Here is a 72,089-nt window from a genome sequence, read left to right on the forward strand (position 1 = left end):
GATACTTTCTGATCACCAGATAATAATAATAATAATAATAATAATAATAATAATAATAATAATGGTACAAGTAGCTACAACAGTTGGTTCAATCTACATCGCCTTATCATTGATAATGAAGTTTGAGATGAGAGGACCATATAATAATTACCAGTAGTATGTGAATAATAGAGTTGAAAAAAGGTAAAATTTGATGAGATATGCACAGCATATATACTGTTGGTCTTACGGATATTGATATTGATAGCACGAGTGTAACGTCTCCTATAAAACAATTCACTTGATAATGCCATGTACGACTACATCTTTGCTTAGTTGTTGCCAGAAATATCTTCCTCAACTCAAATATCACCTAAATTAAGCGCCTGTTTTAATTGATTGAATTGAATTGAACTGAATTGAACTAAGATGAATTGAACTGAACTGAATATTTTATAAGAGAAGGAAATTAATAACTGAACTAAATTAAAGCTGAACTGAAAATAAGCTGAAGAGAACATGCCCAAAGCTAGAGCCATCTACATTATTTTTAAGGAGATGTTAGGACTCTAGAGTTTAGGACACTACTTTTTGTGCATGCAAGTTTTTAACATTTTCCTAAAAAATACCACTCTTCCCTCTAGAGAGATTTTGTATTATGCTACTGATTTCATTTGCGTTTTTAATTTAGTTTTGATTTTAGAAAAGTCACTTTAATATATTCGAATATTTTTGGCCAACTGTAGCAAATTATATTGATATTTTTTTTCCTTCAAAAAATCAATATTTTTTGCTACAGTTGGCCAAAAATATTCAAAGCTTCTTCAAAAGAGGAGTTGAATAAAACTTGAATTGTAGATCGATTTTCTTATTAATGCTTCAAGTTTATTAAATTTTTTTGCCATATTCATCCCTTAATATGTTTTTAGAATTGTTTTCATTTTATAATTTAAACAGATAAATACGGAGTAAATATTTTTTAAAAAGGTGTTAGTTTGTGAAAATCAATTTTGTTAAACCAAATAGACGCAATTCTTCACTTTTACCGAAGCCTTTCTTGCATGGTGCAACTTTTCTGCTATGCAAACTTTGGTGCAATCCGATCACATACAAACATTGACACTATGCATATTCTCACCACACAACACAGTAGATAAGCATTGCATAATACAAGTAAAGACAAATCAAATTATAATATTCTTCACAATTCATATCATCTGATCGATCTTAATTTATTTAAACCTAATGATGCATTTAATGTTAATTTATACTAGTAATAATAAATAACGTGCACAATAAAATTAATACAAATATGAAGTACTCGTAGGATGTGATAAGAGGTAAAGGACAAAAGAGTTTGTACAAAATAGAAATAAAATGAATAACAAAGCCCAAAACAGATTATATAATCAGAAGAAAACAACAAATAAAGGTAAGATGAAGCAGAAATAGAATTAGCAGAGTTAAAAGGGGGAGAGAGATATTATTATTAGCAGAATAGCAGCAGGCAGCAGCTGAGAGGTTTAGCAGTGTTTACAGGTAACTTTTATGAAAATAACAGCATATTGTATTAGATTTACCTTAGCTTCCTACTCTAGCTAAAAGCTGTATGTGTATAGATACTAATTAATCACTTTATCATCATCATTTACTTCATGCATGCAACAAATCAATACTCCAGAGTTTAAACTATAGTTTATTGTTAGTTCATTATGAATCTGGACCCGGATTCAGTTTGGCCTAACTAGTCGGATCAATTTTGGGTTGGATCCACCAAAAAATGAGAAAATTAAATACTACGCATTTCACATAGTTGGTGAATTGAATTACATGTTAGATATGAATTAAATTTTTAAAAGTGAACACACGGAATAAAATTTTATTGGAGTATTAAATTTTATAGCATAATTAAAATTATATTGTTCTTGATAAAAGCTACGGAGTACTTTGTATAGTAAATTAACGTTTAATTTTTGTAGAAAAATGATAAACATAGCCCTTAGGGTTATGTATAAGAAACTCAAAAAGGAAAAATTGAGGAAAAATTAACATTAATTACACCGATTTACGCGTAATTTTTTTATAAATTCCCAACTTAATTCCATTTTGAAAAGTATATATTTTGCTTATACATAGCGCCCTAAGGGCTACATATATCATTATCCATTTTTTATAGCAAATTAACGTTTAATTTTTTTATTTTATTTTTATACGACTTAAATTGTACAAAAATCCGAATTGTTGAAACCAAGAGTAAATTTAATTCTAAGATCGATGGATGATGGATGTGAGTGAAAGAAACTTGATTTGCTATCAACGAGATGACATTGAGGCTAACCATCAATAGGAAGATCAACCGACACGGTTGACTAATCTAAATTTCATAAATTTAACCTATTTATCAAATTTTATAAACCGTTGACTTGTACATATCAAACAAATTGGTTTAGCCGTTTAGCTGGATTTTATACTTCATCTCCCTTAAGAATATTTTGAACTTCGAGCATTATTAGAGCCAAAGGGCCTATACACGAAAGCCTTTTTCACATGACATATATATGGCAAATATGCTCACCTGTTTAAAGGTCTATTTTTCTAAATAATTACTCAGTTCATCTCAATATACATATACTACTACGGAGTATAATTTTTTTTTTTTTTTAAGAAAATTGAACATAATATGGAGTTGAAATATACTAAGCTTCAACAAACACAAAGAATAATTAAAAATGAATTAAATACCACTTTTTATATGTAACAAGTATTGTAACATATAAAGTATTTTATTTTATTTTATTTTTTAATGTTCGATGGATTATGGAAAATTAAACTTCTCATTTAAAAAGTTCGACTTAATCACGGTGATTTAAACAATTTCATAAACTTTTAAGAATTGCTATATGTATAAAATTCTACGATTTTTTTTTTCAAACAAATAACTTCATATATTTGCACAATGTAATGTAGCAAGGGAATATTAGGTAGATCTATATCTATATGTATGAAATATTAAATTGTTGGTCGATAGAGATGAAAATAAATAAAATAGATATCAAACTATGTACGTGATTATACTTAGTAGTTAACATGAATGGTGGAGACTTCAGAGTTGAGAGTGTTACATACTTATATGCACGTGAAGTCGTGAACAATTGGAGTTTTATTTCAATTCAAGTAATAGTAAAATAAATTAATTTAAAACAAATAAAAGTAAATATTTTCTTTTTGTTCCATCAATTTTCATTTATAGAGCAAGATTATTCTCACATATTAAGCCACGAATAGTATGGTTCATAGTTCAAACATGAACTGCAAACTACGAGCATGTTCACATTTATTAAACTGAATTGAACTGAATTGAGCTAAGCTGAATATTTTATGAGAGAAGAAAATTAGAAGCTGAATTGAACTAAACTGATTGGAGCTAAACTGAACTGAACTGAAATTAAGCTGAAGTGAACAAGCCCTACGTAAGATATTTAAGATGTGAATACAGTTTGATTTAAGTTTAATACTTCCTCCATTCTTTTATTATTGCACCATAAGGGCTTGACACAAAATTTTTGGAAGTGGAAAAAAAGATGAGATAAAAAGGTAGAAATACAAAGTTGCCCATGTGAGATGTGATTGTATACACAAAATAAAAAATAAGGGTTGAAAAGTAAGAGTATATTAGGTATTTATAGTATGAACACAAATATTTTTTTTTCTTAAAATGGATATAGTGCAATAGTTGTGAAACTTCCTTAAAATACAAGTGGTGCAATACCGAGTATTAAAAAAGCGGAGAAAGTAAGACTCATTTTTCATTTCGGACCGGCTTTTAAATAACTCTAGGCATAAATACACAATATAAGGGGCAAAAATAAATTTCCAAAAGTTCCAATGCAAATGCAAACTACTGATAAAATATTGGAGTAGTAAAAAAAAAATCAATTGAAAATCCCAAGCTCATCAAATTTACACACTCAAAAGACAAATATTTTACCTTAAGTTTACCTCACCCATCTAATAATTTAACGTTACGTTACATTACCTCAGACTACCCCTTACCCCCCTTACACACTAGCCCTGCCTTCCTCTGCTCCCATCTAAAAGATTTCACTTCTTACCAAATTTTTATTTTCTTTATTTTTTAAATATATATTTTCAAATTTTATAATTAATAAAAATTAAAAAAATCCTAGTGTACTATGCTGACATTTTTGAGATATTGTTTCAGCTTTATCGATTTTTGCTAAAATCTCCTCCCTTTCTTTATCTCATTTTCCCCTCATCCCCAAAACTTAAAAAATTAAGAAATTAAATAAATAAATTCAAGAAAATAAAATAAATTTAACAAAAATACAAAAAAAATAAAATAAAAAAAAGCTCATATTTTCCTTCACTGACAGATAGGAATACCCTCTGCAAATTTCCTAACACACGCACGCATACCCCCTTTCTCTCTCTTCATGTCATACATCATTACCTAAAGCCAACGGAAATCATAAATGTGCACACATAAATTTTAAATAAATAAAAATTCACAATAATAACAAAATAAATAAATACTCTCAAATAAATATATTAGAGAAATAAAAAAAAAAAAAAAAAAAAGAAAAAAACAGGACAGGACAGAACAGAAAAAACCACAGTATATTGGGTTTCGGGCCCCTACCATACCACAACTCTTTCTTTTTAACACCCCTTCAAATTCTCACAATTCTTACTTGAAAAATTTCTCATAAAAACTTTGGGTTATTTTTATTTTAGGTTTGTGTGTTGTTTGAAGATGGACCAACCTTTTTTTCTTCATTTTGATAACAGTGAGTCGAATTTACCACCTGGGTTTAGGTTTCATCCTACTGATGAAGAACTTATTTCTTATTATCTGCTTAAGAAAGTCCTTGATGGTAATTTTAGTGGTAGAGCTATTGCTGAAGTTGATCTTAACAAGTGTGAGCCTTGGGAACTTCCTGGTAATTCTCTTTCTTTTCTTATCTTTCTAATTGTTCGCGATTGTTGTCGCGTTGATAGTGTAATTTAAACTTGTAACTCGTAATGGTTAAGTCCGGGTAATTTCTTTTATTATAGTATTACTAAGTACTAACAACTTTTCTACCTTGCTTAGCTTTATCATAGTTAATGTATGTTTTGACTAAATATTTTTTTTGTAGTTTTAATACAATTTCATGCTCATTCATTCAATAAAATTATAGTTATGAGCTCATGATCATATATAATGTCCAAGTTTCTCACCTAGTGTTACATAAAACTTTACGAAAATATTTACTATTGTACTATTTTTCCAAACATTATGTTAACATGAATTTTAATATTCCCAAGAATTATACAAGTAAATGTCAAACTTAAACTTTATATTATGTGATGAGTGCAGAGAAGGCGAAGATGGGGGAGAAGGAGTGGTACTTCTTCAGCTTAAGAGACAGGAAATATCCAACGGGGTTACGGACTAACCGGGCAACCGAAGCTGGTTACTGGAAGGCAACCGGGAAAGACCGGGAAATTTACAGTTCCAAAACAAGTGCATTGGTTGGAATGAAGAAGACTTTGGTGTTTTACCGGGGAAGAGCTCCTAAGGGTGAGAAAAGTAACTGGGTTATGCATGAGTACCGCCTCGAAGGCAAATTTTCTTACCACTACCTCTCCCGCACCTCTAAGGTATTGGATTTAGTTGTCACGTTACTAGTTTAAAATTTAATTACTCCCTCTTTGTGTAAATGTTACAAGTTAATTTGGTTGCATAAAAAATTATGAAGGGTATGTTAAAATTGTGATGTGTTGTTTTGCATGCGTTTAGCAAGTACTACTATGATTGTATTGTATGAATAAATTGATGAGAAAAATGAGAGAAGTTGAAAGGATTTTTCATGGTACAATCATTTTTAGTGAAATAAGCAAAACACTACTTGAGTATTCTCATCAGGTAGTAATTATTGACATTTGATATGATATCTTTATTTCAGGAACATCATGAAATGACTTGTGAAAATATATTCGTATTTTGTAGCTTGTAGTTTTCACAAAGTTATGATGAGTTTGAGACTACATTTTGTATGTTGCTAAATTTAAGGAGTGAAATCAAGTAAAAAAATGTAAATAGTTTGTGCCTTTTTTTTTTTTTTTTTTGAGTTAATTCACGAGATAAACTTAACAACCTAATTTTTGTCTTTAGATCATACTTGTATATATGTCACTAATTTTGTACTAGGGCACATTTGTTAACACTTAGATTGTGTGAAATTTTGTTAATAGGATGAGTGGGTAATCTCAAGGGTGTTTCAAAAGATCGGTAATGGAATCGGAACAACAAACACCGGCACCACCAACACCGGAGGCGGAAAGAAAACTCGAGGCAGCGGAATCATGAGCAGCCTCTACAACTACAATAGTAGTAACAATGATGTATGCAGCTCACCTTCCTCAGCTTCAATCTCTATCTCTCAGCAGCTTCCACCACTCCTAGACTCCTCCCCTTACGGCGGAACCATGAATGAGGCTTGCTCCTACGACGATGGGAGCGAATCCAACAACACCAACAACAATCCAATCAAGAAAGAGCACGTGTCCTGTTTCTCCAACAACACCAACAACAACAACATAAATATAAACAACACCAGTAGTACCAATAATATTAGCAACTTTAACCCTTTTGAGCCCACATTTGCACCCCCACCACCAATGATGAGCACTCCACCTCCTAGGAGTTGTACTAGTAGTAGTAGTAACCCATTCACCTTATCCGGCGTAGGGTTACCGGTTTTCCCTAGCCTGAGGTCCCTCCAGGACAACCTCCACCTCCCTTGGGTCGGTGGGGGAACACCGGTCCAAGGCGGATGTGAATTAGATGTGATGATGGGAGGTACTAATGCAACATGGGGTGGCACCAATGGCGGTAGCGGGGTCGGGCTTGATCATTACATTGGTGGTGGAAGGGTGGGAATAGGTGGTGGTGGGAGTGAGCTAGACTGCATGTGGAGTTACTGATAATGACAAGGCTTGCTAATCAGTCTGCATGGTGTTCTTGCATTGCTTGTCTGAGTGGGTTTGACTTTTGGGGGCCTTTAGCTTTAGCTAGCTATTCTATGTATGTGTTAATCAGAGTTTGATGTGAGTAGGGTTATGGTATGGTATGGTATGTTATCTAGGTTGTTTGGTACTATGAGTTAGTTTCTATTTCTACTACTTGTTTTTATTTTTATTTATTCTTGTTGTAAGTTTATGTGTGTATTTCTTTTTATTAGGGTTAAAAAAAACTTTGTCTCTAGCTAGTGTGGCTATTGTTGTTGTATGTGTGTTATGTACTTTGTGGAATCTTTGTTTTGTACTATATTATTAAATTGATGTGGTGTTATTGTGGTATTAATTGAGTAGTTGTGCATTGTGTTGATAGATTATTATTGTTTTCTTAAGTCTACATTATATGGGTTAATTGTGTGGTGTTGAAATTTTATTTTAGTACTTCAATTTCTTTAATTGATTGATATTGTTTTAACTAGTGTTTGACTCGGGCGATGTCCCGGGTTGCTAGTTTGTACTTGTTTAATTTGCTAATCAAATTCGATTGTTTAGATAGTAAGACTTGTTGGTTTTGACTTTAAGTTTTGCTAAAAACATTTTTTAGTTGTCGAACTCAATCATTACATGATGGAAACAAATAGTATAATAAGACACAAATTAAATTATCTAATTAACTATAATTTTGTTGGATAAAAAAATATAATTAATAAATGACTAAGATGGTAAGACTCTTAACTTAAGACTTGTTGGTCTTGAGTTCAAGTCTTGTTATAAGCATTTCTTAGATGTAGACCTAATACATGTGAAAGTGACATGTCATGTTTACAATCACATGTGGCGCATATTGCTGACATGTCAAACTTGAAAAGGGTGACACGTGGAACATATTCTATTTTAGAAACGCTTTTTAATATATAAGTATAGATATAGATTAGATGAACTAGATTAAAGGGTAATTTCGGGGTACAATATAATCAATACAAAAGTAATTGACGAATAATAAATTTATGTACAACATGAATTAAGAGTTGAATTAATACATTCAAAACTAGGTGTATTATCAGTGTATGCAATCTTAACAAGGGCTATAAATAATGATAAATTAGATACTTCACGAGGCTTTCATGCGGGTAAGATTTGAATGAGAATAGGATTTCTATTGTATTATTATCAATTGGAAGATTTAATTGAGATTGAAATCAAAGTGAGTAGGGTACTTTAGAAAAAAGTGACTAAAAGTACCAATTGCCAAGTAGATGTTTTAGCAATAAAAAAAACTAATCCATTGTTAGATTTTGTTAAAGTAATATTGCTTTGGCTTCATAAAGTGTAATAACTTCAAAATGATTGATAAATTTATACATGAAAAATTATTCTCTAAAAAATGACCGTTTAACGTTACATCACATGACATGGTAGAAAGAATTATGTTCAAAAGCCTAAACAAAAGAAAAGTGAAGTAATTAATACAATATATAATACAAATTAATTATATTTTGGATCGGAGGGAGTAAAATTTCACTTAGAACCTCGACAGCTACAATGGTGCAGTAAGCGAAATGGTTGCACAAGAGGTATCTTAAAGGTGTTGAAAGGACTATTGAACTGGAAGACAGACAAAGGTCGGTCTGTCTGTCTCCATTCTCTCTGTAAGATGTAAGTTGAGGGAGGTGAAAGCATGTATAATAAATGCAACATGTAATTTATCTCTCTTTTACAAATGCAATTGGTGGCCCTTAGTTTGTATAATTTCTTAAAATGTCAGCATAATTTTGGGGATGGATAAAGGCCAGGGTTCACCTATCACACTATTATTATTTATCCAACCTTTTCTCTATCTCTCCCTTTTTGCCTTTCACTTGTGTGCTGCTGTGCAACCTTCATTTACCTCTACCAAATTCCTCCTTGGTGTACTACTAGAGTTTAGAGCATATGAATGTTAGTTTGAGATGTGAGTAATAAATGCTCTTCTTTTATGTCTTATTAAGTGTGTAGTGAGTGATTCTAGCCTAGTGGCTAGTGGTGGTGGTAGACGTTTTCACCTTTTATTCAATCTTTCCGTGTAGTATTTAGACTTGAGATCAAATCTTTGTTAAGGAGGAGTGAGAGAATCGTGTGTGATGTTGGGCACTTGGACCTTTAAGTCTGGAGATCCCAAAATGTCTTCAAGCAAACAGAGTTGAACTATGTATTAAGTTAGTTTAATGACAATTAGAATGTATATATATTGTTTGAGTTAGGATTGTTATCGTAACACACCGAGCTAAGCTAAGCCAGACTCATACTCGTATTAGGTGTAACTCGATCTTTATCACCCCTAAGCCCTAACTATCGTATTACCACACTTATACGTGATCAAATTATCTTAACTAGAGCCTCCAAACATTCCAACCCCCACATACCAAAACAGCAATTCCATACAATGATGAAAATATTAACCCAATGATTACTTAACCATCAAAAATATGTGGTTTTCAACAAACATCACAACTATTATTTCATCCACTGTTATAAAAGCTGGTCCCCTTTAATATATATTAAAAAAAAAAAAGTAAATAAATTGAAAGAAACCTAAAATTCTCATTATAAGTTAATTTCTAAAATTGTCTCAAATAATCCATTCGTATCAGAAAATTTAAATAGGGACAAAAAGCTAGTGGTTTGAAGTTTATAATGATTAAGTATGACGATAGCTTAATAGTACATGAAATAAAGGGTGGTCCAAATGTAAAATAAAAAAATAAATAAAACTTAGCTAAAATTAGGTTACAATATAAGCCGCGTGCTCTGAGAAATTCAGCATTGCAATCTCAGTTTTAACGATACTAGCTACGTCTCTCTGCATCTATTTATTTTGGGAAATTTCCATCCAATTATATGTACTATATATTATTTGTAAGGTTAATTTTTTGAATTCTTTGTTGTATCTTTATGTCATTTTAATCTACCTAAAATTAGATATTGATTTATGTTTTTCATCTAGAATTTATAGTCTTGTTATAGATCTTGACTCTTCGATCAATTATATTTATGGATTATATTTGTCATAAAGTCATGAAAATATGTTTACAATAGATTTTTTCATTTTGCTCTCCATCTTTGGTACGGAATACTCCTAATATCATGTGATAATGGATCAAAAAGAGAAAGTCGCATCGTGAATGTATTTCGTGAGAAGGGTCTAAACTCCTAGTATTCTCTCTTTTTCTTGCTTAAAAAGTTATAATGGAAGTGATTTAGAAGATCATAAATTAGAAGATCATAAAATTAGCCTTATTACTTGAGCACGAAATTCATAACATAAACATTCTCGAGTGATGAATAAAATAATGTATAGTAACACCATATAATACATACACAATTAGACATAACTTTAAAGCTATTTAATTTTAGATAAAGTGAACATATATATGAGTACCATAATTAATTAATTTAGTTTTACTTATGATTATAAAGTACTCCGTCTATGGTTTATATGAAGGAAAAATTATTAGTATTGTAGCAGATTTCAATTAGTGAATTAGTAATGTAGTACCATTTATAATAATAGTGCAATTCAACTAAGTTTCAAAAATAATTTGTTTTTAGTTTGTGTAGCATTGTATCATTTAGGTGAATTACTTACATACGGATTAATAAATTAAATGTAGCAATTTCCTTGCAAGAACTCCATTTTTGGATTTTCTTTTTGTTTTGCGCAGAAACTTTTTTGTGTTTTGTGTATTAATATGAAATGTACAAAATAATTATGCAAGAAAGTAGACAGCAAATGAACCATAATACTAAAAGCTAGGTTTGAGGGTTTTGGTTGTACTATGTTTGAGGTGCAAAGTGCAATAATGATCCAAGACTTTTGGGCCAATGGCTGTTATTTGTCTCTATCGTAAGTTAATCAGGTTGCATCTTTCATGAGCTAGTGATATTATCATTGTTTTGTGTTGGACGACTTGGACCACCCTAAAGTCATTCCATCATGCATCAACCAGACAAGAAAATGTCATATAAAACCCCATCCAATCGATAATGTTCTGATGTATGGATTTGTATTTAGAGGTCTCAAAAACTAATCTGACTCTAAATCAATCCAAAAAAAATTAAATTCAAATTTGAATTAACACCTCTACTTAGATTGTATGTTATATCTAATCTAATAGGCCAAGTCCGCTCCACTAAAATTTTTCATTGAACAAAATAAATACCATCTTATATGTCAGTTCAGAAAATATGGCATTTAAGTTGGGAGTGGCGAAGCCAAAAATAATACTACCTCCGATTTTTATTATTTACAACTTTGAAATATTTTATATCTCATAAATAATACCCCAAAATTGCAAATAATAAAAATTGGATGTAGTATTTAGTCATTTAGCAGGTCCAAAATATGCATTAATTTTTATTTGGGTCAAGTCATCATAAATTTAAGATTTTTTTTTAGAAATACTCGAAACTTTACTATATGCTCCCTCCATCAGTCCGTCCCTAATATTTTGTCCCATTTGACTTATCGCGGTCTCCAAACTCATCTCAAAATGGTTTTATTTCTATTTTCATACATGTAAAAATTATTATAACTAAATATTAATAAAATATACTACCTCCGTTTTTTTTTTAGTTGACAAGTTTTGATTTTAGCACTATTCATACACTCTTTGACCGTATTTTTTGTGTTTTTTACGTGATGAAAAATGTAATTACGTGTAATCTTGTTAGATTCGTCACGATATATATTTTCAAAATATCAACTTTTCATAATTTTTACTTATCGGTAATTAAAGATATAAATGATTAGTTGTGCATTGACAAACGTGACTAAAGAAACGTGTCAATTAAAAGGAAATGGAGGAAGAATACAATAAGATGAATCCAACAAAGTCTCACATGACTACATTATCACTATAGATTAGGAGTATTTTATGGTCAAAATTTTAAAATTTGACTCATATTTAAACAATGGGGTAAAAAAATAGGAATAGAGGGAGTATTACCCTAATTGTTGGATCTGAAGTGAGTTTTATTAACCCCACAATTTCCAATGTGGCTTTTCCATTGTTCGAGTATTGACTCACAAATTCTTAGCTACATACTAGTGCAGCTAAACTAGCTGCATCAACCATATGTATGAATATGCAGTGCTTCAAAATGAACATGTGTTTTTTTTCCCTTTCTTTATATATTAACTTTCTCTTCTTTTTTCTTACATATATGTTAATTTTCTCTCTCCTTTGTTATAATCTCATCTCAAAATTTTCTCTCTCCTCTTTTTTGTTTTTACTTTTCTTAAAATTTAATTAAATTTCTTTCTTACCTCACTTTCCTTCAATCATTAAACTTCTTTGTTCTTCTACTTTGAGCAATTTCCAATTTTGTCACCATTGTAGCAATTTCTATCGTCATCATCATCGTCGCGGTCTCAATCAGTAGATAATTTTGAGGTTTTTTTTTTAATTTTTTTTTAATATATATATGCAAACACACATGTGAATGTCATAAAATTAATAAAATCTATCAATTTTGCACTTGTAATTTCTAATTTATCATGTTATAGACCGATAATTATTGTTATTATGATGAATTAAGATTAAATTTAAGGTGGATATTCAAATTTTAAGAGTTAAAATAATTACAACGAACTTGTGTTTAATTTCTGTAAAAAACAATGAACACGTAGTACTTTAAAATTGAACATTTAGTACAAAATGAACATTTAGTAAATAAAAATGAACTTATTTTAACAATTTATTTTATATATCTTTATTTTTCATTAATCATTGTATACAATAAAATTGAACCTATGTATATGAAAATCATGTTCATTTTTAATATACTAAATGTTCATAATTTCTTTTGACGTGTTCATAATTTTATGTGTTCATTTTTATATTTTATGTTCAATTTATTTAATGTGTTCATATATTTTTATGAAACGTTAATTTTATTAGGTATGGTAAGCTATTCTATGATTATATGATAAATGTTCATTTTTAACATGCTAAATGTTCATTTTTTTTATGTGTTCACTATTTTTTATTTTAATGTAATGTCCATATTTATATCACATGTTCATTTTTTTTATTACGAAATATTCATTTTTTTATGTGTCTATAATTTTTTTCAACTAAATGTTCATTTTTAAGGTCGTGGTTCAACGTACAATTATTTGATTATAGGATAATGTTATTCATTTTTAATATACTAAGTGATCATTTTTTTATAAAAATTTTCACTTTTTAGTACTAATGATTCATTTATGTACGTGTTTATTTTTTATTATTGAATGTTCATTTTATTTATGTGTTCATATTTTTTTACTAAATATTCAGATTATAGGATGTGTTGCAGCTAAGACCTATTGGTATTGGCTTAGGTAGGTCTCCTCTAATGATATGGTTAAAAAAAAAGGTCTTGAATGTGTGTTTAAGCTTAAAAGCCAAAGGAGGCCCAATTATTACGTATGGCCCAATGCCCTATACGTAAAGTATTTGAATAGCTGCTCAAATTAAAGGAGGTTTAAAGGTATACAAATTTTTACCTACATCCAAGACTATGTATTTCTCCCTACTCCCCCTCTTATACTACGTCATTTTTAGACTATGTATCTCTCCCTACACCCTAGGTATCCTCTATTACACTAGCCCCTTAATCTGTGCAAGGGAACCATGTGTAGATTGGATCGTAAATAGTCAAAGCGCTGACTAGACAAGTTTAGTAGCATACTTAAACAGAAAATAATCAACTTCTATTTGTGATTTTTCATGATAAGATTCAAAAGATGACCCCTAACGAACTTGTTATTACGATCATATTTCTTAATTTCATATTCATTGACAATTATAATAGTTATATTCTGGGTAGTATCAGATTCCTACCCCCACCAACAAGAGTACTAGGAACTTCTATTTGTTCAAAAGCAATCAACATTCTTTGTGACCATCTCTTATAATTTGTACCATCAAGAAACTCAACTTTAGACAAATCTAAGGGCATGTTATCTTCAGCTTAATTTCAGTTCAGCTTCAATCAGTTCAGTTCGGTTCCTAATTTCCTTCTCTCTTAAAATATTCATTTCACTTCAGTTCAGTTAAGCTCCAATCAGTTCAGTAAATCAGAACATACCCTAAGTAGATCTAATAATAAATATTTCGTTTCTAAATTGTTGGAAAAAAAACCTGTTGAAATCAAAGACAATAAGAGTTACCGTAGCAAATTAATCAAGATTCATCCTCTTTCAGTTTGTGCCGTGATTTGGGACCCACTTCTTAGAAGCAATATATGCCACTACCAGTACATATATCCTAGTGACACACCCCCAAGTTTTTTGACACAACAACCTATGTAATTTGTATATCCGAACTTGGGGTAGGAATTGCTCAAGAATTGTTTAGATCTCAAAAGATAGCTATAGCTAGGTTTGTGTTTGTGTGTTTGGATTTCATATGAATGAACAATTCAGAAGAAGAAGGTGACCCTCGTATTTACATGTGCTCCAAAAATAGGAAGCAAATCATAAAAAAGAAGATGCATTTAGTTAGTATGAGTAGTATATTAAATTCCTTTAAGCAATCATGAGGGGTATTACACCCATCCCCGCCTCACCACCCATAACGGGTACAATATCCACATCTATATCCGCTCCGCCGGGTACAAGATATGATCCATCCCCGTCCCATACCCACCCCATATTTGCTCCAAAACCATCACAAACTCACTGCCATGATGTTGTATTGTATCACATTAATGACAATTATATCAAATTAGGATTAAAAAATTGAAACTCTTATTGTTTGGGTGGATTGAGCCTTAAGGGGTATCAAGTTTCATAAATTCTAAGTTATTCTAAAGGAAATATGGCCAGGTATAGGGCGGGGCGGGTCTACTCTAACATCCATACTCGCCCCGTTCACCCATGGTAGGTACACATTTTATACCAATTCCGCCCATCATCCGCTAAACCATTGCAATCCCTAATGCTAAGTGTTGATGTCTCATGATCTGACTACGAGATTCAGCTCTATTCAATTCAGTTCAACTCCAATCAATTCAGTTCAGCTCAGCTCAGTTTAGTAACTCTCAAAACAATACAAAGAAGGCCAAATGCATTTCCCTATAGCACGTGTCAAGTCACTCCCAAGTGTCACCCCAACCTTAACGTTTTCTTCCACCGCAATCCAACGTTTTTCTTCTAACACTTTCTTTCGAACCCCAGTTTTTGCTCTCCTCTAGCTTGTGCAACAATGAAGGAACTTTCAGCAGCAGAAACAAACCAACTTCTTGAAGCAGCTACTGATTTCGCCTTTTATCCTGGTAATTTCTGCTTTCTATAATTTTGCTCCAAAATTATTTTGTTTATTTTTTGCGTCTAATTACAAATTTCGAAATTTGAATGCAGGTATACTCAATGAAGCTTCAGTGAAGGAATTTCTTGATCGTTTTCCTCTTCCATTCATCATTAAGTAAGAATTAATAACTAAATTCCTTGTTCCTTTTCTTAATTTATCGATTTTTGGGTGAAATTTCTTATTTTAATTCTTAATTTTTTGGTTATATACATTTGTTTGGTTTATAATTTATAAGTAGTGATATGAAAATTTGCTTATTTACTTATTTAAGATAAATTTAATGAAAATTCTTGGTAATCAAGCAATTATGCCTTAAAAATTAAAAATCAGAAGAGGGTATATTATGTATTGGCTCTTTGGATTTTTTTAGTTTAAGTTATATAGCCATTACAGCTTATACTTTGGAATGATAAATTTGTTTATGAATATTATTATGTTTTACAATGTAATGAATTATACCATTGTTAGAATGTTAGGTTTGTTTTGAAAAAGTACTTTACTTTTTTTATGTAAGTTGTCATTTTTTTGGTTTTGCTAAATGCTAATAATTTAAGAGAATGATGGTGTAAATATTGATGCTCGTATCAAAAGATCATTTAAGCTTAACTTTGGATGAAGTTATGGAGGGATAACTCTTATTTGATGTTGGCCCGGTAACAGCTTGAATTTCGTTGTGTCGGATTTTTGAAGTTCCCCCCCCCCCCCCCCCCCCCCTTTTTTTTTTTTTTTTTCTTTTGGATTTGTGAGAAGAATAGCGTGTTAAGCTGATTGTTGAAAGTTTCTTTGACGAATTTTATTCACAAATCACTACAATATTTTGTCTGATTTTGGAGCTTAAGTCAGGGACTGAGGGAGTATAGGAAAATAAAATCGAATTAGTTATATATAAATTCTTACAGCCATCGATAGGATGTAGGTGATTTGGAATAAAGGGTGAAACTTGTGATTAAGATTAGGATATGCTGTAGGGTGATGAGTGTGTATGTATGTGTGTGTTTCTGTATAGGTTGAATATTGTGGGGACTTTCCCTGTATAAGTAGTTTTAGCAAATCTGACCTAAGGTGTCCAAATTGAATTGTTCATAACCGTACATCTTTTACTTGTCAAAATGGTGGTGATGAAAGACACTTGATCCGTTAGATGAACCGGAGTCTATTTTATGTTTCTATATAATGATCTTATTGATCTATTCTTCTGATAGGGGCAATAGCTTTTCCATTTAGGCTCATTAATATTATTTCCGTCTCAATGCAGTGCCTTGCAGACTAAAGCGGAGGTGCCTGGATTGGAAAATGCCTTGGTTAATTGTCTAGAAAGAATATTTAGAACAAAATATGGTTCTTCTCTCATCCCGCAATATATGGTATGTGTGCATTAAAAATCATCTTGTGCATGCAACAGGACTTCCCAACTTTGTAGGGAATTTTTTACAATTACATGTTAAATATAGAAATTTAGATTTGATTCTTGTTGCCAGCCCTTGAGAGGATCAGCTAGGGCTTCAGGCCTCGCTAGCAGGAATAGCCACACTCCTTGTATAAAACAAAAATGGACAAACAAGATATTTTGGTAATGCAGAGAAAGATGCAACAAGAAATTGGGTACTTGGCACTTCAAAAAATAAATTGAAGCCTTGGAAAAGTGGCATTGTGCATCTTCTTCCATTTTTCAGACTTTGGTTTCATTTTAACTGTTTTAAATTCACTTGGATATTCCTCCTAGGGAGAGATTAAGTTCTTTTAACTAAGCATAGGCTTGAGTAATTCAAGTTTATCTATTGTGGCAGCTGGCAAGTATTAGTGCATTTTTTTTGGAATTTGTTTTTTTCAGGGAGCTTTCTTCTTACCAAACCTTGGTGGGACCAGCCCACTTTTTTTTTTAAAACTCAGGCATGTTAACATCACTAGGACTATACAATTGGGATGAAGGCTTAAAGGGGGGAGGGGGGCTCCCTACCCGTCTTTACAAAAGTCCGCTTATTTCGCTGAAGAAATTATGGTAAATTGAGGTGATACCGGTATAGATACAAATCCCCCTTGGAAAATTACTATGTGAACTAGGCATTCAAAGAAAAACTCGTGGCTTTTCTAGAAACAAAGTTCTCCCTTAATTTTGTTACCTGTTACTTGTTTGGAACTACAAAATTAGTGTTAATTATCCATGAGTCTGTTCTTCATCATTGATCTTAGAACTTGATCATGTGATAAGCTCAAGCTGTTTTTGTTATCCTTGATTCATTGCTTGGTAAATTTTGTACTTAATATCTCTTTAGGCATCCTTATTTACACTTAATATGACTCCTTTTACTGCAGTCTTTCTTGCAAGTCGGTCTACAAGCAGATTCTGAAGCAGTTAGATGTTTGACTTGCAAAATAGTATGTAAACCTCAACTTCCCCTCCCCCCTCCCTTCTTCAATTCTAAAGCAGACTTTTTTTTTTTTTCCTGTTTGGCTGCTGTCTGTTAGTATATGTGGAAAACAAAAATTTGGAACTAGCTTGTGTTTTCTGTGTTTGCAGGATGAAATTTTGAAAAAATTGGAATAACTTAGGCACTAATATATAATCTTTTATTTATAATCTTTATCTCTCTGGAGGTGTCTAAATTTTCTTAGGATTGTTTTTATTTCAAGTATACTTTTTCTATCAATGAATGTCGCTCCTCGATTTTGATGCAGGTCTCTTTTCTTTTTGAGGATTTAAATGACAAATCTGTCCACCCATCTCAGTTGATAATTACATACAATATATATCCCCTGCTACTTCTTTGCCTTGTTAATGGGTAAGCTATCTATATATGGTTATAGCAATTGTTATTGCCACCTGTATTTCTATGTTGGAAATTTACTCATTTATGCTGAGATGCGTGGAAAATATACTTATAGATTAGATGAGATGTAGCCAAAATGATATGGATGATAGCTCTAGCTATATGTGCAAAGTTAGCATGCACAGAAAAGGCTTGGTTATTTCCAAAGTTAGAAATCCATAGACTTGTGTGGTGTGACTGAGTAATTCTAACTCGTTTAATTTGAAAGAAAACAGTTTAATCCTGGAGTTAAAAGGGGCAACCTAGAAACCTATGCTCACTGGGAAAGTGTAATTTTCTGAATTGCTAGTCCACTTGGCATAGTTGTTCCCATCTTATCTTATCGTGTTTTGTCATAGAGATTAGTGTTTCTTTAATGTTATTATGGTCCCTTCTTCATTTACGCTGAGCTTAGTAGTAGTTTGATTAAACTGGAGATTGCTAATCCTTGTTTTGAAAATATTTTGTGCATCTTCATATAGTTGACAGTGGGTAACCAAGTAGCTATTTTTCTGATATGACTCTCTCATGCCTATGAATCGGAAATCATCTCCAGCTTTAAGCAGGGAATTTAAGGACATTAAGGGAATTACTTGGTATTATTTGTTGTCACTTAACTTTTGTTGAGCTATGTGGCTATGCCTTTTTTTGGTTACCTTGGTATCATTGCACTAGTGGCTATAACTTAAATCCCTAGACATGGAAGACTCTAGCTTCGCGTTATTGTTTACAATAATACGGTTATATATTCTCCTAAAATAATATCAAGTATTATTAAGGGTGCATTTTCCTTACCTTAAAAAAAAGTTTCGGGTCGTTTTATAGGTTTTGAGAAGTTCTTATCAAGTCATCTAAATTCCATTTAGTTTAATTCAGTCCAGTAAGTTTTAATCAGGTCTTACAACTTTTAATCAAGTTCCTATATATTAATATGGAATATTATTATATTAATACTACCATTGTTTTTTTTTTTTTTAGTTGACACATTCTGTTTACGGAAGGTTTTTTTTTTTTTTTATATTTTTTTTTTTTTTTATATTTTTAGGCATATTTTCTATTGTGAATGGTCAATTGTACCCTTATTCTTAGTCTCTCTCCTCCCTCATATTAGACTAATCTCTCTCCTCTCTCACACCTGACCCATAAACAGACCACCCACATCGCACCTCATTCCTCACCACCACCACCACTACTCTATCACCTTTTTCTCTCACCTCCCTCCACCACATCATACCATGACCATCACCGCTGGATATAACCTCCTCTTTTGCCTCAACGCTATAGAACTCTTGTCATCACCACCATCACCACTAGTCGGTACTCGGTAGGACTAGTAATTTCATCCCCGCATGACAAAGTTTAGATATAGGTTTTTTTTTTTTTTTAAAAAAAAAAAAAAAAATTTAATTACTGAAACATTGATTGCAGCATCAATTTTTTCATCCTTTGTCGTAGTCTACTTTTTCGATTTGAGATCTTAAGGTAGTAGCAGTGACGAATTGATGGTTGGGACTTGGGGTTGTAAATGTTTTTGGATCTTATGTGATTTTGTGGGCTTTAAGTGATGAAGATGGTGACCAATGTGAGGGTGGTGCCGAAAAAGTACATCAAGGTGGTGGTGGAGGAGTAGAATTCATTGATATAGGTGGGACAGGCTGATGGTGACTCACAAGGCTGGTCAATAGATGGAGGAAGGAAAGGGGAGGTTAAGTAGGGGTATTATTGTCTTTCACATGTTTATCTCACTTCTCTAAAAATGTGTGTCTAAATTAAATGTGTCATCTAATTAGAAATGGAGCAAGTATAAGACATTTTATTAAGCTCCAATCAATTCTAATACTATTTTTTTTTTTTTTTAAATTTTTTTTTATCTCTAATAGTTATGTCTCCCAAGTACCATATGATATTTGTAGCTACTGGTACCACTAGTGCATACTCTTTTTTAATTTTCAGTACTCTTTAATTATTCAAGTAACATAAGAAAATCCTTTTTGTTTGACCTTTTTTTTTTTAGTGTACACATTTGACCGTCAGTATATTCCAATTCTGTATTTTAAAAATTATAAACAGTTTCTATTTTGAAACTACACAGTGAGACAAACTAAACAAGATCGCACATCAATATGTTTTTGCTTATATTCATTAATTACAAAAATTTCAAGATTAAGTTTATTCTCTCTTTGAGTTGAAATTTCAATATGAAACAAACTGACAGTTTTTTTTTTTCTTTTTTCTTTGACCACTTACTGTGGATGTGTTGTTTCAGAAAGCTTTGAAAAAGATGGGTGGGTGTAAGAAAAAGTAAGAGAGGGTATGTAGAAATGTGTGTGGGTTTAAGATAAAGTGAAGTAGAGAAGAATTCAAAAAGATAGGTGAGCATAAGATAAAGTAAGAGATATAGTGTGGAAATGTGTAAATATTGTGGAAGAGTGGTATATTGGTAAAATAATGTGCCAAAAATGGAATAAAGTAAAGAAAGTAGAATAAAAATAAAAACAACATACAACTTATAAACAAAGGGTGAGTGGAACAAAAAAAGAATAAAAACCATAAATGGAGGTTTTGACAATTCCACTTTGGGTGCACGAGGATTACAAAATTGTTCCATTTTGGGTGTCTTAAGGTTTACAAGGTTGTTTCATATATCTCACCCTAATATTATTGTCAATATTTTTGTCACACAATGATGTAGCACACACAAATTTTCTGTTTGATAAATCTCTTTTAATTAACACTTGAATCAGGGTTTTAGAGCCCTTTCCTCTCCCTCTTTTTTCTTTTTAGGGTTTACAAAAATAGGTTCTATTGGCTGGAAATATTCAAATTTCTTCGAAGTTTTTTTGCTATTTATGACCATTTTCCTTCAATTTATTACTCCCTCCGTTTCACTCTGTTACTTCCTTTTGGAATCAATCACTTAAAATAAGAAAAGAAGGAATCCCACTAATTTGGAATATGATTGCAACTTTGTAATTAATATTTTGTCTTTTCTTGTTCTATTTGTTTTATTTATGGGAATTGGCTATAATTAAATCACCTATAATAAATTTTGATTGGAAGATTTGCCATGTCGGCAATCCACTAGCACATATATTAACCAATCAGAATTATTTGACTCTTTAAACACCCAATTAGATTAATTATTAACGGATCATGAAAATTATTCACCCTATAATAATGTTTGGAAATATTCTATATGGGTATATCATTTTGAAATACTCAAAATAGTATACGGGACTAACAAAGTGAAACGGAGGGAGTAATTTTTTTGTTATTTTAGTTTTGTATAAAGCAAATTGTTTCTTTGGTAAAGATTTATGTGAGATCGAAAAAGAAGTTAATCCTTAGAATACAATAATATGAAACCACTGCTATAACAAATTGATATACCGAAGAAGTCCGTAAAACTAAGTGATATGAAATAGGGGATGGAGAATGCTCTATTTGCATTGATAGTAGCTTTGCTAATCAGAAGTTCTATTTGATTCAATTTATTTTATTTAATTCAATTGTTATGTTTTTGTTAAATTTGAATCTCGCCGTATAGTTTTTATAAAAACAAATAAATAAAATTAATAAAACATAGTGTCCGTAAATTAAAATTGTTAACTTAATGATCTGGTGAGAAGCATGATTGTGTCGAGATTGTTCTTTCTGTTGTTTGCTTGAATGATATGCTTGGTGTAGCTAACCTGTCATTTCGAGGCCTATGCTTCATAATATAGTTGTTGTTAATGGATGCTGCTAAGCCTACTATAATGCTGTAGTAGAGGCTCTTCATTACAGCTTGCTAATTTTTTTTTTGTTCTTTATTCAAAACTATCTCCCATAATGATGGGCAATTTAGGAGGAGTACTTTTGCTTTTCATTTGTTTTTAGATGGCCTCATATTCTGTATTCTATTCACCTTTTCACTTCTCCTTCTACTCATTCTTTGATGGGAAGCATCAATGAATTTTTATTCCTAACTCGTACTTCCTCTGTTTCAGAATAGTTTCATCATTTCCCTAAAACAAAACTATTATAATAGATGCATCATTTCACTGAAACAAGACTATTTTAATAGTTGAACCCTATCCTTAAAACATATACAAGTACATATCATAGTAATTGCACCATCTCTTTATTTGGTTGACATGTCTAAATTACCTTATTTATTCCGCCCCAAAACATTAAAGTATCCTATCACCCATATGCTTACTAAAATTATAATAGTTGCACCATTTTACATGCTTTTTAATTTCCCTCTCGTGCCAAAAGTAGGAATGACAACGGGTCGTTGGATTCGGATCGGATTATGCAAAATCTGACTAAAAATCCCACTATCCGACTCCGACTTTCAATTTTATTTTGACCCAATTCAATAGTATCCAAATGTATAATCAATCAATGTCAAAGATGTATAAATCCATAAGATGAATAATAAAAAAATATATAAGTACATTAAAAGTCGGAATCGGATCAGATAAGTTGGATCATTATTTCTCGGATTCGGCTCGGTTTTTTTTTTCTTCAATTGGACTAGGGTCGGACCCGAACTTAATTTCCATCCCTAGCTAAAAGGAAATAGTGTTACTATTCCAAAACAGAGGTAATATTTTATAAGAAAAATTAAGGATTAGTCCTTTGTAAGACCTCTATGTTATTATAATCTGAAGTGAGAAAGCTCTCTCAAACCCTACCTTTTTTTAGAAACTAAACTCTTACAGATATAAAGACATTGCACTGTTTCATTCAACATACTTTCTCTTTTGCGATCTTCAGTGATGAACGTGTGGCAGCTGCTTCGATGGATGCTATTAAGAGTATTGCTTCTTCTTCAGAAGGAATTGTAAGAAATTGACTATAAGTTCATGTTAGCTTATTAAATCTATAATGTATGGTTATTGTACTGTGTTTTATCATTTATCATATGATCTATTGTATTAACCAAGAAGTACCATATAGGCCACTATATTTCCAGCTGAGAGCAGTGAAGCTACAGACCTTAAGCATCTGGCTGCCAAATGTTCTTCACTGGTAATAAAGCTATTATTTTACTTTTTTGCTCTTTGATCATTCGACAGAGTGTATATTATAATGTTTTCCTTTTGTAAAACCAAATGCTTTCCACCTTATGCGGAAAAATGTTCGATGGAGTGTATTTTTCTTCTCCTTTCGTTCCCCATAAGTAAATTCATATCCTTTTATCTTGTACTCTTTGTTTATTGTTAGTATATATATATTTTTATATATATATATAATGTATCGCATAAATTACTTATCCAGCAAGAGACTTTCGATTCTCTTTGGCACATAGTTTTAGGGGAGTGTTTGTGGTGGGGTTTTGTTAAATATAAGTGAACCAAAAAAAAAAGTGGGAATTTTCTATTTAATTCAGTTGTGGTGAGAGAAAGAAAGGGGGGGGGGGGGGGGCTGTAATGCTTTACAGAAGTAGAGAGGAAATGAATGTAAAGAAATAGAGGAAAAGTAACATATCATTATATTATGTACACCCAAGTCAAGAGAAATGGGAAGTATTTTGTGGGAAAATTATTTAAAGAGAAATGATAAGTTTTGTTGTGGGGTGAACGGAGTTTTATCAGAAGGCAACTTTGAGGGTGAGTACCTCAGTATGTCTTACATCATGCTAAAATAATTTCACTTCAGTAAAATTCAGTAATTTTAAAGAAGAAATATAACTAAAAATCAGTAAAAATATTTCAGTTCAACAAAAATAATTCCAGTTGAGTAAAATTAATTTCAGTTCAGTAAAAATAATTTAAGTTCAGCAAAAATAATTTCAGGTCTGTAAAAATAATTTCAATTCAGCAAAAATAAGGTGAAGTGAATGGGGCCTCAATGTAATTTGCAACTCATAAACATTTCCCTGCATAAGATTTGGAATTTCTAAAATAAAAGGTTATCATTCTGTCTCTTTAAGTTCATCTTCTCTTCCGTTTCAAAAAAAAAAAAAGTAAAAAGTTCATCTTCTATTCAGCCTCCATGGAAGACAACCACAAACACCAATTTCAACTAACAAAATAAAGTAACCCATAAACCCCTTTAATATTTGAAGATTAAAACACATATGTGACAAGAATCAATATATTGTCGAGGAAAAATTAGAAAATATCACCACAAAATTCTCAAAAATTGGATTATAACACCACATATTTTCAAATTTTTATTATAACACTACAAAAAAAACCAAAAAAATTGGATTTCATCACCAACTAACGAATTTTTGGATTAAATCCGTTAATGGGACCCATGATGGACACGTTTCAATAGGTAACAGGTTAAAAAAAAAAAGAAAACCCCCTAAACCCAACCCAGCCACCGGCGGCCGTGATTCCAACGCCGTAGACCCTCACTGCCGCCGAAATCCAACCCCAGCCTCCAAAACCCTCTCCTCTGACATCGAAATCACCGGCCATCACCCCTATCCACCACAGCACCCCCGCAAATCCCACCTATCGGTAGAAACCCCGACCACGAACCCTACATTGGCGACAGCGAAAACCATTCATGCCCTTTGCCTCACCGCAAAATTGAACTTTCTGGGAGCTTCGAAGGTCGATTTCAGCCATTTTGAGGGTGAAGGGTAAGGCCAGGGTGTTTTCGGAGAAGGGGATAAGGTTTTCGGGGAGGAGGATAAGCGCATAGGTGGTTTTTGCGGTGGTTTGAAGGGGTAGGCTTGGTTTTCGGGGAGTGAAAACTGGGAAGGGTGGAGTCGCTGTTGGAAAGGGTGGTGGTTGGGCTGGTTTCGACGGCGGCAGGGGTATTTGGCGGCTGTGGTTGGTTTCCCTGCGGTGGGGTTAGGGCTAGGGTTAGGGTTTAGGGTTTTTTCTTTTTTTTTTTTTAAATTTTTCTTTTTATTTATTTATTTTTTAACAAATTGCTTATTGTCACGTGTCTAGAGTAAGCCCCACTAACGGATTCCATCCAAGAATTCGTTTAGTGGTGGTGAAATCTAAATTTTGGGGTTTTAAGTGATGTTACTCCCTTTGTTTCAATATGATAGTCTCATATTGAATCAATCACATAAAATAAGAAAAGGAGAATATTTGGAATCTAGCATTAAAGTAAAAAAACAATTCATAAATAGTTGTGTCTTATTTAATTTTTTTGATTTTTTTTAGGAAAGCATTAGCCATAATTGCATAAATAAAGGGAGTAATTTCTTTACTTAGAGTCATGTCATTAATTCACAATCAATTAATTTAACCAATCAAAATTTAATATGTATAAAATAGGAAATAAGAACTAAGTCAAAAGTGGAATACATTCAATATGGGTAGATCTTTTTGAAACACCCAAAATAGTATAGGGGACTAACAAATTGAAACGGAGGGAGTATAATAAAAGTTTGAGATTTTGTGGTGTTATAATCTAATTTTTGAGAAATTTGTGGTGTTATTTTCTAATTTTTCCTATTATCTATCTGTTCTCAAAGAATTTTGAGAGGTATGACAAAAAGTCAATGACCCAACCAAATCTTTACCATTAACGAACTCAGTCAAGTAAACATTTTGCACATGAAAAGATCAATATTTCCTTCAAAATGTTATAGTTATCAACTCATTCACTTAATCTATTCTCCATTTTAAACGATTTTTACCAATTTTTTTAGTTACAATTTCAATAAAAGTTTCTGTAATGTTCTTAATCAATACTCCCTCCGTTTTTTTTTTATTTGCATCACTTTCCTTTTTGGGGTGTTTTTTTTATAAATGCATCACTTTTATATTTGGTAACTTTATACTATATTTTATCATTTCTCTCTCTTACTTTAAACCTCACTCAACTTATTTTATCATTTCTATCTCTTCTATGGTCCCCACTAAAATAATTAAAATATATATTTTCTCTCACATACTTTCTCTTTCATGGTCCTATCTTACTTTTACTATAATAATTTATTCAACCACTCACAATATTATATTACTCTCCTAAAACTTTATACCATCCAAAGTGATGCAAATAAAAAAAACGGAGGGAGCAGGTTTTAATTTATTAGCTAATGGTGTAAATTTAAGTTCAATTCAACCTTAAAATCGTTAATGGTGGGATTTGGAAGGCATCTAGTATTAAATACTCCCGTACTCTGGTGGAATCTTGATTCTCCAGTCTCATTTATGTAGATTGTGCTGTTGGGTGCATCCTTATTAGGTTGTGCTACTGGTGGCACCTTGGCTATATTTGGTGTTTTTGCGGCCAATTTTGCCTTTTATTTTTGGAAAATTTTTTCCCAAAATGAATTGTTTTTTCATATCTATTGTTGCACCATGAGTCTGTTATACTACATAATCATGTATCCATCCTTGGGGACTTGTTTACGAGTGAGTATGTTAACATCCACGATCATGCCAACTTGTCAAATTAAGCTAATGGCCTAATGCTAATATGATATATAAGCTTACAAAAAATAACTGAAACTATATTATGACATAAGCTAATGCTCTTGTGTCAGTTTTCATTGAAATATCTCACTGAAATGAACTTGGATATGTGTATTGAAGTGGAGAATGAACTCTGGAAATTTTGCGTTGTTTAAGTGAAGGACAGGTTTAAAGAACCCTTAAATTGAATAACATCAGAAGCAGTGACTGAAAGTAGTAGCTGTGTTTTAAATTTTTGGAGTGTATAGAAGGAGTTTAGTAAAGAGTCAATATTATGAAAAAAGCAAGCTGGATCCCAGCAAGTAAGCTGTTCTATCGACTAGTTCGTGGTGTTCAGTAATTATTAGATTTTAAAAATACATTAGGTTCAAGCAACTTTTTCTTAATGTGCTAATGAAGAGTAAATTTGCTTGAAGTTAATTACAGACTTATTCCAGATATCACTAGTATAAACTTTATGCCTACATTTGAAACGAACCTTTATATGTTGGTATCATATGCCAACATAATCTTTCAGCTTTGCAGAATTTGCACTCATTTGCAAATTTATTCCTTCCTTTTCCTGATTTAGTCCAAAACTAAGACATTAGCCTAGGATAAATCTCAAATTGTATTTATTTATTTGTTGATAAATTTTATCTGTAAATTCTCTAAGGGAAAATGTATATAAATTTTAATCGATGTATCCATGCATCCTAATATTTGAGAATTGACACATCTGTTCCCATTTCCATGTCCATTTTATTATTTATTTTTTACGCTACTTAATCAGAGAGCTGTAATATTTTGAATTGTTTCAGTCAAGTTATACCTATTCATGTGACAGGGGCGTGTACGAATTCTTTCTTTAATAGTGAAGCTGTTCTCAGTCTCTCGTGCTGTCGCAGAAGTAATTGCTAGCTTGAATTTACTTGGTTTAATAGAGGCGGAAGTGAGGAAAACTGATGACACACTTGCAATACTAAATGCTCTGGAGCTCTTATTTGAGGTGCTTATATGATCTGATTTTACCCCACTCTTTTATATTTATATGTTATGCATGATATGCTTGATTTACAGAATGCATGTCACATATGTGCTTATGCAGCCACAACAACTGGTTGAGAAAATTTCAAACTTATATGTAGTAACTTCTGCTTACACTTGACACCTAAAAGGGTTATGAACCTTTTTTTTTTTTTCTCTACATTGCCAACAGGATCAGGATTTTTTGCATAGAAAAGTTTTATCTTAATTTTTGATTGTAGCCAATTGATACAGGATTCGTATTTTAAGCACATGCTGCCCTAGAACATGGCATTGTTTTTCTAACGTAGCGACATAACTTATTGATTTCTTAGATTTAACTCTGACATTTAATTGTGTTTGTCTTTAAACCATCCCTTATCAGAGATTCATAGGTTGTTTCTGCTGTTATTATTAGATATAATTAAGTAGAAACCTTAAGTGGGAAGTGCAGCTTTGATTTGGTACTGAATAGAGGCATTTGTTTTACATATTGTATTTATACTTGGGAAGGGGCTATGCGATTGACTTAAATATAAAAACTGTTTATCCTTTCAGATTCTCATATTGCAATTGTGCTTGGCTTGTTTCTGTCCCTAATATGTGAAATACATCATAGAAAGCATCAATCCTTTGCATTTAAGATGGTTCAACTGTTCAAGTCCGCTTATCTACCCATGAATTTTTCCAATACAATGCTATTTGAGAGTATCCTTTTCTATTAAAAGGTTCTGTAGCTTCCTTGAAAGAAATCTGTCCATGGTCTTTACTCTTCGCTTCCATGGAAGGCAATAACTCCGCATTATTTTTCAATGGATGGCAGTCAAAGAGAAGATCCCAGCTAAATCTGTTCTTTAAGATGGAAGTTTTTACATTGCAAACCATTGGGTCCTTTCTCTTTGGTCCTTGTGTCCTTTCTCTTTGTCTCTCATCTATAACCTTATTTTGGTGAGTTGGGTTCAGTCTTGTACTGTCAAAGATGTTCTAGTAGCTTGGGAAAAAGAATGAAGAAAGATTTATCTTGTTGAGGTGTGGAAGATGTGCTTCCCTTGATTTTGAGAATTTTGTGTAGCTTGAGAATTTCAAGTCACTGAGAAACACTCGGCGTTCCTTGATTTTGTAGATAAATTGCTTCATGGTAGCTTGAGGTCCTTCCCTCATTATGTATATGTGTGACGGTATTGTGGCATCTTAAAGATGTAAAAGCACTCCCTTTATCATATTATTGTATCATTTGTCATATAGTGCTGTAATTAACTTGCTGCTGGTAGTTAAGGTCAAGTAATGATTTTTATATCTTCACTTGAAGCTTCAGCTTTTCTTCCCTGTAAATTGCTGCTTGGAGCTTCTAATTTTCCTCTCATTTGTTACTAATTTTAAGTTCTTAGCAAAAGCTTCCCTCTTTTATTGATTTGTTCTTTTTGAATTTGACGTTTGAAGATGGCAGAAAGTGAACATGCATCAGAATTCTTGCCCAAAACCAGTCTTCTTCAACTTCTTGGCAGTATTATAAGGTAATCAGCGAGAGAGCTTTTTCTTTTTTTAAATAATTATTTTTAAAGTTGTATTAATTTTATTTTATATTACGTATATATTTTTTTGATTTTGTAACTTTACAGAAATGCTTCTTTGGAGTCGATGTTAAGATCAAGAGCAATGGTGATCAGTGGAAGAATGCTTTCCAGAGAAAACATATTTACGTTCATTGATGAAACCAGTGAGGCTTCTTCCTGTTCCTTCATGTGTTTTTATTCAGTTGTGAATTGTGATGCTTATTTAAATGGTGACTACTTTCTATGCATGTGGAGAAGTGCAACATGTTGTATTGTTGTGTACATGTCTAGAAATCTTTCAGGCATATGTTGGTAGGACATAACCCATGTGATTCAAATTCCAGCATCGTGATTCATAACTACCAGAAGTAAAAGAGGATGGGAGAGAGATGCAGGCTGGTTTTCTTCAAGCATCTTCTTCTTACTGATTTTGTTTTTGTTTGTTCAGGTGCTCTTGCAATTTTGTCAGATATTATCGGGAGGCTCACTTCACCTGAAACCATAGATGACAATGAATGTGAATCAGCGATTGAAACAGTTGGTCTAATTGGCTCATGTAAGTAGCTTGTCAATTTATGTGGCTCGCGTTCTTGGCAATTCAGCAGTTATTTGGAATTAACTGTGCTTTGGTTTCGAAAGAACGATAAGACATTCAGATAAATATTTTTGCTGCTCGTGATTGACTTGTAGGCTATATGAAACAGACTAATCAATTAATCATTGCCTGGCCTATTTAGATTTTCCTTTCCATGCTGACTTGTAATTTGTATTTGATGAACAGCTCTGAAAATTGTTAATCAAAATAAATAAGATTGTTGAGCTGAGCTTGGGTTTATGTACGTATTGAGATTAGGCCATTGTAGAGCGTATCAGTGACAAACCAACTGGTATAAATAGCCACATCCATTATGTGGAATTGCGGGATCTGTGTTGAACCTAATAGTCTCTGCTATCAATATTAATCTCTGAAATTATCGCATTGAAATATATTATCTGAATTAGCAAACTGTGAAAAAAATGTTATGATTGATTATTGTTCTTTCTGTGGTGACCATCCGAGCTTGAAGGATCCCCATTACTAAACCCTTCACACACACACACATACACACACATATTCTGTTCATATGACACAACTGGAAGGTTTGATATGGCCCCTACACCAAATTAAGATATTAACTTTATCTTATGGCTTATGTTTTCAGCTAAATCAGGAGCGGAGGTTTTACTCTTAAGATCTCTTGAAGCTGCAAGATTTCTTGGTGAAGCTGCTTTTGACAGGCATAAAGGTGGTAAGCAGCTGGTGAGCACTTCCAAACTTCAAAAGTTTTGTGTTGTTACTAGAAGTTTTTTTTTTCTTCATTATGGATAGTTCATCAGAGATTAAATTGAAGTGGAATCTGTTTCCCTTGTTTTATGCTTAAATCTACATTTGTGCGGCAAGTAAAATTTTGTTAGAGAGATTTAGGAAAATGGAAAAGCATAAGAGATGTTCATTTTTTGGTCAATGAGTTCCAGTAAAAAAGTGTAAACTTTATATACTTACTGTAGTTTCATGACTCTTGTCATTAATATGGGGGGTGCTTGCTTGACTTGTCAAAGTATCACTCCTCAGCATACGTCAAAAGATATAAACTAAAAATATTCCACTACTTGCTTAATGGCTGGACCATTGTTCATCATTGAATTAATTTCTTCTTGGATGCTCTCAGCTTTGAGACTCTTATTGTTGAGTGATCTGTCAGTTCTTTTTGTAAGAGTTATTGGTTATAGTTTTAAATTGTCCAACACAGGCTGCACTTCATGCTTTTGGAGACATTGTTGGTGCTAGCAGATCTGAAGACAGAATATTGCTAAAAGGGGAAGCTGAAGAGATCCTTCGTCGCTTGATTTATGAAATCGCGTCCAAGACTTCAAAATTGACACCATCAGTAAGTTATCTCTTGAGCTTTTCTATATAAAAGAATATTCTGCTAGGTGCTTCCATGCTGGTAATGAAACAAAGTTGTATGGGAAAAATTTTCGATTCTGCACTAAATATTCTTTGCTCATATTCAAAATTGAAGGGTTTTTTTTTTCCTTGCTCCTTGCAGGGGCTGTTCTTGTCAGTTCTCCAGCAAGATTCAGAAATGCGTTTGGCAGTAAGTGGAAAATCTTCTTTTAGGTTCTTTACAATTATATTCCTTCTGAACCTACACATGCAATACCTCAGCTACACTTATATTTTAGTTAACATTAAATTCTAATTTACTATATTTATCCTGTTTTGTTTAGTCATTGAAGATGGTTTAACGTTTGCATTTTAGAATTAAAGCTGGAACTGAATCCACTTGTTGAGAACCAGGAAAAAAAATTGTGAATAACCAGGCCTGTTAAAGGGGATTCATTTGCAATTTAACTCGTAGAAAATATGTACTATTTGATCTGATGAATGAATGGCTTTTAAATTTGAAGCGACACCAAAAGGCCACACCTTCCTGATGTACAATAGTTGAAGTTGCTTTTTTTCTTACTTAGTTACAACAGGAAATAAATAATATACTATTTTATTGGAAATCAGTTCGTTCATTCTCTTTTTCTTAGCACCCTTTTATTTAAAAAGACAAAGACCTTATAACTAGTGCTGAAGGAAGGCTGGATATTAAAATGGGAAAGGGGGAATTCAAGTTTACAAGGGAATCACTTTGGTTGGAGACCATTCTGATTGCTATAATTACTTTCATTTCATGGTTTATCTGCTCAACTTCTGCATATCAAGGTAATATGCTCCTATTTTGCTTTGATTCTGTTTGCCCTTGATTTGACTGTTTTGCCTTCTTTTCAGGGTTATAGGTTGATATCCAGTTTGGTGGGTCGTCAATGGTGCTTGATGGAAGTCTGCTCAAGGCAAGAGATCATAAATATTGTTACTGATGCTTACATGGAAACCACTAAAATAGGTTTGTTCAGCTCATATTATATTCAGCCTTTTCTTCTTTTTTTTCTTCTCTCTCTCTTTTTTGAACGGTTTCATCTTTTTTGCTCCTAAAAGATCTGCAATAAGATAAGCATCAGGTCTTATTCGATCTGGCTCTAATTGTAGTTTGATTAGGTCTCAAATCTCTGGTTATCCTGAAAGAGCTCTCATGTAATATCCCCCTAGTCATCCTAGCTCTTAATTCAACTTCAGGGCTGTTATCATGGTTTTCCTTATCTTTATGGTTGGACGATTATTTATTTCGTAATTTACTCGGTTGTGCCTACATTGACATGATGGTGCTCAACAATACACATTAGTAGAACCTGTGATTTTAAAGGAATACTTCACTTAACAAGGTGGTTAGCCTCCAAGTAGCTAATGTATATTCTTTAGAGTAGCCCCTAATCACTGAGATCATTTGAGGGAAGTTGTAAATTTGTATAAGAAAATCTCTAAAGCCCAGTTTGGCTAATTCCCGGTATCTGGGGTTGAGGTTGGGTATTAAGTTTATGGGATGCCCATACCAGATTCCAGTTGTTTGGTTGATATGAAAAGTCATACATGCTCACTGCAGTTGTATCTGATTCAAGGGGTTATGAACCTGCTGGTGGTGGTGGTGGTGGTGGTGGTAAGTGTATTTGTGGTGGTTAGAGGAGGTGATGAGAGTTGTGGCCTGTGCATGTGAATTGTAAATCTTGGTTCTATAGGTAAGGCTTTGCTTAAACCGACCTTCCCCAGGTTTGAGGTCTGTGGTTTGATTTCTGAGTGGGAGCAGGACAGAATTAAGGAGGGTTGGGGTATGCATTTTAGGGTGTTATATATTGATTACTAAACCATACCTGATTTCAGAATTGAGTAAATCACATGCCCCCTGTGTTCCATTAAGCCAGAAATTATATGGATCCAAGCTCTTTGTATTGTAGAGTGATCAGTGCATTGTGCCTTTGCCTTGCCTGGTTGGTTTTCAAGCAGTGCATTGTGCCTTTGCCTTGCCTGATTGGTTGTCAAGAAATGTTCTTAAGAAGCATCTACACTCACCACAAAGCATTTGTGATTCATTGTTGCTTAGCAGCCATGGGATTGTCGTCATTCAGCTCACCATCAATATTATCACCTTCTTTATCATCATTACTATTACCGTCATCATCTAGACATCATATTATTCTCTTTTTTTTGCAGGCATGGAGGCTAAATATAACTGCTGCTTCGCAATTCAGAAGGCTCTTGCTAATACAAACCCTAAGAGTGATTCTGCACTTGCTGCGATATCTGGGAAGGTATTATATTTGACACCTTGTTAATTTGTATGCATGTACTGAGATTCCACCCTCCACTTTAAGGTGTCCATATCTTCCCCATCGAACTTTCCTCTGTGTCTCAAGGATCTTTTATCTTCCCACTTGCATAACCACCCTCATCAATAAATAGTTACAATTATATTGTATCATCATGTACAGAGGTAATATGTAATTAGATGAAACTATTTCTTTTCCAAATTTTGTTTCCTATTACTATTAGGCTATTAGGACAACCTAATGGGGCTAACATCTACCTTCTTTCCTAATTCCTTTCCTTTCTACCTGTTGAGCTAAATGGCCCCTTACAGATACTGTATCAAAATCATGCTGGGTGTCAACCTATACTGTTGTCCATTTGCATGTTTCATGGTTGACAAATCAGCTCTAGAAAAATGCAGTTACTGTCTCCGTAGCTCTTATATTTGCCAATCTATGAAATTGGCTTAATGCTACCAACACCAAACTAATACTTTGTACATGGACGTTCTCTTAGAACAGAGTTCTAAGGTGGCTGTGCTATTTAGTTATGAAAATTCTAATGTAGTCTTATGACTTTTGACTATCATAATTTATTAAAATGGACGGCGGACATTATTTGTTTTTTGATTTATTTTTAATTTTAATTAAAAATTATTTTCTACTTTTTTATGTATTTTTTTATTTCCATTCGAAAATATTAAAGAATAATTTTTGAAAGATAAAAATATATTTAAAATAATAAAAAAATTATTTTTAATTAAAATTACGAATTAAAAATAAATAAAAAAACAAATAATCTCAACCGTCTATTTTAAAAAATTATGGTAGTCAAAAGTCATAAGACTACCTTAGAATAATCAATTTAGTAAAGGATAAAGTTGCATGAAAATCTTACAGAGCTTTAGGTTGTAATTCTTGTAAATAATAGTAAAATATATACGAAGTTTTTATTTATTTATTTAATGTAAGTGGGTTATGTCTGGACTAATTACTCATTCTTGTGGACTCCTGTATTGTTTTCTGTTTTTTTTTTTTTACCAGCTGCAGGAAGCTGTTAAACGGGGTCCTTTCCTGGCAGAAAAGAACCGTGATGCACAGCCAACTGTTACTACTGATCAAAGATTTTAGATTTCTGTCACCACATAGGAGGTGCTTGTTATGACTTCATTTATGCAGCAACAAAATGAAGTCATAGGAGAGGGTTTGTAATAAAAAGCGAATTAATGTTTGGGAAATTCTCTTTGGTAACACTATAGTTTTTATTTTTCTCAGTGGTAAATTGTAAAAATTCTTATTATTCTTGATAAAATTTAATTAGTTATAATTTTTCAATGTTAAACTTAATGAAATAATTTAGTTAATTCTTAACCATGGTTAATATTTTTTAAAAATAAAAAAAATTAAAATTCTTAAAATATCCTCACTTAATACACTTAAAACACTCAAATTCCTAAAATGCCCTCAATCATCATCAAGATCATCATCTTCATCCTTCCTTCTTTCTTCCTCACCTTTCTCAATCGTACCCAATCGCCACCTTCGCTAAAAGCCAGCTACCTCCCCCTGCCCCTACCACACCCACGCCCAGCCTTTCCCTCACCGTGCGTCGGCCTCCCCTACCCTTGCCGCATCTCTCCTTCCCCCTGAACCACCACCGTACCCCCTCCCCAAACAATCCCTCAAATCTTTGATCAATCTCTCCTCCTCAAATGAAATCCGCTTAATTTAGTTTGAAATTAAATCTCCTCAATTTGGCCCTCTAAAAGCCTAATTTCTTCTACAATTTTGAATGATTCGGTGTTTAATTTTTGCAATTTCTCCTTCAAATAGCGAAAATCGCTTGTTAAGTTCTAACCTCTAATTGGAGGAGATGAAGGGAAATTGAGGGACAATGAGAGTGGAGGATTCGCCGTCGAGCAAGAAGACGAAAATAGACGATAGAGGTGGGAGTTAGTTGTTGCTATGGCGGTGTTCTCCAGCTTCGTCATTGGAGTGCCTGCTACGAGGTTTTGGGAAGTGGGGTCCTGGTTCGAGGGATGGGGGATGGGAGAGTGGAGTGGGCACTGTAGGGAGGCCGGTGCGGCAAGGGCGGGGGAGGCTAGCGAGGGAAGGAGTTGTGTTGGGGTGGGGGAGTGATGGAAGGTTAGAAGGAGAAGGGGGTGACTTTTTTAAAAAAATAATAATAATAATCGTTTAAATGTTAAAAAAATTAAAAAAAAAAAAAAAAACCTAACTATAGTTAAGAATTAACTAAATTTTTTCATTAAGTTTATCATTGAAAAATTATACCTAATTTAAGTTTACCAAAGATAATAAGAATTTTTACACACATGGCGAGGGAGAGGGGGAGAGGTTGGGACGGCCAGTGAGGGAGGAGGAGGGGCTGAGACGGTCGGCAATGGAGGGGGAGTGGGAGGGGGAGGGGCTACGATGGCCGGCGAGGGAGGATAGGTTTTCGGTTGGGTGGTTTTCAGGGAGGATAGGTCTTTTCAGGTGAGTTTAGGGCAATTCAAGTGAGCGGTGAAGTTGGGCCGGTTGTTGGTGGTGGTGTCGACCGTTGGATGGTGGTGCTGGCGATGGCGATGGCGGCTAGGCGGCGGCTATGGTTGCTGGCAGTACTTTTTGAGTTGAAGTCTTTTGGGGGAAAGCTAGAATTATGGATAAGGGCTAAATTAGTTATTAAGTCTTTAGTTATTTAGGTTTAAGCTTATAATTTCATTAAGTTTACCATTGAATAATTATAACTAATTTAATTTTACCAAGGATAATAATAATAATTTTTTTTCAATTTACCACTGAGAAAATTAAAAACTATAGTGTTACCAAAGAGAATTTGCCAAAATTAAATTAATGTAATTTAAAAATCTAAGATGCATTAAAAAGTAATTTAAAAATATAAAACGCATTAAAAAAAAAAAAAAAAATCTACCTTTTGCTTTTGAGTGAGGCTGGCAAAAATTCGTGTTGTGTACATGTTTGGTCTTATGTCAATTTCGTGTTGTTAACTAAATGTAATTAAAAGATATGTAAAATGTTTAATAATTTCATAATTTGGCCATTTTATCTAAACGAGTAGTGCTTGGTTGATTTTGTGTCGTGTTGACTTCGTGTTTTCACTCAGTAATTTTGTGTTCGTGTCATGTCTGAAGTCAACACGAAGGGCCTATTATCTTCAGCTTAATTTCAGTTCAATTCATCTCCGATCAGTTTAATTCAATTCAATTCAGTTTAATTTCTAATTTCCTTCTCTCATAAACAATTCATTTCAGCTCTATTCAGCTCAGTTCAGTTCAGCTCGGTTCATTAAATCAGAACAAGCCCGAAGTTTGTACTATTTTTGACAATTTCTTACAATATATGAAAATAGATGAAAGCCCATGCAATACACGGTTATTTCATACATAAATCTCAAGAGAAGATATCTTTATTAATTAAAGCATATAATTATTTTTTAAAATTACTATTGTCTAAAAAAAATTTTTTTTTTTCACATTGTAAAAATGAATGACTTTTCCTATCCTTTATAAAGCTAACCTATCACAATGTTTGTCTCATGAATCGTTTGATTATGTCAGTCGTTGAGTTGCATATCTAAACCAAGAATTTCATGATGTTCAACATCTGAAATACGCTTTTGTGCTTGTAAATATTATTGACACTTGGAATTCTCATAAAATTGTATGTTTATTTTAAAAATAATGCTGAATTTAAATGGGTGATAAATAATTATCATTGAATATGATAAATTTTGTTAATGTAGTTTTTAATATTTTAATGGAATAAATGAGTAGTGGATTTTTTTTTTTTTTTTGCAAGATAAAAAGAGAGGTTTTTAAAATTTTTTTAAAGATTTATATATTTTTTTTAATATAATCCAAAATTGAATTTTTTTTACTGAACGTGGTTTATATTTCTTTTAATTAGTTTATTTTTAATGTATATTTTTTATATCACTTTTCTTATTACAATACTATTTTTATCCCATTGAATCTATCCAACTTTTTTTTTATCTTATTCTACAAAAAGTATATTCAAATAAATCCTATGTGTCATATTGGTAATTAATTGCCGCCTACATGGCGCGACACTTGGCAAAAAATAGAAATGTCAATGCCAAGTGTTGTCTCGTGACCTGGCTAAAAATTTAGCTTTATATATTAATTAATTATATGATGTAATACATCATTATCATATTCACTCATCACTAAATCACTTCAAACATATGTTAATACACAAATAGTAATAATTCAAAAATTTATTTAATAAATTCGTGAATTAGTAATGAACATTACTGAATCATCTGACGACCTCCAAAACCAATGGAAAATCAAAGGTTTTAAGTAATGTGATTAATTGATCCCACTGATTGGTTTTAACAAAATTTGTTACAAATCTCCAAAAATTGAATATTTTTTTAATGATATTTATATAAATTTATCAATATCCATAATTATGTGTGTCAATTATGGTAATATAATATACATGTAGTTTCATGTAATTTGTTAATTAATAAATAATTTTAATATATATTTTATTTTATATAATGTTTTATATATTTACGAATGCCTAAAAATATATATATACATTTTCATAATGACTTATATCTAAAAGAAAAGTGTAATTATTTCTATAATAAAATACATTGTTGTTTTGTAATTAAAATTAACTCATAACATCATCTCACCTAAACACTAATTTAATATAAAACACATTGAAATATCTTGTTAATACAATAGTGATGGTTCTTGGAGCGTTTTCTTTTCTCAGAATTGTGAGTGAAATCTATATGCCTATCGGGTTCCATTAGAGTGTCAAAGTATATTTTACAATTTGAACATATCTAACTCTGGGTCGCTCCTTTCTTGAATGGGTATCAACGATCTCTAAATAATCTCGACTTGGACAAGATTATAAACCTCACAATTTGCAAATTGTTGTACAGTTTTTTGTTAATATAATTTTTGTATTCTTAGGGTGAGTTCAACTGAATAAGGTGGATTACATATGTATATATAATATAAGGAGTGAAACATAAATGCAGGATCCTATTTAGCAATTTTAAAGTATCAACTACATGCCTTCAAGCATTGATGAAGCTTAAATGCTTTGTATAAAAAATCAGAGAGAGTAAAATCGGTGAAGCATGTATAATTGATAAAGTGGGTAAATTTAAGCTGGTTAATTACTAAATTAAAAACTTTTTAAAGAAAAATTTTCAACTACTAATGTGGGGTGATACATACCATACAACTATACTGTTTATACATTAATTATTATCCTATTTAATCATGTCATATTGATTAAAAGAGCATATATATATAGCATTTTTACCATAAAACAAAAAATTAGTTACTCAAGTATACATATTAACATATATGTGCTGAACAATAACATTATCTATTATTATTAACCATGATTATATGAAAACTACACATCTCAAACTATGATTAAGATCAAATTAATAAGAACAACACATACTCACATATGGGCCTTTATTTTAATTTTTCTAAATATAGTTTTTACCAATTAGATAGATTTTCTTAATAAATTTCTTACAATTTCTTTTTTGGGTATAAGAAAATACCATAATACTTTAAAGGTAATTTCAATGGTTGATTTGTTACGCTATTCAAGAAAAAAAAAATTACGAGAACAATATGTAAAGTGAGATGCTGACTCCTATGAACAACGCAACTTTATCATCATTTCCACTTAACACTTGTATGCTTGAAAATCATGTTAAAAGAACACATCCTTAGGGCCTGTTTTCTTCAACTTAATTTCAGTTCAATTCAGTTCTTGATTTCCTTCTCTCGTAAACAATTCATTTCAGCTCTATTCAGTTCAGTTCAGCTCACTTCAGTAAATCAAAACAAGCCCTTAATCTCACTTACCCTTACTTTAACTTTTTTAAGAGTGAATTTATTTTATTTTGTAAACATTTTTCCCATGAAAATTGAAAAGAAGGTGAACAAAGCAAGAGCTTATTTTATTAATTTCAAAATGTCTTCAATTCATCCACAAAATGGTTTAATTATTTATTTAAAATTTTCATCAATAAAAAAAATCCGACCATTAATCTAACATTTGATTTACTCCTCACTTATTGGGTTAAATGCGATGGATTAATTGACACAATTGTCCATGCATAAGTGGTATAGTTAATTATCTTTTAGTAAAAATAGCAATAAGTAAATATGTTGAAAGTAAATATTGAGATAATAAACCTAAAAACATTTGCACACTAACAAAGTAATAATATTTTTATATTGCCTTTGTTTTCATATATGTTGTATCACTTGTATGGACTATACTTGTATGAAAGATTAATTATTTTTAAGTGTCATTGTACAAGATTGACAATTTTTTTTTTTAAATTATAAGAATTATGATCAAATACAAGATATGTGAATTATCTAAATGTCAAAATGTTGGTTTTAATTTTTAAATAAAGGTACTAACTTGTATTGCATTATTTTTTGTTTTACGTATCTAATTTTTTTGAAAACTATAAACCAAAAATAAGAAACAAGAAAATGGTGTTTCCACTTTTCTATTGTCAATTTTCAAAATTATCATGATTGTAATAAGTTTGACTAATATTTATTCATTATATGACATATTGACATACTTACCTCCGTTTTTTTAATTGGCATGTATTCCTTTTTAAGAAGTTTATTTTTTAGTTGACACGTCTCCTTTTTAAGTAAGTTTTATACATTGTATTTATTAGTGTACCTCACTTGCTTTATTATATCATTCTCTCTCCTCTCCTTACTATGTGTGCCTAAATTGAATGTGTCAACTAAATAGAAACATAGAAAGTATATCATATGATTTTGAAAAATAAATAACCAAAAAAACTGAAAACCATAGCAATACCAAAAAAAACCCTTTTTTTTCATTTTTCGAGATTGGTTTTGATTTTGCAAAGTTTTCCCATAGCTTTAAACTTTCGTTCATTTATAGATGTATAAATAATTAAGGATTGAAAACTCTATGGTAAGATAAGACATCTTATCTTAGGGCCTGTTCTCTTCAAATTATTTTCAGTTCAGTTCAACTCCAATAAGTTAAGTTAAGTTAAGTTCAGTTCAGTTTTTAATTTCTTTCTCTCATAAAATATTCAGTTTAGTTCAGTAAATGTGAACAGGCCCAGTTCAGTCAATCAGAACAGGCCCTTCACATTTACTGAACTGAGCTAGTTGAAATGAATATTTTATTAGAGAAGGAAATTAGGAATTGAACTGAATTGAACTAATTGAACCTGACTGAACTGAACTAAGATGAAATTAAACTGAAGTGAACAGACCCTTAATATAAATGTCTAGTTAATGTCTAATGTGATGGTTAGAGTTGTTGCAGTGGACTAAGTGGAGTGGGTATACAAGGGTAAAACAGGAACTGAAATCTGTTGCGGATAAGAAAACCTTCCATCTCCTTCTACTCAAAACTCAAACTGTGTCAATTGAAATCCCAAAAAAGAGTGCCAAAAGATAGTGAAAAAAATAAGAGATAATGGCTGCCATAAGCATGGCCTGTGTTTCTTCACAATGCTTATCCCTTTCTTCTAAGCTTCATAATCTCTCTCTTTCTTCAACCCAATTACCCAATTCATCCCTCAAATCTCTCTCTTTCTCCGCTAATTTGTCTCACACCCTTTTTTCTCAGGGTAAGTTTTTGATATGTCTTTCATTTTCTGGTATTACAGTTTCAAATTACTTGCTTTTGTTTTTGGATGTTTGAATTTCGTGGGTTTCAATTTTATTGTATTTTTTAGCTTTTTGAATATTGATATTACTTGGTTCTGTTTTGTTTGAAGTAATAACAATTCTTTGAATTTGAGCAGAATCATTTCCTACCCAATTTTGTTGTTATTAATGTATAACTAGTTTATTGGTCCGTTTGACATACAGGCTATCAATTTTGGAAAAAAAAAAAAATGGAAATTGAAGAATTGACATTTTTTTTTTCTTTTATGTGTTAAGGGTAGTAAAACTAGTAATGCTTAAGCTTTCTTTAATTATTGTAAAGAATGTAAATAATGTTCATTTGTTTTATAATTTATCATCGAGCTGCATATGCTTTGTTTGAACTATTAGTTTGGTTCTGCAAATACTAGATTGAAGTTCATAATGTCGAGGAAGGGTTGCATAATTAGGGCCTGTTCAATTGCATAAATAGAATTTTGTTAATTTGTATGAATACTTAATGGCAGACTGGTTTTGTTGGATCAATTGATTTGGGTTTTATTCAATTGTGTGTACATTCGTTTGAGAGACTTTTTTGTTTCTGGCTTGATTGCCTGGTGTGAAACTTTGGCTGGTTAAAAGTGCGATACTTGATATGTGATTTTGCAATGAAAGGCTTCTAAGAGGTAGCCTTGGACTGTTTAATCTTTATTATGGAGTACATTTTCAGCAGCAATGTTCCTTAGACTCTTCACTTCACTTCAAGTACGCATGTCAAATGACTTGGACATGGATGCTTGACAGTTGAGGCTTCATTTTGAACCATAAAGTTGTGATTTTATTAACAATGAGTGAGATGCTTTTAGGTCTTGTAGCATAGCCTCTGTAATGTAGTTGGTAGCTATGAATTCGACTCGTCTTTGTCTTTCAACATGAGATATACCTGATATAAGTCTCTCAATGATATAATTTGAGTAATTTGTGTGGTTTGCTATGGCTTTTTATATTTTAGGATGCTCTTCTCTTGGCTCATTCCAGAGACGTGGCTTCTCAGTAGTCTGTGAGGCTGCCACCGAAAAGAAGGCTGATTCTGCAGCTAAAAGAACACGCCAAGCAGAGACTCGACGCCTCAGGAACAAAGCTCGCAAATCTGAGGTTAAGACTCGGATGCGGAAGGTAATTGTCTTGTTGCTTAGTGTTTTGATTTAGGGCATGAACCTTAATATTAAATTTTGGAATATTGCTCTGAATCTATTTTCAGAACCTTTGGTTTACTGTGATCTGCAATTGGTGTTGTGAATTGTGTTCTCTTGAGCAATTGTTGTGTTACCTTAAAAATAGAGCAGTACTGCAGTAGTAATTTTGGCTGTTAAGTACTTCAGTTTGATTTTCTTAACATTTGGCAGTTTCTGGTTTACCACGATTCTGTGCATAGAAAGAATATCACCTCTGTGGCTCTATGGGCTTGTTGAATGGCAAGCATGAAATAATTCCTACTCCTTTCTGCAACGATATAATATGTCCCATTTAATCATTCATATGAGAAGTGTATTGAGCAATCATGGTGTACTTCATTCACTGATTTTCTTAAGGTAGATTCTAATAGGCTAATAGCTTAGACATGTGGATGTAGATTCTAAGGAATCGTTCAGTCTTAGAAGTCTGTTGCTTTATCAGAAGATTAGGGCCTTACATTCTAGATATAGTTCTCTGTTTGTCCAATAATCTTCATCGCCGAGTGACTTTTGCTTGAATACCCTATTCGTAAGCGATCATATTGCTTTTACTTGATCATGTCATGGGAGAGTGTGATTTGAGGGGAGATGAGATTGGTAGGGACATGTTTAGAATACTGTCTCCCTCATTCCAATCCCTAATGAACTAAAATGTGAAGAAGTAATTGAAATATTCACACTGCTATTGCATGACATCAACATCTACATCTCCCCAAGTCAGTTACGTGGATGTAGTCTTAGGCCTGTAATCATGTTGAGGTTGTTTTCGCTAGACCACTGATCCAATAATGCAACGACCATGCTTCTTTATGATAGTAAAGTATCAGTGCAGATTTTACCCTGCTTTTGTGATCATTGAATTTTTCCCTTGAATGGAAGAGTCAAATTCGCCTGTCTTGAACTCTTTAAAAAACAAACTGAGCATCCATGCTTCTTCACTGTAAACAGGAAGCGTTCAACAGTTCAATTAGCATTTTGATTTGGCTCATCAAATCATCGTGATTTTTTCTCTACTGGTGTAGATCGACTCTCTACCTAAGCACATTATGAACCAAAAATCATCCATGAGAGTGTTATCAACAACCACTAAACATCTCATGTGGCCTCTCCTTATTCCTCTTTCCAAATACAATTAATATGTCTAACCATCTCTATGTCCTGTTATTCACTTAATTAACAAAATAAAAGTCTAATCAAGTTTCCTTTTTCTTAATAATAAGATTGTTGTTACTGAAAGATAGTAGGGGTTGTCTCACAGCTGTACATCTTATTTTGTCACCTTTCTTTGTATACTATGAAAATGTCAGGAAGAAAAGACAACCTACTCTGTGGGCTGTGGTCTGTGGAAGTACTGGCTAGCTGTTACAGGGCTTTTCCTATGATTTCAGTTTATGCTTTGTTTGCTCGAGTTTGTTGCCGGTTGTGACTATAATTGTGACCTTGAAATAAACTAAGATGAAGCCTTGTAATCATCTTTTAGCAGCTATTTTATCTCGCTGTTCTCTTTGTCAAAGTTATATATGTAAGTGTACAGTTTTCCTGAAAGTTAGTGAATAACCAATGTTCTGTAACTAACTTCTGAGTTTTATGTTTATTCAACTTCTTGATATTGGTCTGTTATTAATACTCCATCATACAAGCTTATGTATGTTGCCTGTTTGTTAACTTCAGGTTTTTGAAGCATTAGATGCACTGAGGAAGAAGAGCGGTGCAGCACCTGAAGATCTTGTACCAATAGACAACCTGATCGCTGAAGCCTATTCTGCCATTGACAAGGCAGTGGTGAAGGGTACCCTACATCGGAACACTGCTGCACGCCGTAAATCTCGGCTGGCTAGGAACAAGAAGGTTGTGGAGATCCACCATGGGTGGTACACACCTGCCCCAGCACCAACTACTGTTTAGTCTGCCTTTCGCTTGTAATTAGTACTCGAGTTATATGACCTTTCAGAATCACTTATGTAATGTTGTAGCTCAATTATCATTTTTTGTTACGTTACAACTCTTACAAGTGTCATTTTGTAGCCAACGATCTATTTGAGATTATGATTTTCCCTCTATATTGTTTTAAGTGAAACATTTTAACTTTTTATACATTACTCACTTTGACTAATTTAGTACAATGACAAATATGACTAAAAAAATCCACTACCCCACGAATATGATTGTTTATATACATACCCGGCTCGGCGCAACAACAGAAAGGCGCCCATTACTCACCTAAGTCATACCCATCCTTGTTCTAATTGGGGGCAGATGCGATGTGGAATCTGCAAAATTATACCGATTTGTCATTCATATAAATATATAACCATTAATTTTATTTTTTTTTTTTAAATAAAATCTAGTAACATTTTTAACTTCATCAATTACTAGCATATTGTCATCCCAAGAAGGAATTTAAAGAGCATTACGTGGTGGCAAAGTACAATGATGAATCTAAAGAACCACTCCCTCCATTCATGAAAGAAGATTACATTTGGTGGGTTTACACGGTTAATAAGAAAAATAAGATAGTGAAAAATAATGATTAGATTTCATATACATCAAGTATTAAGACAATAAATTAACTTTAAAAATAGAAATATTTGCATTTGGAGTAGGTGAATGATTTTGTAGATATGAATAGTTGTATTGAAAGTACGTAAATATTTTGATAAATGATGACAGTTGCTTGGAAAATATGTATGTATGGGAAATGTGTACAAAAATAAATGAAACGTAGTTAGGCCATAAAAGGAAAAACGTCAAAAAGGGCAAATTTTAACCTATTTCAGGATCAAAAGAAGTACATCATAAGCATAAGTACCTATTAACGTTACACAACTAACCTAATGTTCAAGGTAAGAAGCCTAATCAACTGTTAAATTACCACGTAACACGTTAGTCAGAGCAGTTCAGTAAAATGCATAACAGTATCAGCAATAAATATGGAAATTATCCAAAATATAAAATAAACTAAAGAAACGCTTCCAACTGATATAACAACCACTAAATTATCAACCAAAATGTTTAAGTGAAACTATAAATAGCGAAAACTTATAGAGACCGACATAATACATACACCAAAATATAAGCTTTTTAATTATGAAACAAGTATTGAAGTCAACACATAACCTTATATTCTTCTAGTTTTAGTAAAAATAAGAGGGTTCAAAATATTTAATCACATTACATTACCTAAGCATTTAGAATGAAACCTTCAAAAAAAAAAAAAAAAAAAAGAAAGGATAAAGATTTTTATTCATTAATTGATATTCCAATGAAAACTTGGGTTGTACCATTAAATGGCCGTCCAAAGAGATTTGACTAGACAACTCAATCCAAACATCCACGCACTCTCACGCTCACTCTTTGGAGCGTCAAGTATTCATTCCGCCAGACAAATCCACACCCCCCAACTTCTTCGCTATTTATATCCCTTCTTACCCTTGCCTCTCTTTTATCCCACAACAAAACACCCTCTTTCTCTCTCTAAAATCCCTTCTCTCTCTCTCTCTAAAAATATGGCTCCTAAACAAATCACTAACAATAACAATGCTCTTAACAATCCTACTCCCTCCTCCGCCGCCTATGCCGCAGTAGCCATAACACCACAAACTGAGATTAAATACCGAGGGGTCCGGAAGCGGCCGTGGGGCCGATACGCGGCCGAGATCCGTGACCCCTTGAAGAAGACGCGCGTGTGGTTAGGAACCTTCAACACCGCGGAAGAGGCGGCGCGTGCTTACGACAACGCCGCCCGAGAGTTCCGCGGTGCTAAGGCTAGGACTAATTTCACTTACTTTGATCAGCAGTGTCTCAGCGCCAGTGGTGATAATAACAGTCTCACCACCGTCGACTCCGGCGGAGCGTGCTTTGACGCGCCGCCGCCGCAAATGGGAATTTCTCTCTCCTCCGGCGCCGACAGTAGTGGACCGTACGTGATGTACGGAATGTTGGCGAAGAGAGTGAGTGACATACGAGAGGCGTTCAGGTGTGGGCGCGTGTTGGGTAGTAATGATGGAACGCAGCATCGAAGTGAAATATCAGCCGTTGATTCTGGTGATGGACGGCAGAGGATGGTTCTTGATCTTGATCTTAATTTGGCCCCACCTCAAGAAGTTGTATGAAGGATTAGATCATCTCATTGTAGTTCTTTGAAATGGGCCCCACTTTAAATTAGTGTTTTTTTTTTTTATTTTAAATTTTAATTTGGTGGTTTATCTTAAGATTAAGATGAAAAAAAAAAAAAAGGAAAAGGGGGGGGGGGGGGGGGGGAAAGAAAATGAATAGAAGACAGGAAGAATTAGGGAGGAGAGAGAGTTGAATTGCGAGCCTTGATTTTGTAATTTGAAGATAAAGGCGCAGCTCTTATCTTGTCGGAGTTTTTGTAAATACAGTAGTAACAAACATCCTTTTTATTTAATTAGTAAATTATTAATCTATTTTTATCATTATTATTAGTATTTAATATTATTATAAATATTCTCTAACAAGCATATAAGGATCTTGTTAGTTGTAGAATTATAAATAAGGATTGTTAATTAATCAATTGGCACGTTACTTGAATAAATTAATTGATAAGCTTTGGTAGTTAAATATACTTCAGTACAATATATTGAGAATTTTATTTTATTTGATTGAACCTAACTTGATTTTCATTGTTTCGAATTTATTTAAACTTAATCTAAATTAATTTAGTTGCACATTAAACTTGGATCGGATAAGCTTTATTTATAGAGTAGTTGTTATGATGAATCATTTAGTTGCACATTAATGAATTTATCTTTACTGGCCTATTATCAATTTTAATTTTCTACTAGAGATAAAATGAACTGAACAAAACTTGAATTACATTTGGAGATTGGTTCAATGCTTATGATTATCTTTGTAAGATGGAATATTGCTAAATTTTTAAAACTTTTTTATTTGTTATGAATGAATTGATGAACTATCAAAAAATAAAATGACCGTGAAATATAAAAAAATTAAATTGAAAAAGGTTTAAAAATTAAATTTCTTTGACCTTCAAATTACATGGAGTAGTCAAAACAGTACCTAAATAGTCACAGACTCACAGTGTTGGGAAAAATAGTAGTGATTGACGGTCATGAATCATGATGAAGTACGATCATTTAACCTTTAAGGTAAAAAATTTGCAAAAAGAAGCTTTTTAAAAATTTAACAAAAGTTAATTAAATTACAGTGTAGTTCTAAGGATATTTTGAATGTGGTCGGTCCCAAACATACAATACATCAACAATACGTCGGAACATTTACCATTTTTTTTCTTCACATTTCCCATACAGTAGTATGATAACATTAATTTTTTTGGAAAATATGAGTATTTAAAAAAAAAAAAAAAATTTTACAAAATATCACCTTTTAAATCTTGTTTTTTGCGTTTAATCACCTTTTTAAAAAAATCTTATAAAATACCACCAATTCAATGTAAAACAATTGATAAATTTGGCTAAAAAAAGTGGTAATTTGCAACATGGTCTTTTACAACATTTTTTTTAAAAGGTGGTTATATGTAAAAAAACAAGATTTAAAAGGTGATTTTTTGAAAAATTTCCTAAAAAAAAATATGAGTATTATAAAAAAAAAAATTATTTTAAAACGAAAATTGATAGATTTCAACAAAATTTCACATAAACATGTTATTGTTATATTATTAATTTCTTTTGCATTTAATATCTCACATAATTTTGAACACGAACGAATGGATAGCATCAATCATTCTAAATGGTACAATTAGTTCACATGAAAATAAGTTACTACTTTCACTAATTTCATACTTTGAAATGGCTAAATGCTTTTACTTGGTATATGTTTAAAATAATATTTCAATTCAAAATTCATGGTTAAAATAAGGGCTTTAAAATTCCAAATGAGAGGTTGGTATGGTTAACATCAAATAGTTTTGTATCATATTTTGATAGACACAAGAAAAATTTACAAAAAAATACAGTAAAAATAAAATGAGAACACAATATAATGATTCACTAATACAGTATTGAATCATAAATAAATGAGAGTTTTTTTAAAAGTTTAAATTCCGTGCTCATAGTCATACCAAACACCAATTATTTTTTTGCTAAACAAGCCGTTTGGTACTTATAGAGTATATTTCAGTTGTACTCGGTAGTCAATATCTACTAGCCTACTAGGGGCAAAATAAATTAATACTGGTTGTGTGAGATCATGTGTGCTGCGTTATTTTGTTTATTGGTCTTAGTTTGAAAACATAGGTGTGAAGGTGAGGTGTCCATTTGGATGATCGAATCGAGTCTGATAATGTCAAATCAGGTTAATTTTTAAAGTTGAATCATGTTAAATTATTACATGAGTTCAAATCTAAATGAAATATTTTTTGGGGGTGTTGATTTCAAATTGGGTCAAATTGGGTGTTCTTTTGACACCTCTAGACAAAAGTCACAAAAGTGATGTTCTTTGTGGCCTTGCTCCTAAACCCGCAACCTCTGCGATTTTACCAAAATTGTCTTATATACTGTAAAAGTTCTACAAGAGCTTTTTTTATTTAAACCATGCTCCCTCGATATATTTTTAAACAACGTAATTTGTGTGCGGCTAACTACACCATGTAATCGTTTATAAAAGAAAAAAAAAACCCTTGTAACATTGATCAAGTACTGCTGTAAAGCCTGTAATACTGAATGGGTAGCCTTTATAACATTGACCAAGTAATCCATATAATACTGACGAAGTATCCCCTGTTACATTGACCGAGTAACCCTTATAACATTAACGAAATAGTCCTCATAATGGCCAGCGTGGCTAGCCATAGTGTTTTTGACTTTTTGCACTATTCACGTACTCTACTTTGACTTATTATGAATTTGAACAACCCTTACTTCCTCCGTTTTTAAATAATTGATCCATTTCTCCTGGACACGTATGCTGATGTTAATCTTTGATCAATAATATCTTTAGGGCCTATTCCGATTTACTGAAAACAACTTAATTGAACCGAACTGATTGAGGTTGAACTGAATCAAACTGAATAGAGTTGAAATAAATTGTTTATTAGATAAGGAAATTAGAAATGAAACTGAACTTAATAGAAATTAAGTTGAACATAACATATCCTAATTATCAATAAGACAATAAGTATAAATTCTACTAATTGAAAATTAATAATCTATTCATTGATACGATTTCAACAAGTACTCATAAGACTATATTTTTTTTAAATCACTAACATTAGTCAATAGTACAAAAAGTTGAAATGGAACAAGTATTTAAAAACGGAGAGAGTATTATTCAATTAAAAACTTTACCCAAAAGTATGAACTTATATTACCTGAAATTATTGAATATGAACGGATGAACCCACTAACATGTATTTGAAAATTTTAAACTAATTTATACTACTATGAATAAAAATGGAGGTGAAATCATGATTTAGTGTGTACAATTCACCGAGTTTTTACTTATTATTTGAATTCCTCTAATTTTATTTGAACTTATTAGAACTCAATAGATTTAGGGCATGTTCTCTTCAGCTTATTTTCATTGCAGTTCAGTTCAGATCTAATAAGTCAGTGTAGTTCAGTTTAGTTAAGTTCTTATCTTAATTTTCTTCTCTCATAAAATATTTAGTTCAGTTCAATTCAGTTCAGCTCAATTCAATCAATCAGAACAGACCCTTAATCTAAGACCACTCTCACTCATGGACAAAAAATAAAAATGCCACTCTCTCTCTACTAACTTTCTCACTCCTCTTTTCCATTTTTTCTTATGGGCATTTTATTTAAAAACTCTTCCCACACTCATGGGCTAAACAAAAAAAAAAAACCACACCACCATCTCTCCTATATTTTCTCTCACAAACACTCATGGGCCCATAGGTACTGTAGCAATTTATTTTTGCCATTCTTATGGGCATTTGATAATCTCCTCATGGGCATTTTTTTTTTTGCTCATGAGTGGGATAACATTTTTAGCATTTTTACCATTAAATTCTCCTCATGGGCATTTTTTTGCCCATGAATGAGAGTGCTCTAACGATTAATTGAGCTTAATACAAAATTATGTAAGAAGAGAAGAGCGTGAAAGATGAAACGGTAAAAATGAGGAAAACATAAATAGAGAGAGGCGCAAAATTGACATATATAGAAGTAGTGACGTGTGTATAGTGCCTAGATTTACACTTAGGTGTCACATGTTCTCTTCACCGTCCAAATTAATCAACATTTTCAAACTCAACTCTTGTTTTTTTTTTTTTGATAAAATATTTATATTTATATTTGAATTTAAAAAGGTGGGGGGTAACTTAATAGCGAATGCCTGCGGTGGTCTCATTGGGTCGTGCTGCGCACCATTACCTGATCGTACTATGACCGGCTTAGGAAGGAATTATGCCAGTTATTTTTTTTTTTTTTAAATAAAATATTTATTCTACTACTACTGAACTACTCTTTTTTTTCAAATAATTTAATAGACACCGCTCAATAGAATTTCCTTTTCAAAGTTTGTCGTACTCAATTAGGGAACTAACAAGAAACAACTAACCTTAACCAGAAATAGTTAAACATTTTTTCTTCATTTATTATCTCTAATGGAACTTGATTTGACCCTATTCAATCCACCAACAAACTAATATTTAGTGGTTTTTGTTGAATTAAATTGACCTGAAAATTATAATTTTAATTTTCTATTTTGATATAAGTATGTGTAAATTATTCCACCAAATAAGATTAATTCGAATAAAAATTTGATCTGAATTAAACAATTCATTTACCATTTTTAATTAATTATCTACGTACTACTCCGCATAATGTATTTAGTTTATTTAGTTTAGAGTTGTTTAATTCCATTCAATTTGATTTCATTTTAATCAATTTAATTCAGTTTGGTAGTTCAATTCCGTTTAATTTGGTTTATTATTAATTATATTCAATTTAGTTTAATTTGGTGAAGTTTAATTTAATTTAATTGAGTTAACACAACAAATGAGCCCTCAATTGTTAATTTTTTCACCTTTTGAGTACTCAAATTTTTTTTTTTTTTTGTCCCACTGTTTGGATACTTTGACCCAATTTCCGGCCAAAAAAATTAAATCGGCCCAAATATGAGTACCTTTGGTTAAAAATTGAGTACCTTGGGTTAAGATGTGGGGCTCACCCAAAATTGTTTCTTCTTCCTACCCTGTTCTGAATCAAACAAGGGATGAAGCAACTCAAATTTCTCAGTTTCCATTGAAGCGCACCCAACATTCTCCATTGAAGCGCACTCAACGTTCTCCATTGAAGCAGTTTCTGAGGTAAACTTTTAATTTCTTTTTTTCATCATCCAGATTCAATTTCTCAATCTAGGGTTTTATCCTAAATTTTATTCACATTACACACAAATGTAGGGTTCTCCTAAGCTCCACGACATCCTCCATTTCTCGACTTTCGATTCATCATCCTCCACTGTCGTCTACAAGTCCTGGATTCAATTTGTGCAATTTATAAGGTAGAATTCGATGAATTTTCCTCAAGAACGAAAATATCCAGCCTTAATTCGAGAAAATTCGAAAAATTCGAGACTAAATTTTAAGCCAATTTAAACGGTTGTTCATGCAATAATTCAAGCAATAGCAAATTCGAATCAATTTCGAATCAAAAATCAGAAATTTGAGGTTAGGGTTTTTGGGTTATCTAGCTTTGCATTATTTTTTGGCTTTTTGGGTTAGTACCTTGGGTTAACAAAAGAAGGGATGAAATGGGTTAGTACCTTGGGTTAAAAGAAGGGATGAAATGGGTTAGTACCTTGGGTTAACAAAAGAAGGGATGAAGCTGGACTGAATCAAACAAGGATAAAGCAGCTCTGCAGTTTTTTTTTTTTTTTTGGCAAATCGTGGACTGAATTTTGCCTTACATAATTGGTTTTGGTTTCTGGTTTGCAAGGATATGTTAATGGCTTATTTTGGCTGTTGTACAATCCTTTAAAAAGCCTCTAATGGCTAGTTTTTGACTTCAAAACAGTTATATTAAATTAATGCATTTTTAAATTTCATTAGTATTTAATTATCTGTGGTTAAAGGTGAGTTAGGGGTGAGTTAGTTTGCCGGAAAATGGGTTAGAGTAGCTAAAGAGTGAACAAAATAAATTGAGTACTCAAAAGGTGAAAAAATCAACAATTGAGGGCCAAATTGTTGTATTAACTCAATTTAATTTGGTTTAGTTTTATTTAGTTTAGTTCAATTTAATTCTCTTTAATTTTACTCAGCTTAATTTTATTAATTTTACTCATTTCAGTTCAATTTATTACCATTCATTTCACCTTTATTCAACCAACCCTCATTAAAAAAAAGGAATTGTGCCTCATATGCTTTAATCGTTAAATAGTACTAAATCATGTTTGTTGTATCATTTAATACAAAGTATAAATCTGTATAATTTAATTATGCTTATCAAACAATACATATAATTGTCCTATATTAATAAAAAGGGAAATGTATAAAAAAAAACAACCTTTTAAAGTGTCCACTTTATTTAAAACAACCTTTTAAATTTTTTAAAAATATTAGACCACATTATAAATTTTTTTTGTCAAAGATAACCTAATGCTATTTTCCGGCGTTAACTCTATTTTTTTTGGTGTTGACCACGAGTGTATGAGGCACGTGACCTCTTATATTACTTTATACACCCCTTTCCCCCTCCAATACATGGAATTATCCTATACTCTATAAAAAAAAAGTTAAACACTTTGACTATGCAATTACTCTCATATTGTTATATTTCCTCTGTTTTTTTTACTTGACCTATTTCTTTTATCACGCTTGCCAATGCAAAACTTTAACGATTAATAACTTTAATTCTCCATAAGTAAAAATTACAAAAGTTGTATATAATGATAGTACTCATTGAGACAAATTCAAAAAGATCTCACATGAATATGTTTTTCCTTACATACTATTCACAAAAAACGGTCAAACAAAAGGTGGTGAATATTGTAAAAGTCAAAACGGATCAAGTAAAAAAGAACGAAAGAAGTATAATTTAAAAAAGACCTCCTAAAACTTGTGAAGTAAACATTCTCCGTTAATAATGAGCGCGTGCCCGTTTAACATAACAACAAAAGGATTACATCAAAGTAATAAAATCAAAATACTTGTATAATGAGAATTAGAGTAATAAAAAAAAAAAGAAGAGAGAGGATGGAGACAAAAAAGAAGGGAGCACGTGTGAAAAGGTGGGAATGGAAAATGGGGGCAGAGTGAGGAAGTAAGATAAAGATGTGGCGGCCGGTTCTATTACACAGTGGGCTCCACCAAATTAAACCCTTGCGTGTCTCAGAAAAACTTGCGTGGACCTGGTCCACAATAATATTATTGTGGACCCGAACTTTATACACACGTAACTGACTTTATATTGAACATAGTGACCTTTATTTTTAACATAGTAACCTTTTTCTTTAACATAGTAACCTTTATTAAAACTTGTATAACGTTTAATATTATTGTGAACTTAAAGTACGGCGTTATGACCCTAATTTTAACATAGTGACTTTAATTATTTATATTGACCTTATAAAATTTTTCATTAAAAAAATTAACCTCTTATAGCCTATATATTACCAAAATGACTTTTATTTTAAAAATGGTGACCTTTATTTAATTATAGTGACTTTTTTTTTTTATTAATAAAGAACTATAGTTTCTCTAATATTAATGGTCCATAATAAATTAGTGTGAATCAGGTCTATTTAAGAATTTGCATGCGTGTCTGCTGTCTAACAATTCCCATTATGTGGATCTAAGTTCAAGGTAATAAAACTATATGATTCCAACTAAACTCCAAAAATAGCATAAAAAAAAAAAAGAGAATATGACGACTAATTGAAGAAATTGACAAGCACGCAAGAAGAAAAAGACGCGTGTAAAAGGTTCACGTGAAGCGTAGGATTAGAGTCAGTTTGCGCCGCGTCCAGGTTGAAAGGAAAGCATGACACACTCCACTCTCACTCACTCTGTCACTCACTCACCACTTTTGCGACGACTACGATATACGGAGTATTCTTCTAGCGACGCCACGGCATTGGAGAATGGTGAATGGAGATGGGGAAACATACTCACCTCACAACGTAACCCTTGTATAATTGCGAAGGGTCCCTCTACTTTTGACTACTATCATTGTGTGCCGTCTTCACCGTTTTCTTTCATGCGAGTTTCATCGATTCTTCTATTGTATCATGTCGGTATGTGCATATTCTAGGGTATCTTTACTTTGGTGATGTGTATGATCTGCATCCGCGGTTACGCGGGGTTGTGATGTAATTTTCAGACATTTCTTTACTCACGTTTATCAATGAAAAAATTCAATTATTAATATTTTTAATTATCGATAAACAAAAATTATAAAAAGTTGATATTTTGAAAATAGATAATGTGACGAATCTAACAACATATTACATAACTATATTTTTCATTATGTATAAAGAATAAAACATGGTTAAAGGGAAGTGTGTGAATAATGCTAAAATCAAAACGTGTCAATTAAAAAAAAAAACAGAGGTAGTATTTTGTATTATTTGAGTGTTAAATTTTGAAAAGGAAATTTTGACATTTGCTATCAGGAAAAACGCCTCGATTCACATTCACCGAAGCCAATCGAATTTAGCTCCCCTTTCCGTTCCCTCCACCGGAATCAACCCCCTCCCCTCCCCTTCCCCCACCCAAAAACCGACACCCCTAACCTTAAACCACCAACCCGAAACCACCCTAAACTGGTTTTAGGGTTTCGCTTATGGTGGTTTTAGGGTGGTGGTTTAGGGTTAGGGGTGGCCGACAAAGGTAGGAGAAGGGGAGGGGGGTCGATTCCGGTGGAGGGAACAGGGAGGGGGGGTTGAATTCGGTGGGGTTGGCTTCGGTGGGTGGGGGAAGGGAGGGGGGTTGGCTTTGTGGGTGGGGAAAAGGGAGGGAGGTGAGGTCGCCAGCGCCGACCAAATCTTTTGGCGCTGGTCGCTGGCAGGGAGAGGGGTGGCTGGGTTTTTTTTCTTTTTCTTTTTAATTATTTATTTATAATAAACTTGTTAGGATTCCGTTAAGTGGTAGTAATTTCTAACAAACTCTGATTTAGGTGGTAACAAAGTAATTTTTTTTTTAAATGGTAGAAATGTATATCGAGGTGTTTTTCGTGGTAGCAAATGTCAAAATTTCTTTTTGAAAACGTTGATCAAAATTTTAAAACTAAAAGATAGAAGGAAATAGGATCTATCTAAAAAGGTTTTTTTTTTTTTTTTTTTTTTTTTTTTTTTTTTTTTTTGTCAAGGTAATTTAATAAAAAATTAGGTGTTGTACAAAAAAAAATACAAAATCGTCATTAATCTATTTGAAATAATATGATTAGGAGGGATCTAGTTTTTTTATTTTTATGTGACAAGGTCGACCGGGCCTCAACCGAAGGCTCGAAACTAGAGCTGTCAATTCGGGTAAACGGGTCGAGTAAACTCGGGCCGGGTCAATTCGGGTTAATCCCATAACCTATGCGGGTCGGGTTCGGGTTGAGTCATGCTTAAGTCGGGTCACATCGGTCATACATCTTATTGGGTTTGGGGTCATGTTTTGGGTGTTTTTGTCCCTTGGGAGAGTTACGGCTCGAAGACTGGTCCTGCTGGCTCTGTACCTGCAAAATCAACGAAGACACCGGTTGGGTGGTGCTCCGCCTCCAACGCTCAAGTTAGTAACTTGAAGGAGAGTAAAAAGTGCGGAATTTAAGGTGGGGATCTGCTTAGATTCTAAGCTCAGGAGTTCTCTGATGAGAGAGAAAGTAGGGAGTTCTCTGATGAGAGAGAAAGTAGGGTGTAATAAAATGATTGTGAATTGCCCCCAAAATGGGGGGAGTATCTCCCTATTTATAGGGTCATGGGAAAAAGTGCCCTCCATTAGGTCATCTGACCTAGGGCAGGTGGGCTGCGCCGCAATCAATGCGCTTTTGGGGAATTGGGCCTCTGAATGCCGCAATTCCGGAGACATATCTGGAGAGGCCACGTGTCAGTTGGGGATAGGTCAGAGGTAACCTGCCAGCCTTTGACACGTGGCAACCCCTCATTGGCCCAAGTGTTTAGGGTAAAAATCCCCTAAACATTTGCCCCTCACAGGTGGCACGTGACAGGCCACGTGGTGCCTGTGACACGTGTCAGCCCGTGAGAGGTGAACAGTAAAACGGCTAGGGTTAACGGTCATTTTTTCCGTTTAACCTGCCTATAAATATGAGTTTACCCCCCCTTCTCCCCTCTCACTTCATTCATCGTTTTCATTTTCTAGAGAGAGAAAGAGAAGTTTTTAGAGAGAGGTGCTCTGATCCCGGTTGCGTACTTGCCATTTCAAGATTCCCGCGTGCTCGTTACAAGAACACTCGGTCACCGGCTGTAGCAGTTTTCAGATTTTACAGAACTTTTAAAAGTAAGGTAACTATCCGTTTCCTTCCTTCAATTTTCTTTTAACTTGTATACATTCTTTTTTCCCGTCTGTATACATTCGTTTTCCAAAAAAAAATAAATGGACTCTTCATCCACACACACGGCACGGCCTAGGACGCTCAGCCGGTCTCCTGGTACGGCTGAGTCTAGAACCGGGGGTGCCTTTTCCAGACAATCGGATCTTCTTTGCTCATCCCCGAATCCCTCCCTCTCTGTGTCTGTGCAGGACACAATGGCCAGAGTTAAACAAACGGCTATTAGCCTAGGCACCGGCGCGCTAGAAGAGTGCGTACTGAAGATGTTACAAGGGTGGAGGACTATGAGAGTCCGGATGAGCAGGGGAGCTCTGAGGATGACACCCCCTCCCAAGAAGAAGTGAGGGAGTTAGGCGGCGAAGAAGCCGCCTCATCCTCTGAGAGGGAAGAAGGGTTAGGCGGCGATGACGCTGCTGAGAGATCAGGGTCAGAAGCTTCTGGCTCTGAACAAGAGAACTTTGCGGCTGACTATAAGGTGCCGGCAAAGACTTCAGACAAGCCTGACCCCAGAAAAATAAGGATGCTGCCGGCTGATAGAGCCTTGCTGAAGAGCAGCTTCAAAACCTTCAAACAAAAGCACCCGTTTGGGAACGGGTGGTATATCACGGTTCCACCTGCGGATGCCGTTATGGCCTGGAAGGACGACATTGAAAATGCGGACAACTATTTCGTCTGCTTCGAGGCGGTCATAGAAGCCGGCCTCCGGTTCCCCCTTCATACTGGGATCAGGAAGATCCTCAAAGGGTATGACCTGGGGGTTTGGCAATTGACTCCAAATTCATGGGGGAATATACTCAGCTATATCGCCGCCTGTGAATTTCAAAATATTGAGCCTAGTTTTTCGGCCTTTGCTCATATGCATTATTTGAGCAGGGCCCTAGGCGGTCATGGGGCTTGGTACACTCTCACTACCTTGCCCCAATATCAAATAACTTTGGACAAGGTGTCCAAATGGGCTGGATGGAGGGAAAGGTTTTATTTGATTTCCTCCCCATCCATTGACCACAACCGGACACTGCGCCGGTATAATAAGGAGTCGGCTCTCCTTGGCAGAAAGTGTGCTCTCCCGGAGCTTTCTGCTCGAGCCCGCCGACAGATAATGGATCTGGGTTTCTTTGAAACCACAACTGAGCCCATGGAGGATGGGACTCAGATCATTGTTCCCAAAAACTGGATCCCCCATCCGGACTTTTTCAAGGATGAGAGGTTCCTGTCCGCCTGTGGACTTAGCACAATGTTTCCTCAGGGTAGATCCCTATACTTGAAGAATTTTGCCTTGCTTTCAATATTTGTTAAATGTTTCTTTGACTGATGTTCCGTCTGATTTTTGCAGCCGAAGCTAGAAGAATGGTGGACCCGGAAAAGACACCGGCTAAACCTGCTGCCCAGCTGCGCAAGGAACAGCTAATGGCGAAAAAAGCGTCCTTGGAGGCCAAGGATGCAAAGAAAGGCGGGGTAAGACCGCCTGCTCCAATGTTTTTTCAACAAATTTGTTTAAGTACTTTTGCCGGCTACTAATGTTTTACTTTCCTTTTTGCAGGGCACCGGCAAAATCATTCCACGCTCCTTCTCCAAACACATCAAAAGAACTAGGGAGGAGCTTCACAAAACCCCGGCTGCCAAGGTCCCTAGACGGACCCCTTCCCAGACAACCTCAACTGCCAAACCAGATCGACCCACGACTGGTGGCAAGTCCCCTTCAAAAGTGAAGGCTTTGAGCGAAAGCTCAAAGCAGACGGGGGACAAAATGCCGGATGCCTCAGAGGAGGCATCGAAGAGTGGCGTGCCACTCGATGCTGCAGCCGGCACTGCAGCGGCTGGGGAGGGTTCAACTCCGCAGCCCCGAACTCAAGGTAAGGCTACCATTGAAATACCTTACCCACTTGACTTTATGAGAGTCAAGACTAAAGTTGACCCATCCGGTGGCTCAGTGAGTAGCTGGGGACGGATGAATGCTGCATATGCTGCTTCCCTCTCACCAAGTACTTCTCATACTTAAAAGAGTATGAGATGTTTGTAAGGCAATCAATCACAATGGTGATTGCCCCAAACCAAGTACACAGCCGGTCAAATAACAGGCAAACAACCTCTACCCCAGTCGGTATCAAACCGCCTGGGTATTCTATTATAGTCATTACGCAGAAAAGTTTTGTCCCAATAGGGGGAGTGCGCAACTTAAAGATGAAATAATCCTAAGTAAAAGTTGTGATAGTTCTCCGGCTGATGTCTGAGGGCATCCGGAGTTTCACAGTCTCAAAACATTCTTAGGAAAAGTTAGGGTCAAACGGCTACGAGGTGGCTAATTTAGCCGTTCATTCTTTGCCGCCTGCATGGGTACATAGAACAAGCAAGGAGGCTGTTCTCTGCGACGATTGCACCCGGAGGGGTGTCGCCGGACGCCTATATTCATAACGGGATAAACGAATTTGTGAAAAAGACAACCATCTGGCATTAGCCTCTGATCTAGTTGGAGACCGGCTGCATAGCTACTAGGCGGTTTTGTGCCTAGCTTAAGGATCTGGCCATTGGCCTCGTGTCACTATGGACTTTTGATTTTAAATACTAAGTATCAAACTTAGTTTTTTATCAAGCCATTGGCCTCAAGTTATTCACATATTAAATTGCTACTAAACTTTGTAATATTTGTATGGGTGAAACCCAGACGGAAATAAAGAGACGATAAATGAAACAAAAGCATTTCTCATTAACACTTCTTGTTACAAAAAACTTCACAATACTCAGAAGTAGTACTTTTTTAAGTTGTCTACATTCCAAGTTCTAGGCAGGCGTCTACCGTCTGTGGTTTCCAGGCGGTATGTGCCATCTGTAGGGAATATTTCAAGCATTATGATCCCAAACTTGAACCCCACTGTGATCATACACTTAAGTATGGTGGCGTTCCAAAGGGAAGAAAAAGAAAGCAAAAGAGTCGCCAACAAGTTTTAGGAACTTGTAAACCCAAAAGACAATCCAAAAGGACCATCAACTCCATAAGGTCTTGAACCAAACAGGGTTCGGGGATGAGGGTACGAATCCAATCTACAAAAGAAAGGACCCGCCCTATAAAATAGGCCTCTACTTTGTTCTGTTCGTATTCATGTGCGCTTTTCGAATAACGTACAAACTTTATATTGAACCTACCCTGTTTAATCTATGTTGGTTGAATATTAATGCACAAATAGTACTATTATTGGCGATCACTTGAATTAAAATCACATTAGCCTAAACCAAATTAATAATTATCTTATTAAGCGTGATTTCAAGTACAAATTCCCTTTAAACATGCATAAAAGGTGTGATCAAACAATAACAATAATATAATAAATATCATGCAACATAATAATAAGAAATAATAAATCATGAAAAGGCATAATAAAGCTTAAATAATGATAGCAAGATCCTAGGCATGATACTAACAAGATTAATAACAAATCCTAGCATGTCACTAAGCATCAAAGATCAAAGCTTTAAACCTAACATGGTACTAACATGATAACATAATATTAGAAAAGAGTAAAGGCACCCTAAACATGACACTAGAAAGCATAAAATAACATCCTAACATGATACTAGGAATTAAAACAGTATAAGCATGCTTTCTACATTGTGAAAGAAATAGAGAGTAAGCTAATCTACTTACTTTGAAGCCTCGTACCTCTTTCTAATAACAAAATACACAAGTTAGTAAACTTCAATGAAAATAATAAAGAATAATTAAAGAATTAAATTAAATCAAATTAAATAAAGTTTTGACTAGTTTTGGACCAAACCCTCAGAAAATATCAAACCTTGCACGTCTAGGGCGAAGGCAACTTCGAACTTGGCTAAGTAATTCTAAGTCTTGTGAATGCGGAATATTGTATTTGTAAAAAGGTTGGCTTAGAAAGAGAGAGAGAGTAAGAAAGAATTAAGTAATTCTTGATGAGAGTTGATTGTGAGAGTTGATGAGAGTTGATGATTAAAAACAGAGGTCGAGGACCCTATTTATCAGAAAATAGTCCAGAAAATCATAGAATTTGATAAGGAATAAAACTACACGCTGTCGCCAGGAATTCACTATGTCGCGACGCGATAGGGTCTGTCGCGAGGCGACAGCCTTGTCATTTGGCGACAACCTGGTTTAAGCGCGTTTTTCCACGCGGAATTCGATCTTTAATCAACTTGATCTACGGAATCCGTACAGAAGATAAAAAACGTATTTTCAAAGATAATAATAATAATAATATTTTATTCCAAATAAAAGTCCATTTTAAAATAAATAATTATTAAATCTAATAATATTTAGAATTAAAAAGAACCTTCTAGAAATTTCTAGAAAATTATAATTAATCCTAATAATTTTAGGAATAATAATTAATATTGGGCCCTCCTCTAGATCATTGGGCCGTATGTAAATAATTAACCGGACCCAGTTTAGTATTTTGGCCATAACTTCCTCATTATTCATCAGAATTGGGCTTATAATATATCGCTGGAAAGGTCTTTTAAAGCCCCATCCAACTACACCATTATTGGACCCTTATCATGGACCAAACTAAACTGGATTAGACGTTTTCATAAAATAGAGTGAGTTTTCGAAAACAGAAAGAAGGATTTTAATAAAAACTAACCCGCAACACTTGACTTTTCACACTTTCCCCTCATTTGATTATGGTTCGACGTGAAAGGTATTCATCACTGGGTTTGGTTTTGGGGAGACACAAATGGGTGTCTACAGAAGCCCCCACTTTGACTGAGTTTGGAGAAACTTAGGTTTCGAAAACAAAAGTCAAAGTAGCGATAGGGACGGAGAATGATTCAAAACATTATGCGGTTCTAAATCATTCTTATAACGCCGATACCTGCAAAACAATGTTAGTTAAACAGATAGAAGAGTTAAGAAATGCGTATCTTGCACCGTCGAGCACACGTCTCTGGAGTAACCGTTTTGTTGTTGCTTTTGTTGTTTGTGACAACCTCCACAGTATCTCGGGAACATCGCCGAAAATAACTGTACGTTGTTATCTTCAGGGTTGTGGCCGTATGTCGCCACGGCAGTGCATCGCCGCTATAGACAATCTCTTCTTTATCTTGAGGGACCGTCGAAGGTGACCATATCTCGCCATCTTCAGAATTTGTGACAACTCTCCACATCCTAGGGAACACTGTCTATCATTGTTTCTACATCTCGAGCTTTTCCTTGAATCACGGTGACAACCTTCCCAATCATAGTGAATGTCGTCGAAGACCGCCTTATCACGAACCGCTCTTCTCAAATATAGGTGACAACCTCCACAATCTTAGCGAATGTTGTCGAAGACCGCCTCATCACGAACCGCTCTTCTCAAATCTAGGTGACAACCTCCACAATCTTAGCGAATGTTGTCGAAGAACGCCTCATCACGGACCGCTCTTCTCAAATATAAGTGACAACTTCCACAATCTTAGCGGACATTGTCGAAGATCGCCCATCTCGTGCTATCTTCTCAAATCTTGGTGACAACTTCCACAATCTTAGCAGGCGTTGTCGAAGATTGCTCATCTCGTGCTATCTTCTCAAATATAAGTGACAACTTCCACAATCTTAGCGGCGTTGTTGAAGATCGCCCATCTCGTGCTATCTTCTCCAAATCAAGTGATAACTTCCTCAATCTTAGCGAAAGCTATCAAAGACCGCTTCATCTTGAATCGCTCTTCTCAAATCTAATAATAACCTCCCCAATCATAGTGAAAGCTATTGAAGGTCGCTTCATCTCAAACCGCCCTTCTTAAATCCAAGTAATAGACTCTTTTTAATCTTAAAGCCCCCTGTTGAAGGCTTCGTCATCTTGAATCTTCAAATCTTCTTCCATCCTAGGAAATCGTTGTGAACCGTTACTTTGGTGCTTGCGATGAGCCAATACTTAGGCGCTTTAAGCTAAGTGAGACGATCTTTTGTCAGGTCGATCACTTATTGTTGTTCTAATCGAGCCGACTACTTAATCCTGTCAAATTGCTTATAGGGGCTAACTGGCGTACCAAGGAACCCAAAATTCCGCACTAGGTCCATATGACTACATCATGAAGCCACGTGACCTGTCGCCGCACCAGTGCAAGCCAAAAGTGTTTGTCGCCGCAATATCAAACCTTGTCGTTTGGCGACAGATTTCTTTTTCATTTCTACCGCTGCTGCTGCTGTTCTTTGCTCGGTTTCGCTCCGAACTTTCAATTTGGTCGTTTCCTTACGACCAAATCTGCTCAAATCTTTTGAAAATTAAAGCTCTTCATAATTTTGCTCAAACTTCTCTTATCTTGGAAGAATCTCATATATCTATATTCGCGGTTTTTTTTTTTTGAAAAAATTCGGGAATATTCTTGCTCGCTGGAATGTACCTGCATCTATATTTTGGACTATAGGACTTTGCTAATCTTTTATTATCTTAGGGTTGACCTAAGGCTTAGTGTTGCTTGACTCATTGATTTGACATGACTTGACTCAAATCGTTTGACACATATGTTAGACTCCACTCGATGTGATATGACACAACATGACTCAATGTACATGACTCGTGTGACTCGAAAATGCAAAAAAGCAAAAATTTTCCGTCATTTTTGTGGAGGGTACCGACTTTCTCCCGAAAAAGAAAGACGCGAAAAAAGAATCAAAGTGTTTGATGGTGCATGTTGAATGAGCTTAATCTAGTATATGCATTCGATACTATCCCTCAAGGTGCAAGGAGTAACCCATCCTAAACTATCTTAGTTGACTCGATTATGAAAGTATTTAGGTAACTTAGGCACGGAGGCTAAGCACTTCATACTTTGATACAATGATGATTATAAGTGATGAGTGATGAGTGATTTTGATAAGGCATGCTTCAACGTTATGCTAAGACTTCATGACAAAAGGTTCCTAATTGGAAGTCTATTTGGTCATGTATCTGTGATGTGTGTGAAAGTGACACTAAAGTTAAGCTGCAAAGGCTAAGTGTATGGAAAAGTATTATTTGATAAGAGTCAAATAATGATGACTCTTAGGCTAGGTAGGCTAATGATGTAAGGATCAAGCCCCCAAGTCTAGCTCTAAGTGAATAGGGATGAGCATTGGAGATCCCTTGATATGATCATGGTGTAAGTGTGTGAATGTGAAAATGAATGCATTTTTATTATGGCCGCACCCCAATGTGAGGTTGCCTACGTATCCGTTAGGAATCAGGCCAAACGTAGCTTTAGCCGAACCTCGCACAAGTGTGTGTATACCTCAAAAAGGTCTTTTTAAGGGTTGTAATGTGGTTAGGCTAAAGGTTAGAGAAGAAGGGGATAAAGGCTCAAGACCCTAGATAAGCCCCCAAGGTGTGCAACCTTGCTTTTGAATCTTTCTTATTTTTTATGCTCGAGGTTTTCTCATTTTTGAACTCTTTTTTTTTTTTTTTTTTTTATTTTTTGCTCTTCTTTTTTTGCTTTTGCATTTTTTTATTTTTATAAGTGTGGGCAATCCCGATCATGCGGTCTATCACTCACTTGGCATTCATGTTTCTCAGGCACGGTACCGAGCACTCGATAAGAGACGCAATCTGAGACATGTTCTTATCAAAGATATTTTCATATCAAAGACATTGGAACACTTGCCCTTTTGTACACTTTTATTTATTTTTGCTTATTTTTTTATTCCTTTGAGATCACTCAAGCTTTTGTATTTAGAACTTGCATAAGTTACACACCATCCCATCCCAAGGTTAAGTAGATGTAGGTTGAAAAAAGAAAGGTCTATCGTTAGACGAGGCTCAAAGTGTTTTATCAAAAAAGGATTGTATATTTGAAGTGTAAAAAGGTAAAAGTGATAAGATATGGCTACAAGAGGTGCCTCAAATCATTGGTATACCTTGTGCTTAGTTCGACCTTGATTTTTTTTTTTTTTTTTTTTTTTTTTGACAATGCAATACAATGATCATATGCAAGAAAATAAAATGCTCATTTTATTAAAAGGAAAAAAAAAGTAAATGAAAGTCCTACAAAGTAAAAACTAGGGGAAAATGAAAGGTGCCTATGCTAGACTTTATTGGGGAAAGGAATAAAAAAAGAAGAAAGCATGAAATCTTGGTGAGAAGCTTGCCTTGTATTTTGACTCATCATTACTTTTTTCTTGTCAATCATATGACTCAAACTCGATTCAACATGCATAGATGGGAAGAGATCATGAAAGAATGAAGGGAATGATATGTGTGGAGAAAGTATGTGGAGAGTGGGAAGATGATGGAGATGGAGAAATATGGAAGAATTAGGAATAGAATGAACCCCCAACTCAAATGACGGAGAAACGACTCATGCATGAACCTAAGACATGGTCATGGTGACATGTACAAAGTGTGTGCTAAGACTAGTGAGTTTAGGTGACATGTTAAGACTTGTGTCATGACCATGTGGCTAGACTATGTGACTAGACTCAAGCAAAGACTAAGTTAAGACTTCACGTATGTGCATTAAACTGGATAGGCTGTGGTATTTTAGTCATAACTTTTGATCTGTGACTCTGATTGGGACGAAACCAACGCCAAATTAAAGATAAAACTCGGGGCTACAGATCCATAGGTTGTACGACTCTTAGTTCTTCCTAGAACTCCGGCTATGACCAAAACAAGTTGACGCATGTGCAGTATACGGGAATAAAAATCCGGGTTGACTAAAAGGAACTATGACTCGATTTTAGGCTTGTTTTATTAGTTCAAATTAATTAATTAATTAATTAAACAAAGTCCTTTAGTCATTGGTTAGTTTATTAAGACTTAATTACAAACACAAGTCAAACCAAACGGTTAGTTTAGTCACATAAGCTATGCACAAGTAAGAGATGCACAAGTAGTTCACATAGTCACAATATGATGCAATGAGTTTGCAATCTAACCATGGCTCTAGTTCTCTAAAGTTCAAGTATATGGGTTAAGTCAAAAAGGGTCCATGGTTATGAGTCCGTATGCATTGCACACAAGCCTATCATGAGGGTTGGTGCGAATGGACGGGACCCCGCGAGTTCGTGATGAAATCGAACTCGACTCCATGGTTTGGTGGATTCACAAACTTTGCACGTACCCGTTGTTGCACATAAAGTGGATATTTAATTGGGCAGGTGAAGCAGGAACCCCCAGAAGGTTATGTCCATATGTAGAACACATATGGGTTCAGAAAAGTGAGAAAAAGACTCAATCAATAAGTAGAATCGAGCCAACAGTACTAGAAATGGTCAAAACAGGAAGGCAGATGCCTGGCTCGGTATTGGAAGAACTTGGCGCCAGACTACAGGGACTGTCGCCGCAAAAGAATCCCTGTCGCCAAGCAACAGAACTGTCGCCAGGCGACAGAAACTCTTTACAGGCGACAAGCCCTGTTTTCTAGATGCTAGTTCCTACATGCCTTGGCAGGTATCTGTGTTCTTAGAATTTTCCAGATTTCGTAGCGTTTTTTCGATTCTAGTCGTGAAAGATATTTCTCAAATTTCCTACGTGTAAAAATCCTATGTTTTTTACTCATTGGTCTATCCAATGAGAACCTTTTTATGCATATGACAATAATGTTAATCAAATTACGCACATGAAATACTTATAATTTTTCGAGTCTCATCCGCTCATTCTAAATAATTGCCAAAATAAATTTCAGGAATATAAATAGAAATCCTCCCCAGTGGAGTCGCCAAAAACTGTAGGGAATATTTCAAGCATTATGATCCCAAACTTGAACCCCACTGTGATCATACACTTAAGTATGGTGGCGTTCCAAAGGGAAGAAAAAGAAAGCAAAAGAGTCGCCAACAAGTTTTAGGAACTTGTAAACCCAAAAGAAAATCCAAAAGGACCATCAACTCCATAAGGTCTTGAACCAAACAGGGTTCGGGGATGAGGGTACGAATCCAATCTACAAAAGAAAGGACCCGCCCTATAAAATAGGCCTCTACTTTGTTCTGTTCGTATTCATGTGCGCTTTTCGAATAACGTACAAACATTATATTGAACCTACCCTGTTTAATCTATGTTGGTTGAATATTAATGCACAAATAGTACTATTATTGGCGATCACTTGAATTAAAATCACATTAGCCTAAACCAAATTAATAATTATCTTATTAAGCGTGATTTCAAGTACAAATTCCCTTTAAACATGCATAAAAGGTGTGATCAAACAATAACAATAATATAATAAATATCATGCAACATAATAATAAGAAATAATAAATCATGAAAAGGCATAATAAAGCTTAAATAATGATAGCAAGATCCTAGGCATGATACTAACAAGATTAATAACAAATCCTAGCATGTCACTAAGCATCAAAGATCAAAGCTTTAAACCTAACATGGTACTAACATGATAACATAATATTAGAAAAGAGTAAAGGCACCCTAAACATGACACTAGAAAGCATAAAATAACATCCTAACATAATACTAGGAATTAAAACAATATAAGCATGCTTTCTACATTGTGAAAGAAATAGAGAGTAAGCTAATCTACTTACTTTGAAGCCTCGTACCTCTTTCTAATAACAAAATACACAAGTTAGTAAACTTTAATGAAAATAATAAAGAATAATTAAAGAATTAAATTAAATCAAATTAAATAAAGTTTTGACTAGTTTTGGACCAAACCCTCAGAAAATATCAAACCTTGCACGTCTAGGGCGAAGGCAACTTCGAACTTGGCTAAGTAATTCTAAGTCTTGTGAATGCAGAATATTGTATCTGTAAAAAGGTTGGCTTAGAAAGAGAGAGAGAATAAGAAAGAATTAAGTAATTCTTGATGAGAGTTGATTGTGAGAGTTGATGAGAGTTGATGATTAAAAACAGAGGTCGAAGACCCTATTTATCAGAAAATAGTCCGGAAAATCATAGAATTTGATAAAGAATAAAACTACACACTGTCGCCAGGAATTCACTCTGTCGCGACGCGACAGGGTCTGTCGCGAGGCGACAACCTTGTCGTTTGGCGACAACCTGGTTTAAGCGCGTTTTTCCACGCGGAATCCGATCTTTAATCAACTTGATCTATGGAATCCGTATAGAAGATAAAAAACGTATTTTCAAAGATAATAATAATAATAATATTTTATTCCAAATAAAAGTCCATTTTAAAATAAATAATTATTAAATCTAATAATATTTTGAATTAAAAAGAACCTTCTAGAAACTTCTAGAAAATTATAATTAATCCTAATAATTTTAGGAATAATAATTAATATTGGGCCCTCCTCTAGATCATTGGGCCGTATGTAAATAATTAACCGGACCCAGTTTAGTATTTTGGCCATAACTTCCTCATTATTCATCGGAATTGGGCTTATAATATATCGCTGGAAAGGTCTTTTAAAGCCCCATCCAACTACACCATTATTGGACCCTTATCATGGACCAAACTAAACTGGATTGGATGTTTTCATAAAATAGAGTGGGTTTTCGAAAACAGAAAGAAGGATTTTAATAAAAACTAACCCGCAATACTTGACTTTTCACACTTTCACCTCATTCGATTATGGTTCGACGCGAAAGGTATTCATCAATGGGTTTGGTTTTGGGGAGACACAAATGGGTGTCTACACCATCCCTAACTTCTTCATAAATCCGGTAGGGGCCTTCCCAATTAGGAGTTAGCTTTCCAAATTCATTGGCCCTACCGGTTGCCTCCATTTTTCGTAACACAAAATTGTCAACTTTCAAAGGACGTTTGTGTACTCTTTTGTTGTAATCTCTTGTCATTCTCAGACGGTATATCTCATGTCGCAGGGCAGCATTGCCCCTGCGTTCCCGGGAGGGAATCCAATGCCAGCCGCATGGCCTCCCAATTTGCCTCTTCATCATAGAGCATCACTCTGAGCGTAGGCTCATAGTGTTTAATGGGCAAAACGGCTTCAGCGCCGTATACCATGAGAAATGGGGTTTCTCTGGTTGACCCCTTGGCGGTTTTCCGGATGGCCCATAGGACATGAATTAACTCTTCAGCCCACAAACCACCGGCTCTTTCAATTTTCTTTTTGATGCCGTCTGAGATGAGTTTGTTGAATGCCTCAACTTGACCGTTTGCTTGAGGACGGCCGATTGAGGCAAAGTAACTTGAGATACCTTGATCTCCCAACCAAGTCTTGAGCTGAGGCGTTTCAAACTGAGGGCCGTTGTCAAATACCATAGACATAGGTACCCCAAACCGGGTGATGATGTTCTTCCAGATGAAAGAGATGACATCCTTTGTCTTGATATTCTTAACTGCCTCCGCCTCTACCCATTTGGTGAAATAGTCCACAGCCACCAAGATATAGCGTTTTCCGCCTGGTGCAGGCGTATAAGGACCCAAAATGTCCATGCCCCATTTAGAAAACGGGACTGAGCTGTGGATTGCCATCAGATCAGTAGCCGGGCGATGTATTAGCTTGCCAAACCTTTGGCATTTATCACATTTTTTCACAAACTCTTTGGCATCTGCCTCAAGAGTAGGCCAAAAATAGTGCCGCCTGGCTCTGACGGCTAAGGACTTGTCGCCTATATGGGAGGCGCAGAATCCCGCATGCAGCTCTTCGAGAACCTCTTTCCCCTTCTCTGGGGTAACACACTTCAACAAGGGCTTGAGAAATCCAGCCTTGAAGAGTTCTTCGTTTCTCAACTCAAAGTTAGCTGCTCTCTTTTTCATGACGGCTGCCTCCTAAGGCGAATCAGGGAGCGTACCGTCTGCAAGATACGCCCGGATGCCATCCATCCAAGTAGAACTTCGATCCAGAATTCCAATGGGCTCTTCATAAATACTTCTTTTTTCCAGAACTTTCCAAAAGACTGACCGAGGCGTATCATGGCAGGCGGAAGATGTCAATTTTGACAACGCATCCGCCGGGTGGTTATCTGACCGGGGCACTTGATTCAATCTGAATTCCTCAAGTGTCCCGGCCTCATCTTTTACAGCCTGGAGATATTAGATCATAGCCGGATGAGTTGCTTCATAAGTACCCTCATACTGGCTAATAACCAACTGAGAATCAGAATGGGCGTCAATCTCTGTTGCCCCTGCCGCCTTGCACATGCGGATTCCGGCTAGCAGGGCTTCATACTCTGCCTCATTATTTGAGGCTTGAAACTTGAACCGTAGTGCATACTCATACTTATCTCCTTCTGGAGATTCACAAACAATGCCTGCACCACAGCCGTTCTTTGTAGAGCTCCCGTCTACATATACCTTCCAAACCTGATCAATATTATCCGGAAGAACCGGACGAGTCATTTCAACAATGAAGTCGGCAAACGCCTGACCTTTCACTGCTTTCCTTGGTTCGTAGGTGATTTCAAGACTTTGCATGTCAATAGCTCACTTTAACATTCTTCCGGATGACTCCAAAGTAGACATTGGCCGCTTGAGGGGCTGGTCGGTGTAAATTACAACCGGATGTGCCAAAAAGTATGGCTTCAGCTTTTTGAAGGCCATATATAAAGCAAGACCAAATTTTTCCACCATGGGGTACCGGAGTTCAGCATTTTTAAACACATGGCTGATGAAATATACCGGGAGCTGAGTACCGTCTCGTTCAGCAAGGAGAACGGCACTGAGGGCATGGTCTGAGACGGCTAAGTACATGTACAACTTCTCTCTAGGCAAAGGACTGACAAGCCTTGGCAAAGAGTGCAAGTGCTCTTTCAATTTCTGGAAGGCCGCCTCAGCATCATCCCCCCATTCAAACCTAGTCTTCTTCCTGATTGCTTGGAAGAAGTAAAGGCATTTGTCACCTGACCGGATGAGGAATCTTCCCAAGGCGGCCAGGCAACCGGTGAGTCTCTGTACTTCCTTAACAGTGCGGGGTGACTTTATGTCAATTACCGCCTGTATCTTCTCAGGGTTAGCCTGTATCCCCCTTTGATCAATCAGGAATCCGAAAAACTTCCCAGACTCAACACCAAAGACGCATTTCTTGGGATTTAACATAACCTTATGCCGCCTGAGTGTGGTGAAGGTTTCTCGGAGATCAGCAAGGTGATCCGCCTGCTGCTTGGATTTGACTATCATGTCATCAATATATGCCTCTACGTTCCTCCCAATTTGACTAATGAAGACTGTATTAATCATCCGTTGGAACGTAGCCGGCGCATTCTTCAAGCCAAACGACATCACAGAATAACAGAATAGCCCCTGATCAGTGACGAAGGCCGTCTTTTCTTGATCTTTTTTCCACAGGGGTATCTGATGGAAGCCGGAATAGGCATCCATGAAACTCATCAAGGCATGACCGGCTGTTGAATCAACCAAGCTGTCAATTTTTGGAAGTGGATAACTATCCTTTGGGCATGCCTTGTTGAGGTCTGTGTAGTCTACACACATCCGCCAGGTACCATTCGGCTTCTTTACAAGCACAACGTTTGCCACCCAATCGGGGAAATTACAAGGCCGAATGAACCTGGCATCCAACAGCTTTTTTACTTCGGCAGCTGTCGCCTGACTTCTTTCCTCACCGTGGTTCCTTTTCTTTTGCCGGATGGGCTTCATTTTTGGATCCATGGCGAGTTTGTGGACAGCGAGATCCGGGCTGATGCCTGGCATCTCTTCCACTTCAAAGGCAAACACATCTTTGAATTCTTTCAACAAAAGGTGCAAGTCTGCACCCAAAACAGCAACCGTCCCAACCTTACAGTTCGCTCTGGACGGCTGTCGTCCAGAACAAGATCAATACTTTCACCAGCCAGTTGGGGACGGAGCTCCTCTGACCGTTCACCGGTCAGTGATTGCTATTTCTTTTCTTTTTTCACCTCCACCAGCTTCGCAGCTTTTCTCTTTTTCCGGCTGCTGGTGGGGGTGAATTGGCATCCTTGAGATTGTCAAGGTCTATTGGTTCCTTCCCCTGGCCGTCTGCGGCCACAGTATCTTTGACGGCTGAGAGATAACACTCCCGGGCCGTCTTCTGATCCCCGTTCAGGGAACCAACAGAGCCATCATCCCTCTCATACTTGATGAGCATAAGAGACGGGATGATCACCGCCTTGGCTTCGTTGAGGGTTGGCCTCCCAAGGATAATGTTATAGGCAGTCAACTCCTCAACGACCAAGAATCTGACGACAATATGCCGTCCCTGGCCCTTTTCTCCCAGCCGGATGGGTAAGTCAATTCTTCCGGCTGGGTAGACCATCCCACCCCCGAAACCAACCAAGGGGTGGGTGACCGGATGCATGCTGTTGGAGTTGTATTTCAGCTTCTGCAAGCACCGGAGGCTGATGATGTCTGACGAGCTGCCGGTGTCAATAAGGATGCGCCCAACTAACTGGTTGACGACCTTGCATTCAATGACAACCGGGTCGTCATGCGGGCGGTGGACGCTGCCCCTGTCCTTCTCAGTAATGAGGACATTCGGAAAGGTGGAGCTGGCAGACGCATGCTCATCATCATCCTTATCCATCTTTCGAAGATGGCTTTTGGTGCCTC

General features: G+C 34.6%; 3 protein-coding genes and 1 pseudogene across 3 annotated transcripts; all 4 read left to right on the forward strand.

Moving 5' to 3' along the window:
- Window positions 1-4,655: 4,655 nt before the first annotated feature.
- On the forward strand, window positions 4,656-7,114 carry LOC145576736 (protein CUP-SHAPED COTYLEDON 2-like). Its single transcript, XM_081634452.1, has 3 exons — window positions 4,656-4,940; window positions 5,360-5,643; window positions 6,238-7,114. The coding sequence occupies exons 1-3, from the start codon at window positions 4,754-4,756 to the stop codon at window positions 6,967-6,969; spliced, it is 1,203 nt and encodes a 400-aa protein (XP_081490578.1). The 5' UTR covers window positions 4,656-4,753; the 3' UTR covers window positions 6,970-7,114.
- An 8,029-nt stretch (window positions 7,115-15,143) lies between these two features.
- LOC145576737 (uncharacterized) lies at window positions 15,144-34,646 on the forward strand. The gene is made up of 17 exons (XM_081634453.1): window positions 15,144-15,303; window positions 15,389-15,452; window positions 16,594-16,702; window positions 17,652-17,714; window positions 18,015-18,118; window positions 22,910-22,976; window positions 23,093-23,164; window positions 27,356-27,517; window positions 28,975-29,048; window positions 29,154-29,251; window positions 29,536-29,643; window positions 30,290-30,387; window positions 30,878-31,015; window positions 31,178-31,225; window positions 31,909-32,023; window positions 33,223-33,320; window positions 34,362-34,646. The coding sequence occupies exons 1-17, from the start codon at window positions 15,234-15,236 to the stop codon at window positions 34,446-34,448; spliced, it is 1,575 nt and encodes a 524-aa protein (XP_081490579.1). The 5' UTR covers window positions 15,144-15,233; the 3' UTR covers window positions 34,449-34,646.
- A 6,085-nt stretch (window positions 34,647-40,731) lies between these two features.
- On the forward strand, window positions 40,732-44,340 carry LOC145574839 (small ribosomal subunit protein bS20c). Its single transcript, XM_081632697.1, has 3 exons — window positions 40,732-40,992; window positions 42,024-42,187; window positions 43,918-44,340. Exons 1-3 carry the CDS (start codon window positions 40,839-40,841, stop codon window positions 44,149-44,151), a joined length of 552 nt encoding a protein of 183 aa, XP_081488823.1. The 5' UTR covers window positions 40,732-40,838; the 3' UTR covers window positions 44,152-44,340.
- Window positions 44,341-45,702: 1,362 nt separating this feature from the next.
- Window positions 45,703-46,470, forward strand: LOC145576738 (ethylene-responsive transcription factor 11 pseudogene; annotated as a pseudogene).
- Window positions 46,471-72,089: the final 25,619 nt, after the last annotated feature.

The sequence above is a fragment of the Chenopodium album genome, chromosome 13 (genome assembly GCF_948465745.1).
Source record: "Chenopodium album chromosome 13, dcCheAlbu1.1, whole genome shotgun sequence".
Lineage (NCBI taxonomy): Eukaryota > Viridiplantae > Streptophyta > Magnoliopsida > Caryophyllales > Amaranthaceae > Chenopodium > Chenopodium album.

What these genes read in the sequence shown, in the direction of transcription:
- LOC145576736 (XM_081634452.1), top strand. Translation starts at nt 4,754, where the DNA reads ATGGACCAACCTTTTTTTCTTCATTTTGATAACAGTGAGTCGAATTTA. An exon ending in TGAGCCTTGGGAACTTCCTG is followed by an intron (nt 4,941 to 5,359) that starts GTAATTCTCTTT and finishes TGATGAGTGCAG; the next exon opens with AGAAGGCGAAGATGGGGGAG. An exon ending in ACCTCTCCCGCACCTCTAAG is followed by an intron (nt 5,644 to 6,237) that starts GTATTGGATTTA and finishes TTTTGTTAATAG; the next exon opens with GATGAGTGGGTAATCTCAAG.
- LOC145576737 (XM_081634453.1), top strand. Translation starts at nt 15,234, where the DNA reads ATGAAGGAACTTTCAGCAGCAGAAACAAACCAACTTCTTGAAGCAGCT. An exon ending in TGATTTCGCCTTTTATCCTG is followed by an intron (nt 15,304 to 15,388) that starts GTAATTTCTGCT and finishes ATTTGAATGCAG; the next exon opens with GTATACTCAATGAAGCTTCA. An exon ending in CTTCTTCTTCAGAAGGAATT is followed by an intron (nt 22,977 to 23,092) that starts GTAAGAAATTGA and finishes AGTACCATATAG; the next exon opens with GCCACTATATTTCCAGCTGA.
- LOC145574839 (XM_081632697.1), top strand. Translation starts at nt 40,839, where the DNA reads ATGGCTGCCATAAGCATGGCCTGTGTTTCTTCACAATGCTTATCCCTT. An exon ending in TCACACCCTTTTTTCTCAGG is followed by an intron (nt 40,993 to 42,023) that starts GTAAGTTTTTGA and finishes TTTATATTTTAG; the next exon opens with GATGCTCTTCTCTTGGCTCA. An exon ending in TTAAGACTCGGATGCGGAAG is followed by an intron (nt 42,188 to 43,917) that starts GTAATTGTCTTG and finishes TGTTAACTTCAG; the next exon opens with GTTTTTGAAGCATTAGATGC.